This window comes from Leptosomus discolor, chromosome 18, assembly GCF_034619465.1.
Source record: "Leptosomus discolor isolate bLepDis1 chromosome 18, bLepDis1.hap2, whole genome shotgun sequence".
In the NCBI taxonomy this organism is placed as follows: Eukaryota; Metazoa; Chordata; class Aves; order Leptosomiformes; family Leptosomidae; genus Leptosomus; species Leptosomus discolor.
This window is the reverse complement of record NC_141408.1, coordinates 11,487,890-11,540,803: the sequence shown is the minus strand read 5'-3', so window position 1 is coordinate 11,540,803 and position 52,914 is coordinate 11,487,890. Positions and strand designations below refer to the sequence as shown.

Sequence of the window (52,914 nt, the reverse complement as noted above, 5' to 3'; positions counted from 1 at the left end):
GCACTTGCTGAACATTTAAGTAGTGTGTATTATCATCATCATTATTAGCTTTCTCGTTTCTTGCGCGCTCCTCGCTTTTATTTTGCATCGCACGTTTGGGTCTGGTCAGGCGGACAGCTCTGCTTAGGGCAGCCCTTGTGCCCTCGGCGCTGCGCTGGGAGAAAGGGGGAGCGAGCTGCCAGAATTCCTCTGCTGTTTTGGTACTTAAAATACCTGGGGGTTCTCTTTGCGTAAATTCAAGCCCAAGAAGGCCAGCTTGCTTTAGGGTGGTTTGGCAGTCCTCGCTGGGGAAGTTTTATTAGCAAGAAGCTTTGTTTTATGGGAGGAGAAGGAGCTGCTGCCCCTACCTGGCTCTGCTGTGGTCCTGGGAAAGAGAAACAGATAGACTGGAAACAGAGATGTCCGCAGGGAATTTTGTAGAAGATACCAGAAATCCGTACTGGTGAGCTGAGCAGCTTTGGTGGTGGTCACGCCGTGGCAGGGCTGTGCATGAGGCTGTTGCCCGCCACTGAAATGCTGAATTTGACAAGCTCTCCTTTGCTTGCAGGGAGCAAAATGCATTTTGTTCGTATTTGCGCAGTGTATTTACTAGATGAAGGTGTGGAGTCTTAAGTAGAGAAAGCAAACCCCAAAAATTTGGAGGTTTGGTTTTCTTCTGAAGCAGGTTTTCCTTTCAGCAGGTTTTCTTCTGAAGCACACCTTTAGACAGCATTGTAGTGCGTTGAAATGGCATTCAAGCCGAATGTGTCAGTGTGCCGAAAGGGTTAAGTAACACCTACAGAGTGTCCCAATGTTTAAAAGTGTTTGTACAAATGTCTTTAAAAAGGTCGGGTCACAAACAATTCTGTACATAACTCTTTACTTGCTGAAATCTCTACCGGTCGTAGACACGCTTTCAAACTCAACCAAACCGGGCTGATTTGCACCGGTTGGGAATCATCCCCTAAAATAATTAACCCGTCATGTCGCGGTACGGCGTCAGGGGTGGATGGGCCATAACCCCAGCAGACCCCTGACGCGTGAACCGTAATCCAACTGGACGTCTCTTTGAGACTGTCATACCTTGGAAGAAATAAAGTCGAGAAATTTAACTAGAGCGCAGCGGAGCTGTTGCAGCCCGGAGTCAGCTTGTGCCCCGGGGCTCATTCCTGCTGGTCCCAGACCTGTCGTGGAGGTTCCGCTCGGAGGGAGCGGGGTGAGCTGCAGGCTGCCTAATTCCTGCCGTGCTCTTCATCCCGTTGGGAACGCGTCTTTCTCCCAGCAGATCGGTGGAGGGGGAAGACCTGGTTGACCCGCTTGAGCAGGGGTGGGGTTGGACTGAGTGATCCCCAGAGCTCCTGCCCGACCCCAGTGTTCCCATCACCCTGCTTTCCCTTCCTCCCGCCGGGGGCTCGAGGTGTTTTCACTTGCTCGCTCAGCGCAGAGGCAAACGCTGCTCTCGTTAGAGCTGCGATGCAGCGGTTTGGGGGGTTTCTCCCTTGTTCCCCTTTCCGTCCCTGGCTGGGGCAGCCTGGCCCCGTGGCAGGTGGGTGCTTGGGGGGGCCCTGGCACAGTGCAAATTCTTTCTGGGGTGCTGGCAGAGAAGGGGATGGTCTGGCAAGAGTCGCAGCGGGATTTTGTGCCGTGCCTGTGGTTTCATCAGTTGCTTGAGCCTGAAATGGGAGTTCGTGAAGTTGCTCTGCATCAGCGATGTGTCCTGCGCATTGCAGCGACGGCAGCGAGCTGAGTCTGCTCCAAAAGAGGCTCCTCTGGTATGAAGGATGTGTCCCAGGATGCTGCTGGGGTAAGATGGTGTTTCAGTGTGATCTTAATCACAGTTTTCTCTTGAGTTTTGCTTAATCTTACTCCGCAGGCTGATTAATCCGTAGTGCCTCTCCCCTGCCTTAGCTTTGGCCCGAAATACAGAACCATTCACTCGTTCGTGCTGGCTGTGCTCAGCCCCTCTGAGTCAAGCCACGGGTGAATTAACCCAACCCAAACTGGGATTATTCTGGATCCCGGCTTTGAAACACATGATATTTCCTGTATGGCATCTTCTATGACTAAACTTCTTATTGCCTCTGCCTCCCTGGGGCGGCAGCTCTTTGCCACGGCAGTGTACGAACAGCGTGTTCTGTGTCCCAGAAAATGCTTCGCTTCCTAGGCATGAAATTGGCTTCCCTGTGTTTGGACACAGGCTCTGAAAGCATCGGTCTCAGCCGGGAGCTGCTGCTGTTCGAGTGACTTCTGCGGCGCTTTGGGCTTTGGCAGGGGGAAGGGGGGTCGGGGCAGCACCTCTGCCTGGCCGAGATGGGGCTTTTCCCACTTTTCTTTCTTCGTTTTCCATCTGCTACCCCTAACCAGCCTGTTCCTGGTACCAGCTCCCAGAGCGAAGGGGATGCCAGGCTGTTTCAAAAGACATCCTGCAGAAGGAGCATGAAGAAGATTCTGCTCTGCAGAAGTTCCTGAAAACTTGTCTGGGTTTTGGCAGTTGTACCAGTTGGTCTAAATAACAGTGAGCTTCGCCTCCCTGATAAGAAGTGGTTAAGAAATGTTTCTGGTGATTGAGAAGGACCCATGGGAATGCCTCAGTTGCCTCCTCTCAGCGCAGGCAGGCGATGCTCCCAGGTTAACCACCCGGCGGGCAGCAGTGGCTGCTTCTTTGTGCTCTGACCCACAAAAATAAAGCCTTGTGTTTAAATCTGAGTGACAACTACTGCCCCTTTAGGATGACATGGTGACGAGAGGAGCACTAATACTCAGCTCCTGCTCTTCCCAGAGATCAGTTCTTTGTCCCTAGAGGTTTATTTCCCACAGATCAGCAGCGCTGGGTGGAAGATAGGGAGCGGGGAGCCGGCGTGGCAGGACGGGTGGGGTCTGTCCCGGCAGCGGGAGAGGCCCGTGGATAGCTGCATGGAGCAGCGCTGGGTGCAGCTGGAGAGGGGGCTGCATCGCAGGGCCAGCGTTTGTCACCTCGAGAGCTTTCCACTGGGTCTCCAACACCACCCAGCCAGCGAAAGGAGAGTTATATAGTGCCTTTGGGGCCGGCATCAGTCGGCAAATGTCAGCGCTGCCACCGGCCTGTGGCCTCGGGGAAGTCGTTTCTCTCTGCCTTGATTTCTTCTTTGGCCAAAGCGTTGCTTTTCCCACCAAAACCCTCGGGACCGTGAGGCGAGCGATGCGCTGGGCACAGGCGGGGCTGTCGCCGGGGGCTGAGCCAGGCTGACACCAGGAGCGCTGCCCGAGGGCTCCTCCGATGGTTTTGTGCGTCCTGACAGGTGAAGGAGCCTTTTGCCGACACCTGGGGGCTGCTGGGGCGGCTGCGGCCCTCGGCGTTGCCCGTGCTTTGAGCCCAGCGCGGGGCTGCCCGTGACGCGCTGCCAGGGCGGCTGTGGCCGTGGTCCCGTCCTCCTGGACACGCGGGTGCCCACCGGGGTGGCCGGCTCTGCTGCCAGCGGGGGCTGTCCCCTTCCCGCCGCAGTCCCGCCGTGACCGTGGGCTCGGTGAGCGCTTGGGGGCCGTTACAGGGAGTCGAGCGAGGAATTTCGCAGGGCGAGGAGTTGCCAGACGTCACAGCCTGGTGCCCCCGGGAGTTACCCCACCACGAAGGCGTGTCCTGCGTGCGCTGCGCACCGCTCCCATCGCCTGCAGCGGAGGTAACGGGGGGCTGAACTGTGTGATGAAATCGCTTTCTAACGAAAACATCTGTGCTCTTGGAGTCAGCACAAAATCGAGTCTGAGCGCGGGGCTGAGCCGTGAAGCCGAAGGGAAGCGTTCCCTCGCGGGTGGGCTGCCAAGCGCCGGCGTCATGGGGCTGGTGGCCGTGACCCCTTCAGCAGGGGAAAGTCCTGCTTTCCAGAGAAGCGGTTCATTTAATTTATTTAATGGCAGTCAGCAGGTCGTGTTTATGCAGGAAACCTAAATTGCAGAGGTTCCCCTTGTGTTTCAGATGCTTTTGTGGGAGCAGATCCTGGTGTTGCTGTCCCCACAGCCACACGTGCAGAGGCATCCTGTGACTCGAGGAGAACACGGAGATGGCAGCACTCTCCCAGCGAGAGAGTTTGCAAAGGGCAACTTGGGGACAGCCAAAACTGGCCTTTCTGCATCAGGGAGGTGTTGATCTTGGTAGGGAAGACCCAGTTTGGGTCCCGCAGCGGACACTGCGGTAGAGCTGATGTTGGGGAAGAGCGGGGCAGGGAGCAGGTGGCTGGAAAACCACCAGGAGACGAATGAGTGGTGAGTACCAAAATGAGCATTGTAGCTCTTCCTCGCCTGTGAGAGTGATGCCTTCATCTGGGCGGTGAGATCCTGCCCTAAGGACACTGGTTCCTCACCACCAGCTTGGTAACCCAGTGCTCCCGATGCCGCACTGCGAGATCAGGGATTGGGATCCCAGGTGAGATCCTGTAAAAGGGGAGGGGGGTTGGGTCAAGACAGGCAGGGAACTGTTTGTCCTTGGGATGTTAAAGCTCTTTAAAACATTTTAACAGCAGATTGGATGCATCCAACCCCCCCACACACACCCCCAGACGAGCCCAGGGAATTCTCTAAAGAAGTCCCAAGTACCCTGTAAAACCACAAGTGATATTTTATAACCTTCCCGGAGAGAGGAAGGTCATGTTAGCCCCCTTTCCAAAGGGCTGCTGTGGAGGTGCAGGTTGGGATCTGGCCAGCATCCTGGAGGGAGGCGATGGCAGCGTTGTTTAGGTTGGAGCTGCCGAAGACATGGACAGAGGAAATATTTTCTGTTCCCACAGAAAGAAATCCTGCTGCAAAGTTTTTCCTGAGCAAAAAGAAATGCTTGTGCTGAAAAAAGATCAGAGCTGCAGCCAAAGCACAACCGAAATGCAGCGAGCACTTAGGAAACATTTGTTAAGCCCCAAGAACTTTTGCTTGCCACGAGCAAGAGTCTCCCTACACATGTCGCTTAAATTAATTCCCCTCTGCAGAAAGGATCTTTATTTTATTAACTTTAATGTTTATAAAAACAACCATCAAAGGTGGCTGAGATGCTGTTAAATTTTAAAGATAATTGAAAGAAAGCTGGCCTGAAAACCAGCCAAATGGTGCGAGAGAACATCTGAAAAGAGATGAGAAAGCCAAAAAATCATCGGGCAGGACTTGGTGCAAACAGCGAAGCTGGGAAAGGAGCTGCAGGGAGGGCTCGGGAAGGCTACAACCGGTCCCACGGGGCCAAGTGCCCGGCAGGAGCTGAGGCTGCCCTGGCTGGGACACGGGGGATTAAAGAGCATCCTGCGAACGGCTCTCGCCAGCGTCTCTGCCACATCCAGCCTGGGGAGGCAGATGGGTGACGCTTCACGGGAGCACCCAGCCAGTGCTGGAGGCCACTGGCGAGGCAGAGCTTGGGCGCAGGGGGGTGGCCGTGGTGGCACTGGTGCCTTTGGTCACCTCGGACAAGCTTTGGCACTGAGCACAGGGGCTCCCCGTGCCTCTGTGGTTTAAAGCCCTTGTTTGCGAATCCCACCCCCTTGTCCTCCTTCTAACAGGCAGCTTCGCCGCCCGACGCGCTGGGGGCAATTAGTGCTTGGCCCCGCCGGGCTCCTGCTCGGTGCCCTGCTGAGCTGCAAGAGAAAAGCTGGCAGGAACCACCCGGCCCTTTTCTTTTATGGGGCCAGGCAGAAACTTCATTGTTCATTTAAAAAAAAAAAAGAAGAAGAAAAAAGAACCCACCGAACCCAGCTGTTTTCTTGAAAAGCCCTCCACCTCCCACCCCAAAAAATTACCCGTCCCTTCCCAGCCAGATGTGGCCGCAGGATGGTGATGTCTAACGTGAGCTGGGGCAGCAGCGGGGCCGTGGAGCAGGGCTTTAGCCTGGGACATCAGCGCAGGGGGGACGGGGATGAGCTCAAACCATCGGTCCCAGCTGGAAACAAATAACTGGGCGTCTTCGCCGCTGCTGCCGTTGGCGTTGGGTTGCTGCAGCACGTCGGGGACCTGGTACGTTTGTGTTTGTGCAGCGGGGTGATTCCTTGGGCTGGGTTTGCTCTTTAGGCACTGGCTGGCCTTTTCCTCTTAAAAGATACGGAATTAAAACACGCCTTGGTTGCTGCTCCTGGAGCGTTTGCCCTGCTGTGCTTTCGTGGTGGAGGAGCCGACAGAGGAGCAGTTTCTTGCTGGGCTCTGTCCCAACCTCAGTCTCTGACCCCTGCAGTGCTTATGTGAAATTAAGGGTAAAGGTTTGCTTTACCCGGAGATTTGCTAGCCCAGAGGTTTCCATGATGGGGCCAGGGTGCTGGACAGGGTCAGCCACCCCTTGAGTGGGCGATGCCTCGATGAACCCCTCCTGTTCCCCCAGGGGTGGGCTGTGGGGTCTGCAGGGCATCGGGGGCCAGAGAAGGGCACGTTAAGCCTGAGACTAAACCCACTGCCCCAGCAGTGAGCTGTGCTCTGGCCACGGAGAGCTCTGCCCATCCGCAGCCCCTGTGCCACCCTCAGGACTCCCCCTTCACCCCAAGCGCTGGCCCTTCGCTCCTCTGCACCGAAACTGGCGGCGGCCCCGGGGCGGCAGAGCCAGCCCGGCTGCCTGACCTCGCTTCCCACCCCGCGTCGGTCCCTGCGGCTCCTCCATCACGGGGTGTCAGTTCGGGGAGCAAATCCCCTTTGTTACAGACCAGACGCCGTCAAGAAAAAGGCATCCAAAAATAGAAAGTCTGAGCTGTTGAAATTATCCAGCTCAGCGGTGAGCATGGGGGGGGGGGGGGGGGGGGGGGGGGAGTGTGCTCTCCCAGCTCTTCCCACACCTTATATATGCATATATTTATATATATAGTGAAAGTTAACCCCTGGAGACATGCTAAAGGCTTTTAAAATGTGCTCTGTTGGACTAGAGATGTTTTTGCCAGGTCTAAAAGGACCTTCTAGTTTTTTGCTCCCCGTGCTGCCTGTCAGGGAGGGAAGGCATCGGCCGAGATGAAGCCGGGGTCTGTATCAGCGGCCGTGGTTCAAGTGTCTGCTCTTGCACTGGGCTGAGAGGGCTCATCGTCCGATTCAGATTGCTATTTTTTTGTTGATTCGATGTGTTCAGTTATCTGGCAGCCCCAGAACGGGACAGCGATGCACAGCAATACACGGTGAGCTCTGCAATGCCGCGGGTGGACAGAAAGCAGGTGGTGTCTGGCAGGAACGTGCAGGACAAGCACCTTGATGCCTCTGCAAGTGGCATCCCAGTCCCCGTCCTGATGCATTGGGTACCTGGTGTCCCTTGTCCCCTGGGGAAAGTGGTTGGTACCACCGCAACGGGGCTCGCCTTCCCGGGCGCTTGGCTGAGCCCTCTTTCCCCCATCCTGTGCCAGCTCCGGACCAGCCCTTTCCCAGCTGCAGCGCTGCATTTCAATCTGCTGCGTATGGTTTCAAGGCAGGATTCGTTATTTTTGATACTCTCTGGATTCATCTGCAGAGGATTTCCCCCCCTCCCCCTTTTTTGTTGTTCATCGATTTCCTCAGCAAACACCGTGGCAAGGCAGCGCTAGAGGCTTCCTCGGGGTGCAGCAGCCAGAGGGTGGCCGGGAGGGAGGGAAAAGCAAGCACCGAAAACACCCACTCAAAACCTAACGGGACCCAACTGCTTCCTCCCAGCGGGTTTGCTCCTTCATCACCCAGCAAAGCCCATTTGGTTAAACCCCCCAAACGCTGCTGCTCCCCACTGCCCACGCTGCAGCGTCTGTGAGCAGGCCGGGGGTGGAAACGGGTTGTTTCAGGCCAATTTAAACATTTTCCCTTTTCCTGTGCAACGTCCTGCCCCGAGGCGTGGGCTTGGCGGAAAGTTGCCTCTTTCCCAGCCCTGTGGGGCTGCTCTGAGTGGGACGGGACCCCCTGCCCGTGTGTCACCGCCTCGGGTGACACCCCAGTGGTTGAAGGAACTGGAGAAGGCGGCTTGAACACTGCGGGTGTTGCACTGGGAACGGCTCCAAAAAGCTGGTGGAGGGCATCCACGGGTAACTCATCCCCGCGTGGTGCTAGGGTTGTCCCATCCGTGCCCGCAGTGGGATCGTCACTGCCCCATCTTGGAAACCACCAGGTTTGGTGGGGCGGGGTGGGATGGGCAGCGAATGTCCAGTGTTGTTCTGGCGAAAGACTGTTTCTCCTGTTGGGGCTCGGTGCGCTTTGCCCAAGCGAGGCTTTGCTCTGGTGCAGAAGGTTGCTTGGCCGGGGGTCTGAGCATGTAAGGACGAGCGATTGCTGCTTTCTTAGGTATTTACCTCGTGCATGGATGCTGGGAACGGCTCAAATCCGACCTGGAATTGCCCTGGTGCTGGAGCCCCAGCCCCGCAGCCATGGGTGAGAAGAAACACCCGGGACACAGACTGCGGCTGGCATCAGCCGCATGTGGGGCAGGTCCTGCACTAACCCCGGCTTCTGTCCCAGGTCACTTCACCGCCCGCAGCATCTCGCCGGGTTTCATCAGGGCAAAGGAGAGCAAGGTCTGACCACGGGCTCCAGCTCATCTCTAATTCCCAAGGAACTGGGAAAGCCTGTGATTCACCCCAAAACCTATGGTTGACTCTATAAATGTCAATTCTTCGTTATTTAACCTCCAAATTTGTTTCTTCCTCTTTGGAGTCTAGGGTTTGAGCTTTCCCCCAGCGGGTCTGCGAGCTGGAGCCTTCCCTCCAGTGCCAGCTGAGCTGGTTGTATCGGACCGGGAGTGGAGGCTCTGAGGAAAATCGTAAATACTGCGAGGCTGGTGATGAAGCAGGGAGCTGGCAGGAGGGGAGGGAGAGACGGAGGGAGGCTGCAGATTCTGCATTTTTTTGCTGGGGCCTCAGCGGAGCCCAATAGTTAATCATTAAAATATGCTTATATGTAACTAATCTCTGCAGGACAATGAACTGAGAAATTATTTAACGCAATTTAAATGGGTCATAGTAGTCACTATAATAAGCGTGCCTCGGGCCAATGGGAGCTGTCAGGCTCCTATAAAAGCGGGTGAGGAAGAAATAGCAGCTGGTGGGAAGAGATCAGCAAAGACCCGATGCGTGTCCTGAGCCGCCTCTCGATGTGCGGAGATCCTCCCGATCTGCCCGAGATCAGGCTCCAGCTCCGGGCTGAGCCCTTCAGCACGTATCGGTGATCCCTTCGGCGGCCAGCGGCTACGGTGGGAAGGACGGGGTCTGCCTGGAGCTGGCACCCGCTGCCGCTTGGCACTGCTGATGGGGACCCGAATCGCCTATTTAAGTCTAAAAAGGTGAAACTCAGCAGTGCCGTGAGTTGGGGGTTGCGTCGCTCGGGTCAGGGTGAGTAGGGTGGCTCTTCCACCAAGCGGGTCGAACCCGGGGCAGTGGCTGCTTTGGTGAAACCCCGTTTGGGTTTGCCGTTTAGGAGACGTGGTGATGTTGGCGGAGTTACCCCGGCGGTTTCCCGCGGGGACACGCAGCACCGAGCGGGCGCTGCTGCCGGGGTTTTGCAGCAGCTTTATAGGGGGAACAGAGTGTGGGGGGGAAATGAATGGAAATGAATTTTAGTGAACTTTGATCGGCCCATGAGGGGATTTATATCAGCGGGGCACTTGGTGAGCTGTCTCAAGTCCCGTCCTCCTGTGAGCTCAGCACTTGGCTCCCAGCCTTCCCACCAGCATCTTTCGGCTTTATCCCTGGGATCGTTTGCAGCCTCGCAGGATGATGCACTGGGTGCCGTTGGTGAGCACAGCTGAGACCCTCCAGCATAGCACTGACCATGGCTGGGGTGAGAATATAGCTGCTGGAGGGAGAAGTGACACCGAGCTTTCTGCCAGCCTTGTTGCCTGCCTTAAAATACCCCAGAGAGGGGTTGAGTTATTTGTAGCTCCATGGTACAGACCTTCACTCCTGCGGCGGTGCACATCGCTGCCCTCGCTGCTAGTCCTTAGATAAGCAGTAAATCCCAACATCTCCAGACACCAGTTTCATCCTGCTACTTGCTTTTCCTCCAGTCTTTGAGTTTAATAGTGTTTTGTCTGTCTCTTTTTGTGACTTTTCTGTCGTTTCTCCAATTTGAAGTCATACACAGTTGATTTATACCAAACCCCGCGTTACATGAAATCGGCGCTCAGCTCCCTTGTCCCTGCTTGTGAATAAGCAAATGGGTGCAAGCACTTTCGGAGGTAATCGTTGCTGCGCTGGCCAGCTTCTCTCCGATCCAGAAAATAAAGAGCACAGGCTGTTTCCTGTTACATTTTGCTGGTCGCGTTGATTTACATTGTTTGTCTCGTGTTTTACAGCTCCCAAGCTGATGTTGCGTTAAGCTGGCTGGAGTTTAGGCAAGAAATCAAATGCAGGCACTGGCAGGCTTCCCCAAATGCATTCATGAGGGTTGATCACATAGTCACATTTTCTTAGTCACTGGAGGAGAAATAGCAGCGCTGCCTTGCTTGTGTCCTGGCCGGTTTGCATCGACGCTGTGCTGGTAAAAGGCACTTGTCGGACAATTTCAGGAATTCGAATTGTGGGGCAAAACGCGGGTGGCGGAGGGGCTGTGTCCCCCTGTGCCATGGCTGGGCGCTCCTCCAGCCGCCGGAGCGGTGGTTTGGTGGCTGTAGGCCGTCTCCTGTCTTTATCTTGACCTGTGAGGTTTTTGGGTTTTTTTTATCTTATGTTCTTCCCTGTCCTGTTGAGGTGGGGAGTGAGAGAGCGGCTGGGTGGGCGCCCAGCAGCCAGCCAAGGCCACCCCAACAAAACCATGGACTGGGCAGAAATTCATACATATGAATGTGTGTGTGTGTACGTAGAATCATAGGTATCTCAAGTTGGAAGGGACCCATAAGGATCATGGAGTCCAACTCCCTGCTCCTCGCAGGACTCCCTAAAACTGAACCATATGACTAAGAGCATCGTCCAGAAGCTCCTTGAACTCTGACAGGCTTGGTTCCATCACCGTTTCGCTGGGGAGCCTGTTCCAGTGTATGTATGTGCATCGTTATATAAATATATATAAAAATGTGTTTTAGGCAAAGCAATATGAGCTTCTTATGTCCTTGTACAGGGCAATGCACTGGGACTCAAGGCGGATAAATGGGGCTGCCTAGTGCTGGTGCCAGCGTGGGTGACGGGGAGGAGAGAGCTGCCTTTCGCCCCAGGCTGGCGTGGGGGTGTCGTTCCTACGGGCACAGCTGATTTGGGGCGACACGTTGCAGATCTGGGTCCCTGATGGTTTGCTATCGTCAGCCTCGCTGGCTCTCAGCAAGTCTGTGCAATGAGCTGAGGATGTGTCCGCAAAAAAAAAAACCCACCCCAAACCCAACTGCTTTCCATCCATCTCGGGTTAGTCAGAGCCTGGCTGCAGAGCAAGGCAGGGATTTCTGCCCAAAGGAACCCAAAGTATTTGGAATCAAAAGGCCTGATCTAGGGGCAAAAGCTTCTCGCTGGCCACACAAGTGAAGACAGTTCCTTGTTTTGTTTTGCAAGCGTCAGCAGCACGTCGGCTGGGGAGTTCTGCCCTTTCTGCGCCGCTTCTGGCAGAGGAAGTCTTGTTTTTTCCTTAGGAAAACGAGAAGTAGAACATTCCTATAGGACTGAATGCGAGAGAATGTGCAGAAGTAAATATTAGGGACTACACCTACAGCATCCAGCAGGTTCCTGTGGCAGTAAGTGGAGCGGCATTTAGCATTCACTGTAAATCATCTAGTTACGTGTGTGCACTTGGAAATGACGGAGGAGCCGTGCAGGGGGTGCTGGAAGCAGGATGGGCCAAGCGAGTCCTGATTTTGTCATTTCTGTTCCCTCTCTCTCCATCGCAGTCTGGAAAATTGGCTTATTTGTGGCTGCTCTCTTTTATTGATTTAAAAGTGCTATTGCAGGAAGATGGGTTTGTTATTTGCCTCTGCTGGTGCAATTTTGGTTTTCTTAAGAAACAAAGACTGTTTCTTTTGTGCCCCAGGTTTTTCTGTCCAATTTCTTCGGTTCATTTCATTCTTCTCTCTACTGCTATTTTAATTTAACATCTGTTTTATAGTTGAGGGGGTTATTATCCGGCGGTTAGAGCTGGGGACGGGGAGAAGGGAGGTCTGGATTTTGTAGCTTGACTATAATGAATTTCTAGTTTCATATAGGCCATTTTTTTGGTAGGTGCAGATTTCAGATGTCTTCACACCCTCAGGTTCTCTACCTGGGTCTCACCACTCTCATCACCTCTCTAACGAAGGTGCCTCCTCTATTTTCAGTTAGGGCTGTTTCCCTCCCTGTAGCAGACCCAGCAGCATCTCAGTGAGCTCAGAGCAAGCACCAAATGCCGTGTTCCCATTTGGAAAGGCCACTGTAAAAATAAATGATTGATAGAAACCAAACAAGAGCAGGGAGCTCTGCAGAAGGTACCGCTCCTCCCTCCCTATTTACTGTTCTCCCAGACTTTGGCCCAGGGGCTCAGGCTTTACCCGTTTCACAACGTGCCTTGCTCAAGACCTGAAGATACAGCCTTGTCAATAAAAGATGGGTCTAAACCAGGGTTTTTCAAGTAACATCCTGGGCTGAGTTGTTGAGCCACTGCAAACAGGGAAAACCACTGCCAGAGTAGGGTGCTGGATCCAGCAAATGAGCCTGTCCCCAAAAGCAATGGGATTTTATCTGTTATTTATTTAGGGTATCACATTACCCTCATCTTCCTCCAGGAAAGGTGCCAAACTCCAATCGCTGAACCAACACTTGCTGATGTTGAGCCTGAGAGCAGCAGGGCCGCACATGGAGGGAGAACTAGGGTTTAATTCAGTTTCTTTTAGCTGAGAAATCAAGCTCGCCCACAAAGGAGGCAGGGGATGATGAAAATACTGCAAGTCTGGAACAAGAAACTATGGTGGGAACGGGATTTAAAGTCTGTGTTGTCTCATCTTTAATGGTGTGAATTGTAACAGCCCTTGCTAGAAACTTGAAGAAAAGGGCTGCACCGTGTATGAGTTCATTAGCAGCATTAACGATGTTCCCTCAGAGCTTTATGTAATTATAAACTTGTTTACACTTCTATAGCTCCTTGCAAGCTGGCCAGCTGACGAAGAGCCGGGTGACGGACCCGCTGGCCACTTGTTGTACAGTCACTGCTTTCAAAACGCCCGCGCCTTGTGCCAGCGTGTTCAGCCGATGGGATATTCCTGTTTTCAGAACGGCTGCAGTTGCAAGAGCCAAGTCCTGCAAGACCAGCCAAGCTGGCCGTCCCGCTCCGGAGGAACTCACCGCAGGGACCGTAGCCAGCTGCCCGGGCACGGCGTGTGTGGCGGGGGCGATTTCACTGCCACCATCGCAGCCAGAGGGTTTGGAAGCCTTTGATTCGATGCAAGCAGAGCTCTGTGTCTTTGGCAGTGGGTTTGGGGGGGGGTTATTTCTTAGATGCTGGGGTTTGCGAGCTGCTCTTTCACCTCCTTGGGCTGTTTTCCAGACGCACCAGCATTATCCATAAGCTAAGGGATATTTAGCTCATTAAGTGGCCACCACACGTGCAACAGCTTTACAAACTCAGGACTTAATCCTGCAAACCGCTGCGCATTTTCATCCAGTCAGACTTCACAGGACAAGTCCCACAAGAGATAGCTTATCCCTCTTCTGGTAAGGGTTGGGGTGCTGCCGCCGGGGCTTCCCCAGGCAGACACCCATGGATGTGATGAAGGAACATGCTGGGAACAGGCTGTGTGGGTGCGACAGGGCTCTGAGGAGCATCGCTCCTCGCTGGTGGAGGACAGCCTGGCGCTTTGCTCCCTGCCCCCAGGACCAGCCATGCAGGGCAGCTGGGCAAACGCAGCCGAGAGCATCGCACATCACTCGAAGCAAACGCCTTCAGCAGCGTGATAGTGGTCGTATGAGACTTCGTAAGAGCGCCAGCTTAGCCAGTCTCTGTGATACTGGATTTTTTAATTTTTTTTTTTTTTAGGGAAACCTAAAAAGGGGGAAGGAATTAGGCAATGGCTTGTTCTCAGTTGTTCCCGTGCCGGAGATGAGCGCTCTGCCTGCACACGTCTGTCATGCCACATAGGCAGCTGTCTGCAAGCCAAGAACATGGGAAGATGCCTATAAATGTAAAAGAGGAGAATATTCACCTCTGCACTGGAAAAACAGCTACTTCTATATTTATTGGATGGCCAGGACTGCCTACCAGCTGGAAAAACCCAAGGACTCTGCGCCTCCGGAGACTCCTACAGCTGGGGAAAAAATCTCTCCGTGAAATACATAGAGCTGGTGCCCAAAACGCCTCGCCTGCGAGAACAGGGACGAGGACTGCACAGAGATATTCCTAGCCCCGTAATTATTTCTCCAGGCACGTGGAAAGATCAATTCTCAGCTGTCATATTTATAAAGCAGCAGCCACGAGATCAGAGAGAGACGGGGGAATATGGAGCTATTTATCACAAAGAGCTGCTTTACAGGGTCGGAACAGAAACTGCCTCATTCCTCTCTGAGCCACAAGCAGGTTAAGGTCAGGTTGCAGCTACCTAAAGAAAAGTACGTGTTCTCCTAACTTCAGCAATCTCAGTTTAAATCCTCCTGAAATGGTGTTTGCAGCAGAAAAGCTATCCCTGCTCGGTGACGGAGCGTGGCCCTGCTGGGACTGGGGAAATAAGGGGTCAAAGCTGGGGCTGGAGCTGGTGGAGAGGTGGGTTTCTTGGGGCTGCAGCGCTCAGGTGGTTTGAACCGGGAGGGTCTGGCTCAGCAAACGTGCCCAGACCCCTGGCCAGGCCCTCCAGCAGTGGTGTGAGCCAGTGCAAATCGTGTCTGACGTGTAACCAGACCCAACGTGTCCCGCTTCACCCTCCCATGGGACTCCGTGGGGAGTGAGCTGAGGTTTCAGGCCAAAATCTTTCCCAGCAGGTAGATGCAGCTGCAACGTGGGATGGACAAGAACGGGTTTGGAGAGCAGGATGAGCCCGTGCCCTGCAAGACCTGGGGGGATCATCACCTGTGAACCCCGGGCAGAGCCGGAGGTAGAGGAGTGATGCTTCCACGTTGTGCACGAGGATGGTGCCGCGCGTGCGCGTTAGGTGGATCCCTGTGCTGGCAGCTGGGGGGTTTTGCACGCAAAGACCAAGAACGGCACCGTTCTGGTCCCGCAGTGATTCCCACGGCTTGGTTTTGCTGGCTTTGGCTGTGAAATACGAGTTTTACGGCTATCGAAAATGCCCAGCAGGGCCGCAGCCCATCGGTGCACGCGGCGTCTGCTCCGGCAGCCCCTGGGACAAACTTTGCATCGCCAAGGGCAAACTTTGCACTGCCAATGTGATCGATAGGTGAGGCAGCCGGGCCAGAAATATAATATCGGTAGCAGAGAAAAGCAATAAAACTGAGTGTGCCTCTGGGAAACACAGAGAGAGCCATTAGCGTCCTTCCAAGTGAAGCAGCATCCTCGCTGGGTTTGCAGCTGACAGGTTTGCTCTGCTCATAAGACAGACTGCGTTAAGTGCAAGGCGTGATTCTGGGTGCGGAAACATCTATTCAGCAGAAACATCTTACTCTCCTGCTGTGAAGGGATGCAGAGGAATGTCATCAGCTTAATGTCCTGTGGGGTCTGTTTTCCCCAAACTCAGACACTTGTGAACACAGTCCTTGGATTTCTCCTCCTTCAGGAATTGTAAGTCTTTGCTGAACATCCAGGCTGGGGTTTTTTTGGCTCAGTCTGCACTTACAGACACCGCTGGGGTGCTGGGTGCCAGCTGCCCCTGTTGCTCCCCACCCTGCTGTGATGTGCAGCCAGGAGCGGATATTCCCATCCCCTGCCCCTGCTTCTCAGTTCTGGAATAACCCTCAGCCCAAGATAAATTTAGGGCATCTCAGAGGCCGGGATGTGGAAAGGGATGCTGCCCCATGGTCCTCCTCTGGCCAAGGCACCCACCGAGGGCTTGGAGCCTGTGCTAGTTTATGTGCCAGCGGTTTACTTTGTCAGTATGGCGTTAAGTCCGTCCTTTTTTTCCCCAGTCAGAGGGCGGTTTGTTCATATTCATAAAGGCAGAGATAACAGGATTGACTTAAGCATGTCTTTGACACAGAGCCAGCTAAGCACTTAAGCGGGGTTGCTTGGGGGAGGAAGGATGCCCAGCCGTGCTCTGGGCTGCGAGACAGCACAGGCGCACGCGGGGCTTGGGGTTTCTGAATTATTTCTACCTAAAGGCCAAATGAATTTCCCAGACGCACAGGACAAGCTGAAATCCAACCGAGTTTCTTTGTGCTTTATCATGTCGGTATCCTTCTCCAACTGCCCCTGTTCCCTCAGTTCTTTCTATGATGGATCTATCTGTATACAACCTTCTATAACTGAGGTAATGGGGAGATTTTTGAGGCAGAAACAATAACTGAGCCTCTCACCCCCCCCAGCTTTCAAAACTGCCTTTAGGGAGGGTGGGGATGAAAGCCACAAGCACCAACCCTCCTCCATCTGCCTCTCAGCGAAGGAGAGATCCTCCTCATGCGAGACAGCCAGCAAAAAGCTGGGTTGTGCAATCACTGCTGAGGCATTCGAGGAAAAAAGAATAATATTTAACAGTTCTGGCAAGAACGTGCCTAAGCCAGCAAGCACAGCTCTCCTTGCTCCAGGCTGGGGGAATGAGCTGGGCAGAGCCAGAGGAAAATTCTTTGCATTCTCAGGGTTGGGAAGGTGGAATTAAGGTAAACTACTCCTGGATGAGGGCCAGGATATCTGGACTAGCAAGCTTTCTCTTGCTTTTAAACATCACACTGGAACTGAATTCAGGAATATTTTTGGAGTGGAGTTGGTGTCAGGAAAAGTATTGTATTGGAAGTCCAGGGAGTGGAAAAAAAACAACCAAAGACTCATTTTTGTCTCTGAATGAGGCAGACCTCCAGCTAGCAGAGGTCAGGGCAGCATTGCTGGGGACTTCACTCGCTCACACGCTGGTCCAGCAACTTGTGTGATGTGGTAGGAAAGATGCCGCTCCCCGGGCAGGCCTTGGTGGGAGCGCGAGGCAGCACAGTCTGTGGCTGCTGCTGGAGCTGTGAGAGTCCTCCTTGCCCGAGGCTGTGCAGGATGGCTCCTGGCTCCTCCGGTGTGCCCCGGAGCCCTGATGTGCCCCGGCTCCAACGTGTGGAGGGACCGTGGACGCAGCCACCGGGCTCAGTCCCTCCGGGCAATGCTGTGTGGCTGGTCTCTGCCATAGCAGTGATGGGGAGAAAAAGTTTGGTTTCTGTTGTGGCTCATGTTTGGAAATAATGTGAAAAAAATGTTTCTTGTAGGCTCCTAAATAGCACCAGCTTTCAGGACTCAGGGCTGCTCTTCCTTCCCCTCCTCCTCCTCCCACCAGCAGTCCCAGACGTGCCGTGAGGCGCTGCTAGAACTTAAAGCAAGAGAACAGCCATAAGCCGTGCCACCGTCAAGGGAACCCCAGGCACAAAGCAGGCACAGCCACCAGGACCTGCTTCTGTTTCTCTTGGAGCTCAGCAAACCCTGAGCTGTGGCCCCACAGCACCAGCCCCACTCGCCCCCGCCCTGAGCTGCAGGATCGCTCCTGGGCTCACCCTCCATCCCGTGCGTGTGGCTGAGCTCCCCGCAAGGAGGAATTATTTCCGAGCGTCAAGGAACAAAACAGGGACGAGTCAACAAGGAACAGCCAATGCAGCTGTCAAAAATGGTGAGAAATTAAGTGCTATCACTTCTTATCGTGTTTATCCACCGGCCACAGCAACGTCACGGCCGAGAGTTAAGCCCTGTCTGTATCGAGACTTTGCGTGATGCAATATTTGATGGGTTATTTGATGGGTTATTTGATCTGCAGCTCACAGACAAGCACTGATTAAAGAAGGGCCCAGCGTGGGGCACCTGCTGTGTACAGTAGCTCCCTCTGCTTCCCCCTTCCCCTTGGAAAACAGCATTCCCTCCCCCCCCTTCCAGGAGGACTGTTTGATTGCCACAGATTGGAAACCTTTAAAAGGGACTATCTGTGTGAGTCACAGTCAAAGCCATAAAAGAAAAACCAATAAAGCGATTGAAGGCGCTGTTTAATGGATTGAGGCAAACTTACTGGAAACAGGATACAGACTGTTTCATCTTTAAATCGTTAGTTCAAATCCAGCTGCATTTGGGAGCAAATGACATTTATTCCCCGTCAATAGCTGTCAGAGAAAAGAAAGCTGAAGTTAATTTTACCACCTGAAAGGCACTGCTGGTTTCTCTGCGCTCCCAGCAGCTCCCTGAGCACGTCTGAAAGCCTTACAGACCTTAGGCACTCTTAAACCCCAGTCCTTACAGGGCAGAGCCTTTCCTGACATGAAAATACTTGTCCTGCCTGTAGATACCTGCTGACGTGGTTGCCTTCACTTAATTTTCTGAGGAAATAAAACACCCATGAGCTGCACCGTGTTCACCCTTCTCGGTAGCGATGCTTCTCCATCACCTCGGTGGAGCAGGAGGCAGAACAAGCACTCCTCCCTATCGGCTGGCCGGGCAGCGCCGGCAGCGAGCGTTGGCTCATCGGTATCAGAGGAAACCATGTCCTGACAGGCTCGTAAAAGTTTTATGACAGACGCTTTGCGAGGGCTGTGAGACGTGAGGTAATGGGCTGTGATTAATTCTTTCATCCTGACGGTATCGCTGTCACCTCAGGCACCGTCGCCCCGCATCTCGTGAGGCTGGGATGACGGCACAGCCCGGCTGGTTGCTCCCCGGCTGCGCAGGGTTTGTGCCGTCTCTCCAGGAGATGGGACAGGGAGTCAGACCTGATTTTAGGGCTTTCGGGATTAAAAAGGGGATGTTCTCCCGCATGGTGGTTTCCATCCTTTTTAGACAAAGGTCTTGCTGCTGGTGCTGTCTCCCAGCCCTGGGGTCCCCCCCAGGCCAGCCGAGCCCTCATCGAGTCCAGTGGCACGGAATGAGCGGTGGCTCTGACCAGCTGCCAGCCCCCACGCTGCGCTGCCCCGCTGCAGGGATGGCCCAGGGGACGCCCCAGCCGCGGGAGGCTTTGGGAGGCAGACAGCGAAGGGCACCAATATCCCTCGGGGATGCGCAGGGATGAGTGTCCATTGGCGCTGCTCGTGGCAGAGGCAGCTTTTTCCAGGCTGAATTTTGGGCTGGCATCATGTTAAATCCCTTTAGCTGGTTTCCCCCTTCCCTCCTCATTTGGCAAGCCACACGAATTTGGGGAACGTCCCATGGGATCATTCCCTTTGATGTGACCCTGCAGCAGCGCTGATTTTTCCACGGGGCGTTTGTGTGCGTACGGCAGCTGGGCCAGAGCTCCTGTATGTAAAGAAGAAACGTGTTTTCAGTTTGATTCAGCCTTTACATACCACTATGTTAATGATAACAAGCCAACTTCAACGTGTTTTCCTGCTCTGTAGGGAGAAAAGCTGTCTTCCTGCACGGAGAAGGAAGCGGTTAGGATGGCCCCAGGCCAGCCTTTGTCAGAGGTGAGTTCAACTATAGATGTGGGTCTCCTCCTACAGCTACAACTACACCTCCTGGGACAAAGTGCTGGTGCAAATCATCCTCCCTCCTCGCCTGGCTGTGTCACCCAGCTGTGGGTCAGAGGCGTTGTGAGATGTGCCAGCAGCCGGCTCGGCCTTGAGCTTGCGCTCCAGCCTGATGCTATTCCAGATGTTTCCCCACCTGCACACGTGGTGGGCACATGGCTTGTGCTTCCCCACTGCCACAAACCAGGTGTGTGACACCAGAGGACACCCAAGCTCTGAGCCAGGCCGTACTCCCCGCTGGCAGCGCCTCGTCTCCCTTAAAACCTGCCACCGTAACTTTGCCCGATTAATTGGGCTGTTGCAGCGCTGGCACCTAAAACCACTTGCCCAGGACAACGGGGCTTTGTGTTTTGGATGGTTTCACCTCCAAGATCGACCTCCGCCACCCAAGCCCGTGGGCAGCATCTGGAAAAGAGTTTTCCTGTGAAAAAAAAGCTCTTGTTGTCCGAGCCTTTCCCTTCCCTCCCCAGCAGCGCGGGTTTGCGGAGGGCGCCGTGACAAACCCCAGCTGTTCCCAGCCAGCAACATCTGTCTGGCACAGCTGGCCAGGCCCCGGTGCACATGGGCGCCTCCAGACGCTCACGTGGCGCCCCCGCCCAGCTGTGCGCTCCTCCAGATGTTTTCCCGCCGCCCCCGCAGGGGTTAAACCGCCCCCCCCGCCCCGCCACCGCCTTCTCAGCTGTCAATCTTCAGCGCCGGCCCAACCGCGTCCCGCGACACATCGAGGCTGGCGACCAATCAGGGCGTGGTTGTGATTTCCATGGCAGCCGCAGCCGCGCGGCTGAGGGGAGGCGGCGGCGGCGCAGCCGGTCCCGGTCCCGGTCCCGGTCCCGGTCCCGGTCCCGGTCCCGGTCCCGACCGACTGCGATGGTGCCCGAGAGGAGCCGCGGCGGAGGAGGGGCAGCGGTGCTGCTGCTGCTGCTGCACGGCTCTAGCCCGGCTCTGGCAGCGGCCGCCGCGGGGCGGGGGCGGCGGCAGCGCAGGTGAGGAGCCGCTGCTCCGCCGCGCACCTGAGGCGGGAGGCTGCGGCGGGGCGGAGTGGGCCCGGGGCGGAGCGGGCATTTCTTATCCCCCCCGCCCATCCAGCCCCGACGGCAGCCGCCGTGCTCCGCCCTGCCCCGCCCGGCGCTGGGGCGGCTCCGGTGCCGCCAGAGCCGTCGCTTTTGTCGGCCGGGCTGGGGGGCGGCCGCGGCCTGAGGCTGGGGGCGGGTCGGCGCTGTGGCCGAGCGGTCCCCGCGCTCCTCAGGCGCCGCTGCGGGCCGGGGGACCGGACCGGGCCGGGCTGTGCCGTGCCGTGCCGTGCCGTGCCGGCCGGGGCGCTCGGCTGGGCGGGCATCGCCGCGGGTCCCGTAGCTGCAGCCGGGAGCGCCGGAGGATGGGCGGCGGGGCTTGTTCGCTGCGTCCCGCCGGTGCCGCGGCGGGGTGCGAGGTGGATCCGAGCCGGGTAAATCCGAAAGTTTCCGTGCGGGAGGGCTGATCCGCTTCAGGAGCTGCCGGCGGTTCCGATGTCTTTGTTCGGCAGCTGAGCCGGGCCGGGGGCGGCTGCCCGCGGGCGCTGCGCCGCTGTAAATAGCCCGCGGGTGGAGCGGGGCGGCCGCGCTGAAACCGCTTCATCCCGCGGCGTTTGAGCCTGCGAACGCCCCGTGTGACGGTCACGGTATGTGGGAGCGTCTCAGCAGGGGTTTTATAGCAGTAGCCCTGATAGGTCTCTTAGCTGGAGGTGTTTTCCCTGGTGGTGTTGCTGGAAGAAGCCATTTGCATGTGTTACTGTGAAGGTGGGGTGCAAACTGGTGTAGGTCTAGAGCTTTTTGGTGCTATTACGCCGTTTGATTCTTTGAGGTACCTTACTGGATAATGGGGTGCTGAAATCCCCCTTAGGAGGTACGGTACGCGTAGAAGTGCACAGAACAGTAGCTCATCTGCTATCAGTGTGCTACTGACTTTTTTCTCCTCTCCTTTGTGTTTTGTTTTGTTTTGTTTTTTAAAAAACCCATAAATTTCAAGAGCTGCAAGCCTATGTGTGTTGCCAATAAAATTCCTTTTGATGAATTGTTCTCCTGCAGTAACTGCAGTACTTAACAAATACTGTATCGTGCGTAACTGGCAGCACGTCGGTCACTTTTTTTTTGACCCTTCAATATGCAAATCCAGCCAGTTTGCTATATGTATTATATATGTAGGTAAAGCAGAATGCATAGAGTTCTTTGCTTTCATCTGAAGCAGAACACTTTGGTTAGCTGTACTTTAAACTCATTTAGAGGGCTTAAATATTGAAAAACCTAAAAGTATTGAATTTTGGGTGCTTTGTTAACCTTATTAGCTGTTTTGGCTCAGGTCTGTTTTTTCTCTTGCTGGTTGAGAAAGCTTGTAAGTGTTAGTAGACCCAGGGGAAGGACAAATGCTTTTGAATTTCTTTTTTACACATGCACACATACATATATTTATATATCTATTCATGTGTGTGTCTATATATCTGTCTAGTGGAGGATTAGGAAGAAGCATGGGGTTTGGGGATTTTTTTTTTTTTTTTTTTATGGGGGGTTGTTAAATGTAAAAGGAAAGGGTACAATTTGTTTAATCTTTTACCTATTGATTATATGAGGGAAATGCATAAATACGAGCACATCTCTCTGTTCCTTATAATGTGATTATACTAGAAATGGTGGAGTTATTACATAGTTGTATGCAGGCTTCCCCAGTATGGGAACTTTGGATTCAGTCATGAAGGTTAATTGACCCTTACAATTTTTCAGAGCTTTTGATTTAAAAAAAAAAAAAAAAAAAAAAAAAAGCTCAACAAAAAGGTTTAGGTTCAAGGGAATGCAAATGTGTGAACAGCATTCCTGCAGTTCCTACAGTGTGAACTACAGGGGAGTGTTGTTCACACATCTGCATCCCCTTATACTAATGTTGTCCAACTTTGTCCTGTCCTTCTGCTTGTGAAACTGCTCTGCGTGAAGACGCGCTTCAGTAGGTCTAGCTGGCTGTCTTTCATCTCAGATGCTTTCCGCCAGGTGACTTACTGCTTATTTCTTTGTGGAAGGGAATAAAAATTGCTCATTCTATTTTATTATCCTTTTTTTACTGTGTAACTAATGGGGGGGAAGCAATCTAGAGAAAACAGCTGCAGGGCCTGAAAGCCATGACAACTCTCAAAAGCTTGATTTTGGCTTCTAGCTTTGCTGGTATTTTGCTTGGGGTTTGCTTGCTTGTGCTGTACTTCGACATTCCTCTCAGATTCTGTTACGTGACTGGTAGTAATACACGATATCCGGTCTCTGGGGAAGTCATTAAGGTGATTGTGCAAACGTTGCTTTGAAGGCATAAAAATGCTTCCTGAATACCCAAGTGATTTTTTTTAAAATCTTCTGAATGAGCCTACGAGGGTTTGGATAGCTTCTTGAAGTGGCGTACTGTGAATATTTCAGTCATGTTCCTTAGTGTTGTGCTGTACCATTATCATGTAACTGTCAGCTTTCCTATGCAATCTTCCTTGTGGTGAACAAACATGAATGACCAGAAACAAGCTAGTTCATTGAAGGAAAGGTTTTGTGGAATTCCTTTCTTTAGCTTTGATTTAGGAATGCTGAAAGACTAGCGTTGTATGCGAGGGCTTCTTACTTGGACTATTTGATGAGCTTAATGTAGGACTTCCTCTAAGAAGTAGATTGTCTCCAGTTTTCTGAATGTATATTGTTTTGCAGATGAGAATTCTCAGGATCTGCTGCCTTTCCAGTATTTATTTTTACAGAGGAAAAGTGAAGGTGCAAGAAGAGGCAAGGAAGATGCTGACATGGTTGACATTTGCTTCTTTAAGTCCTAGCAGCATTTTCATTTCTCCTTCTACAGTCAGAGCAGAGAACAGAGTGACAATGGATAGCAACAACTTAGGATTTTTTCCATTCAACTTGGCTACCTTGCCACTGTAAAATGACTTTTCTTCTGCAGATTTATACCACAAGCTTTGGGTGTAGTAGTCAGACTGTGGTTGTGCATCTGGAAGCATCTTTGAACTGTGAGAATCTTCTCTTTCTGGAGTCTGTATTTTGGAGTCTGCTGCATAAAGCCTTATGGGAGGGGGTCATATCCCCAAAGACTAAGGGATTGAGTAGACGTCCTAAGTAGGAAAAGGAAGTTATAGGAGGACAAGAGGGTAAACTGTAAAAAGAGTGTGAGGGGAAAGACAACTTTGCAGTAGTATGAACTCTAGCGTTCTTCCCCTCGCCTCTGTGTTGCTCCTGCTTTCCAGCCCAGGTGGGAGGGCACAGCGTTCTGAAACGGATCCCTGTGAAGCCTGATGGCCTGTTGCCACAGAGCTGAGTGTGATCTTCCCTTCCAGCAAGGTTCTCCAGAAGCGCTGAGAGCAAACACTGTGATGGACACTGGGGCAGGTGCAGGAGCAAGGATGTGCTCTGCAAAAATCGAAGCAGCACTCCTGTCCTTGCCCTCCCTAGAGAAAGAGCTCTGATAATCAGGATCTGAGCCAGAAGTTCAAGAGAAGGAAGCAGAGGGCAATCACTGAAAAATGCTTTATATATAATGTGGGTTGGTTCTTGTGAGATGGATACTGCCAGTGTTGCTGTCCTGGCAGCTTTTTCCAAGCCTGAACTGACCAGTTGAACATGAGAAGGGAGGTGGTTGTCGCTCAGCCTCCAAAGTGAAGGTCTGAGCTCTGTCCTCAGTGAGGATTGCTTATTACTGGGTGGTAAGGGATCATCTTTTTTCCCCTGGCAGGGAATGCTTTAAACAACAACAAACCCCAAACTGTTCTAACATAAAATACAAATTAATGACTTGCCTCTTGACTAAGCTAGAAATCTGCAACATTTTTTTTAATGAGCTTGAGGAGAAAGGTCTCGACCCCCTGCTTGTAGGGGGGAGGGAAGGAGGCAGAGAGAGCTAGAAGGAGGAAACAAAGCAGTCATTTTTGCTTGGCTAACATCATCTCGTGGCTGACTCACGGGCCTGACTTTTCTGGGAATAAAATTCAGTTATGCACACTGGTGCTTAGCTGCGCTTTCCTGTACTGAAACTTGTAGATCCTAGCTCTGCCTCTTTTTTCTTTTTTTGTTACACTTACGTTTTTCTAGGAATTCCTTTTAGTCTGTCCTTTGAAACTGTTGCTGCTAAAGGCCTTCTTCGCCAGCGTAGTCATCTTCAGCTTCCTCAACTTAGGACTGTTGTGTGTGTGAAGGGGTTGCGTTTGTTTTGGATGTGTTTTAGTCTTGATTTGAGGTGTTTTTATTAAGAGTTGCCTGTGCTTTTAGGTGGAGGTGCACTTTGCTCTTTTCATGTCGTAGTGGGTAAAAACGCCCCCGTTTTTCAAAGCTCTGTTGAAGTGCTGACAGGAGATTGCTGATTGCCCTGTTGTGATTTTTAAATGCTGTCAATTTAGTTTGTGTTAACAGCAGAACATTTATGACTTGTAGTAATCCTTCAGGTTGACAGATGTGATCCAGAGTGCTTACTCATGTAGAGGGAGAAGGTGGGGCTTATTTGCAAGCTGCTAGAAGGGCAGTAACTTCCCTATGTCATACTTGTCCCCCAGAGCTTTGTATGTAACTTCAGGCACAGAAGGGAGTTTGCTGGCTTGTAGTAGAGATTAGTTTGCCGAGAGGTGCTGTTGCTGACTGCTCCTCTGTTGGGTTCCTGACATACGAAGCCCTGGTCTTGCCACAGTTTAGGGCAGTTGCATGCTCCAGGTATTGCTTCCAGGCAAAAAAAAAACCAGTGCAGAAGGTCGTGGGAGAGCTTAATACCAGCTCTTTATGGTCTTGTAGCCTTTGGCATCTTTGAACTTACCAAAAAAAAGTTACTGTGTCAAATGAAGGTGTTTGTGGGTGGTTGGTGTGGGGTTTTGTCACATGGATGTTTTTTTTGTTCTTGTAGGTGAATGGTCAGTGCTTTCAGCAGTTTAGGAAACCTACTCACAGGCTTATTTGTGTTCACAGCTGGAATTGTGCTGAGAGCGAGTCATCCTTCTGCTTTGCCCAACCTGTGAGTTGAGGATTTCAGCCTCGGGTCAACAGGCTTTCCTCTGGCACTGGGGGTTCTTCAGCTTGGTTCTGAAGGCTGGTGCTGTGTTTTGCTTGGTTGGTTGTGAAGTGATAGTCTAATATAAATGATCAGAGTAAACCAGTTGATGCACTCGGTCTTGATATGTTTTTCTCTAGTGATCAGCTACCAAACTTTTGCATTTGGGGAACATCAGTGTCTTCAAGGAGTACTTTTAGTTTGGAAAGGAAGCTTTTTGTGGAGGGTTTGTTTTCTTTTTTTTCTTTTTTTTTCTTTTTTTTTTTTTTGAGGAAATGAGTGTTACGGAATTCACTCAAACTGAATAATGTTAGGGACTGTATGAAGAGTAAATATTTGCAGGTCTTGTGTACTCTGGCAAAATACTGTTTCTGTTAACTCTTCTCTTGAATGAGTACTGACTTTTAACTAAACCTTCACTGTATCTAAAGCATTTAAAGAGATTCTGTGTACTGTTTGCTATTTTTAAGTGGAACAGTTTCCCCTTCCCTAATTGAAAGTTAGGTCTGCGTGCTGAATCTATTCAGGAGGGAGACTTTCTGATTGTTGGTGCTATGGAAGTATCGACTGCATGATGTATTTATTTTTTTCCTTGCTTTCTTTTTGAACACTGTTCAGGTGACCTCCACTTAAATTTCTGCAGCTTTGTTTCTTTTAATGTCTAGATATTAAAGTGCAGTTAAAGCCAGCTCTTCAGCAAGGAGAGATAGGTAAGTCGAACGAAACTTGTTACAGAGGATGGATTGATTGCAAGAGTGGTGCTCTGTCAAGAGAGTGTGGGAGAGCTCCTTGGCCATTTCCTATAGAAAAGTAGTAAATTAATCCTTAAGTTATGATTCCAGTTTGATTTTGGTAATGAAGACTAAAAGCTGAACTCTGAGTGTAGTGTTGTGACAACCGTTGATTGGAATAGGCTTTGCTCGTGTGAAGGGGCGAGACATTCTCTCACAGCTTGGCGACTGGCTCTCTTGGATGCGCTGCAAGAGAAAACCACTGCTGTGACAGATGCCTGCTTGAGGAATTCCCATCCTCCCATCTATCCCTGCGCTGCTGTGGTGCCAAGTGGGAGTTCTGTCCTCTGCTGTCTGCTTGCACAGCCTCTTCAAGCAGGGACTGGGAAGTGCAAGGCGCTCGCCTGCTGAGAGTTGCAGCAGAATCGGCAAGGCAGCCTGCCTGCTGCTGCTGACCAGTTTGTGAAGGCCACTGGTCTGGTGAGGGACCAGTCTTGCTTAGGGACGGTGACTTGAGAATTTCTGAGTTAATGACTGTATTTGTATGGAGGAAAAGGTTAAGTGGATAATGTTTTGGAGAGAGGAGGCATAAGCATTTTCTTCATTCAGGGATGTGTTGTGCATTGCTGACAGAGATGGAAAAGCTCTGAGGAAGCCAGGCACTTGAAATGTTGGCGGTACTTGGAGCTTCTCACAATTAAAAGCATCTGTGATTCATACTGTTGGTGAGTTATTCAGCCCTGAAAAGCAAGCTCTTATTTAACATTCCAGTTAAAGTACTAATTTCATTTGAGTTTTGAGAGGAAGAGTCCGTTTTCAGCCTACCTTATGTGAAAATCCAAAGCTGTTGAACTGCAGAATACAGGTAAAACAGCTGTCTGTGCAGTAAGAGTTACGAATGGGAAAAATAAAGATCCAGTGAGCAGGTTGGCATGAACAGATCAAGTCATCTGGGCAGCAGAGTAGTAGATTCATCTAAGCCAGTGTTGGATATAACCCGCCGATATTCACTGTAAGACATGGCATATTCTTAGTCCCTCTTGTAAGTGTCCGCATTGGAATTCAGCAGACAGATTTTTTTTTTTTAAATCTTTTGTTTCCATCTAAAAGTGTTGTTCAGATTCATATGCATGTCCAGAAATAATCTAATAGTCTTTATTTTTCTTCTCATTTGTAAAAAGGAAAACTACCTTTAAATAATGAAGAAAAAACAAAACAAAAAAACAAAACCCACCAACCTTATTTTAATTTTGTGGATCTTGTGTTTTCAGACTTATTTCTCCCAGCTATAATGAGAGGAGATTAACTTTTGAAATTAAAAAAAAAAGGGACTATATAAAATATTTGGTAATGTGTTAGCTGTACAAACCCTTAATTTTAATACATGTCTAATTTGTTTTCAAATACTGAGTTGTACTATCGTAGAAAACAGTACCATACCCATTTGAAAAAAAACCCTACAGCAGAAAAGCAGTGGCTTTTGGTGTGGTAAAATTAACTTTATTCAAATGGTAGTCATATTGAAAAATTGTTCTGTCACAGAATATTTATCACTACTTAAATTGTAGATTAGAAAGCAGAACGAAAGCCATGTTATTGATACCTCACAAAATGTGAGATGTGTGGTCGTCCTTGATTTGCCTCTTTTTTCCTTTTTTTTTTTTGTGATAGTTGTAAGGGTTTAGAATGGACAGAATGATTTAAATGTGGTATTGTACAGCCAGAAGGAAGATTATACTATGGCATAAGCTTAATTTTTTTCTACAGTATATTTTTCTATTCCATGCTGTAAGTATGAAACGTCTGTAACCATAAACTTCATTAATGTGGGCTGCCACGATGCTTTATAAAGCACAGTTGTCGTACTGTTACTGTCAGTTGACTTTTGGTTTGCTACGTGGGCTCTTGCCATAAACCTTTCTGTGCAGTAACCGTATATTCAGACACTTAATTCTGAAGTGTTATCTGTTGTCTTGGAGGGAGAAGACTCTTGCTGTGATACCAGCAAAAGTAGTTATCTAGGTGAAGTAGAAGAGACTAAAAGAAAGAGCAAGCCTACCAGCACTGCTTAAAAGGAATCCAGACCTTCTTATTTGAAGGTGGAATGCAGCATCTGCTTTATTCTGGCAATGCTTGTTACATGACTTAAAATGATGCAAGGGTTTAACCCCCCCTCCCCCTTCCCCAGTGTGTTGATTGAGAACAGGATCTGTTTTTCTTCCTGATTTATTCAATTTTTCAGTATTTCACCTAACGTTTCTCTGAAGTTCAAAACCCTGTGTAAGATGTGGGGGGAGGGTTGGTGGGATTTTTGTGTGGTGTGGTTTTTTTTGGTTTGGTTTGGTTTTGTTTTTTAAATCAATGGGGTAATGAATGGTTATGTTTTGTTTGGGTGTGTGGGTTAGGTTTTGGGGTTTTTTTTTTGAGAGAGAAATATCTCTAGGGGCCAAATTTTAAGTAAAGAAAACAATAAAGAAGGAAGTTAGGATGAAATCATTAGTTTTCTTTTGTACGTACGTCCTGCTTTGTATTATTTGGGTACTGGGATGGATGAAAGTTTTAAAGTCTGCATGGGTTGATCCTTTTTTGTTGTTATTCTTATTTAAATCAAGACTGATCTTAGTTTTGGTCTTAGTCAAATTTAGTCCCGGATTGTGTTTGTAGTTTGAAGTTAATGACTATACGCTGTTTTAATCAATTGAATTTTCACTTACTTGCTGCAAACTATTTTTCTTCATTGCTTAAAAGCTTTCATCAAAAATTGGGCACTGTCAGGGTTGGTATGTAACTGTGAAATGTCTTTTACTGTCATGTCGTATCCTGTGAAGGAAACGGAGCATTTCAAGCGAAACAGGAGATAATGTAGTTACGTGAAAATGTGACAATGAGCAGGATACTGCTACTGTCTGTTCAGCAAGGCAGAGTTATTCTAATACTTAAATTCTTCTGTGATTTCTAACGTGATTTGTGTGGGGAGTGTTGTTCATCTGTTTTACCTAGATGACTCTGGCTCAGAAATAATTTTTTTGTTGTTTTTTTTTTCTGTAAAAACCTCAAGTAAAGAAGAATGATTTCTTTTTTTTAATGTGTAGAGTCATATATAAATGATGTCTTTGAGTGTGAAGTTCAACAGTGGCTATCCAGTGGTGGATTTATTTCAAATACATTGTTAAAACGTACCAGAGAACTTCTGTGTAAATAGTAATTGTAGTCATGAATCTTGTTATGTTTTGTGTTGCTTCTATGGCTAAAGAAAAAGGCTCTTTGTTATGGGATGACTATGTTTAGACTGCATTTACTGGTCTTAAAGCAGCGCCAGGAGATGATAGTTTTATTGAATGCTGTCAGGTACTTCTGCTGTTGATTTACCGTAGTAGTTCTTCATACAGTCTTAAACTTTTTTTTTTTCCCCCCCCATTCTCCAGACGTTAATTTATTTTGGATTAGGTTTCCCATGGCATGTGAACTAGAAGACAATTTGAAATAGAAGGTCTCTTTATTTTGAAGTGACAGTCTTTATCAAAATGGTTGGAAAACTCAAACAGAACTTGCTATTGGCATGTCTGGTGATCAGTTCAGTGACAGTGTTTTATTTGGGCCAACACGCTATGGAGTGTCACCATCGGATAGAAGAACGCAGCCAGCCTGTGAGGATGGAGAGCGTGAGGAGCACAGTAAGAACTGCTTCCAGTGTGAACGCAAACAAAACCTTTGCTTACAACAAAGACATGCCTTTAATATTTATTGGAGGAGTACCTCGAAGTGGCACTACCTTAATGCGTGCCATGCTTGATGCCCATCCGGATATTCGATGCGGAGAAGAGACAAGGGTGATCCCGCGCATTCTGGCGGTGAAGCAGATGTGGGCTAGATCAAGCAAAGAGAAGATCCGACTGGATGAAGCTGGAGTCACAGATGAGGTTCTGGACTCAGCCATGCAAGCGTTTTTGTTGGAAATCATTGTGAAACATGGGGAGCCTGCCCCATATCTGTGTAACAAAGATCCTTTTGCTTTAAAATCCTTAACTTATCTTGCTAGAATTTTCCCCAATGCCAAATTTCTTCTTATGGTACGGGATGGTCGTGCATCTGTGCATTCCATGATATCTAGAAAAGTCACAATAGCTGGATTTGACCTTAACAGCTACAGGGATTGCTTGACCAAGTGGAATCGTGCTATAGAAACTATGTATAACCAGTGTATGGAGGTTGGTTTTGAAAAGTGTATGCTGGTACATTACGAACAACTCGTATTGCATCCTGAAAGGTGGATGAGAACTCTCTTAAAGTTTCTTCGCATCCCGTGGAACCAAGCAGTGCTGCACCATGAAGAAATGATTGGAAAAGCAGGGGGTGTTTCTCTTTCAAAGTGAGTATGAGCATTCCTCCTTTACTTTCTATTGTTCTAAGAGGTGAAATAGTACATTTTGCATATAAAAGACTCATCATAACTTGATTTCAGTTTGTAAGTAGCTAAGGATGTCTCGGGAAGCTGATTTATGATGCACATTATCTGGAAAAGAGGAATCCTTATTAACTAGCAATTTGCAATCTCGGGTTGCTCCCACTAAACAATTGTCCCACTAACATATGTGTATGGAGCATATGAACAAACTTTTAATTAATGGTCAGTCTCACTTGAATTTGGATGTCTCGTATCGGCCTTACTTTCAATATAGCTTTGCTTTTCTCGGTGCCTCAAAATAAAGCTGGACCGTTTTATCTAGACTGGTGTTATTCATCCCAGCAAGATCACCCATTTGATTTCAGGAACTTGAGTATTGTTGTCAATGCAAAAATGGCCTTCGAGTTATATTTGCCAAGAACATACTCTTCCAGGAAACTTGAGAAACCGTTCCAACAAAATAGAAAGCAGAATTGGCGTGCTTTTCTGTTGGCATGTGCTCCTAAAAGGACAAGTTGTTTTGAATAAAATTAACCTTCTTGTAAGCAAATCTCTCAGTATTTTGCCATGCCATCTGTCCACCTGATTTAGCTACTTTACGAAACCAAAATCCAGCTCTGCTTAGAAAACCTAGGTAGGTATTATGAAAAAAAAAAAGTTAGTTAGTTCTCCAGTTCAACTACTCTGTTTGGTGTCTTTGCTCCTATTTGCAGCTGAACAGCTGAAACACGGAAGCTGGGTAGTCTTTACGATGAGGGGGAAAGGTGTGAATGTTTGAATCTCTGTTCCTGTTTTTGCTGTGGCAGATACATTTACCAAATTGTCTTGTTTAAGTTTCTAAAATACTGATTAAAAAGCCCTATTCCAGCAGCAGGGCATGCCCAATTATATTCCTTGGCTTCTGTTTTTTGAGTATTCATCACTGGCCAAGTGCTTCTGAGTAACAGAAGCTGGGTAGAGACACGTCAAACTGTTGAATACAGAGTGATTCTGTTTGTTTTTTAAACTACAGTTTTGAGAAGTAAAAATTGGGAGATTTTGTTTATTGAATGCCTAAGTAAGTGACTGTGTGGATTTTCTAATATATTGTAGGGGAATATGATTTAAAGCAAATCATGGAATTATTAGTCAGCGGCTACAAAGAGAACTTAAAACTCGGATAATGGTTATATATTGACAATCTGAAGGTTTCACATCAACATTCCCACTGAAGAAACAGCCACCACCACTGTGTTAGCAGAGCTGTCGAGAAGGCATCTCACCCCTTTTTTTGCGGTACTGTTCCTTAGCAGATTGAAGCCTTCTGATAATGTTAGCCTGAAGCACTGCGCTGTTGTACGTGCCCACGAGCTATATCTGCGTGTGAACTTCTCTTTAGTTACCGGTATCCCATAGCTGCTTCACAGTGGCAGCTGAGGGGGGGAAGTAAACTTACTTTTACTGATACACATTGGTGGTGGCCAAGTTCTGTTAAGTGTCCTGTGAAAATAACTGTGACTAGTGCCATTTCTAGTAAAATATTACTACCTTACAGCTTCCAGATTAGCGTTTTTAAAAATTAATAGACCTCTATACTGTAAAATTCAGTAGCCTTACTGAGTTTCAAGTAATATTTCTTGCTAAATCTGGTGGAGTGGGGATGTGAGGAGTTGAGAATACTTGTTCATGTCTCTAAAAATTCAGAAGATGATTGTTGAAAGTAAAATGTGGCTTCAGTTTATTTTTTAATCGAACTTTCAAATTTAAGACGAGTATGAAAGTGTTCTTATCCTCAATTCAATCTGTTCACAGAATTCTTTATGCTTTTATTATTTCATGAGATGACATGTGAAAGTAATTTATTATTTTGGAAGGCTCTGGCAATAGTGGAAAGTTATTAGTGTTATGTCTGTGGTGGTTTTAATCTAATCAAATACCCTTGAAATAGGTGGTGAGATTTGTTTCTCAGTTGCAAGAGACCTTTATAATTTGATAATGATTTCAGTGACTCAGTCTTTTGAGGGCTGCAGAAAAAAACAGTGAATGTGAAATTTTTAGATGTCTGGTTTGTGTATTTATATGATACTAATTGAAATTGTGCAGGGGGAGCTTGAGATTCCCCAATTTGATTTCCTTGGACCAGTTCAAACCTCCTGCTTTTGGCATCCCCAGCTCCTCACTGCCCTCTGGTGTGCAGCAGAGTGCTGTGGACAGGGACGGCTGCCTGTCCAGGGGTCCTTGCCCGGAGCAGGGGGTAACTGCCCAGAAAAACTGCTCTTTGAAAAGATGCTTGCTAGGCAGTTTGCTGAAAACTTCGGAGTCTGCCACAGCTTACCAGATTTTGACAGCTCAACAAGATACACCTTAGACTTGGTTTTCCTTCTATCAAGTCGCATTTGGCTTGTTCTCAGCTGCAGCAAAATTCTTTATGGCCTCAGGTGTGTGTGGCTGGTACCTTCTGGGTCAGTTTCTAACCGACCTTGTTCGCTTATGACTTAGAATTTCTCTTTGGGCTTACTGGAAAGTGTTTTCTACTTCACAATGTGAATACTGTCGTCTTTCAGCCGAAACAGAGTCGAGCAGTGGAGCTCCATATTCTTATTAGTAGCTTTCTCCCACCTGACTTTCCAGAGGATGGTGCTGAAGGTCACTGCAGAGATAATCTAAGGAAATTCAAAACGCTGCTGTCTGTTGCAACTCTGTCTTCTCACAGAGCTTTAATTTCCCCCTTGCCTGGTACCAAATGCTTCAGGCTGTTCATAATGGTATCTTAAAATCAGAACACTCAAATTATATTACTGGGAGGAGGAGATGATCACAAGTACTAAATAATCTGTATTGAAATGTGACGTGCGCTTCACTATTACCAGCACACAGGCCTAGCCTCTGTAGCATAGCAGGGAGAGTATGAAGATCTAGATAAAATTATTTCCCCATTTGTCTGCAAGATAGGGTGGAAAACCTCTGAAGTCAAAAGAATGAACTACTGTATAGTGTGCAAAGGCTGTGATACTGCGTAAAGAAACTTGTCTGAATCATCTTCCACTCACCTTTAAGAGTTTCAGATCTTTCAGACAGGCTCAGCATCCACTTCAGAGGCATGGTGCCTGCTCAGGTCGGGTCCAATGTAACATGCCTGCATGTGTTTTAACTGTTGGAGGGTTTTTGAAATCTGGCAAGAGTTTCGTGTCTTGAAATATTTTGAAACGCTTGGAGAAAGAGAAAGCAGTATTGCTAGAAGACCTCAATAACAATGTTATTACTTGGTAACAGAAAGTGAGTGTTTAAGAATATATTTTTATCTCATAGTTAATTTTGATTTCAGATGTCAAATGAAAGGTGTATCAGACGAATGAGGCTCTAGATCAGTGTAAGGTGATTTATTTCCAGCTGTATATGGAGTTAAATTGTGCGTGCAGGCTGTTTCTCTTCCAGAGATGAGCTAGCTGCACAATGGCTTGCAGAATTATTCTTCAGGCAGCAAGCTGATTCCATTTTTCTCTTATTCCAGACTCAGAAACTCTTCTGCAATAGTCTGTTGATAGCAATATTAGACACTAGACAGTCTGTATTTAAGATTCTGACTTTGTCTGTTCCCCTGGCTGCTTGATTTGAGGAAGCTGTTGGCTGCCTTACTCCCTTCTCCTGCATTTGCTTAGTAATCCCAGCTCTTACTGTTGCTCATGCAGCTCTAGCCTCACTGTTGTTCTATTTTGCTTAGTATTTTTGCCCCTCGTTTTGGTCTTTATCCAGCTGCAAGGAGAAGCACTGCGAGGGTTTGAAGGATGTGCACCGCAGCATTTCTAGTAGCGGGAAACCTTCTGTGGTTTGAAGTAATTGCCAGCGTGGCTGTTCAAGGAATGTATTATGGCTGGAGTACATGCTATAACTAGCGTTGTGAATATAGCTCTGGCATTTGCCTCCTAACTGAAAACAGCTGTGGTGACCACTGATGCAAAGAAATGTCAACCCTTTTATAGCAATTTTTATTAGGCTTATTATGAAAATAGCTGTCTAGGCAAAATTACTTCAGAATACACTATTTTTAATACATACTTTTCATTTGATTCTAGTGCAGATGTAGAAGTATTTGGGGTTAGTCCTGTGTTCCAGGCTGCCAGCTGCTTTCAAAGCTGAAACTGTTCCTGTGGTTTTGCAGTGGAGCCTGGAAGCACTGACCAGGCAGCATTTGCCATGTGCATGCGTAATCAAATTTGCCAAGATTTGGTATGTTTCTTTGTTTGGCTTTGTTTGGTGTTTTTGGGTGTTTTTCTCCTGTCCCTAATCTGTCTTCCCCCATACTCCTCAGATGTTCTTTGGTCTGAAGAATCTTTCCCATGAATTGTGTTTTACTTTTCTTCCCACCTTAACTGAAAGGACAGAAAAGGATTTAAACGGAAGACCAAATGTCGTATAGGATATTTTTGAGTCAGTGCCTGGGAGCAGCTAAATGTAGTTCCTTGCTTATCTCTTGCCAGCTATTAATCACCAGGAAATGTTTCATGCTGAGCTTATTGTTACTAAAGACTAAAATGACAGTGGGGCAAAACTTACATATTTCAATTCTGCTTTTACTTCACAGTGAGGTATCCATATGTGTCCTAATTTAGGTCCTGATTGATGTATAGCACCCATTGTTTTGGAGTTCCAGTAAGCTATGAGCCAAGCCCATTACTTGGTTCTCACAGTGTCACTCTTATTTTAAGTGGTTGAATCAATCTGCAGTTTTGGTGAAGGGATTTTGGGCTTGGCTGGCTCTGTCTGAGAGGGAGAGGACGGTAGATCTTACACTTTTCAAACACCTAGTAAAATTTTTCTTGAGGGTCTCGGCCAGCATGGTTCTAAGGACTCCTGACTCTTGTGGTGTTTTGTCCTCTGCCTTGCCACTTTGAACTTCTGAAACTCAACTCGTAACCGCTATCTTCTTGCTAATTTGGTGTGAAGTCAGATGCTCATCTTCTAATTAGAAGGCTCAAAAAGGCAGTGCCCAGACTTTTCAGTTTGCTATACAGACTTGTGATCTCACGCCAGTAGCCTTCAGGAAGGCTGAAATTGGATTGTAGCTCCCTGGTCCCAAAATCCCATTCTGAGTTCCTGCCTTTGGTTTGAGCTACTAAAAATGGTTGAAGAGGGTAAGGCTGAAAATTCTGGGTGTTGTCTTACAGGGTTTTTTGTTTGTCAGGTGCTTATCGATCAGCTTCTGTTAAACACCTTTTGCAGCAATCTGTGAAGGGTCTGCCTGCCCAGGCGGTTTCCCCATGGGTGACCGTTTCCCTGCCTGGTTTATTCTTAGTTGATTGTGTTTAAGTATGTATGTTACTGACCTTCCAGCATTGTATGACTGACTTCCTTCCTCTGTCCTGGAAGAATTTGAGCTATGAAGACAAGTAAAACAGAGTAACAAGGTAAAGACTGGTGTTAAGATCAAATGGAGTTAAGGACTGGCAGACACGTGTGCATAGTTTGTAATTTAAGGCTTTCATTGCACAGCACAGTGTGCGTCTGAATGGGATGCCTCTTGCTATTGATTTAATGTTTGTCTGCTCTGCAGCAATTCTTCAGCCTCTTCTCGGACTCATGAGGCTAATTAGATAACTGTAATCAAACTTGTTCCTCTTATAAGTTGACTGATGTCAGTCTTGAGAGCAATTTGACTTTAGTTCAGGCTTCTGGACTCAGAAACTATTGGGAGAATTTCAGGAAATTTCCATTTATGTTTCTCAGAAGATGTTTTCTCATATTCTGCCTGCTGTATAACTGAAGAATGAGCTGATTGAGAATTAATTTGAATCTCTGTGTTCTCATTCTTTGTCTTGTGTAGATGAGGTACTGGTGTGCTTTGCACTGTTACTTTCAGGTATAACAATTTCATTTTCTGGGTGGTAGAGCTTTTTGAGATCAAAATTCTTCATGCTGTAAATAAGGCCCGGAAAGGACGATAGCTGCAAGTGGATGTGACAGCTGTATGCTTAGCGTCAGGTTTGAGGCGGGTACAGCCAGGCGGCAGGAACTGCTGACGCAGCGGCTTACCTTGCGGTGTCACTTGCAGTGCAGATGCAAATACTACTTTAGGCAACTTGTATAAGCAGACCTCATTTTTAATCTGCCTTAAAAGAAAGATAAACCTTGACATCCAGAATGCACTTGCACTCTTTGTGAGTTCAGAAAAAAAGTTTTAAATTACTTGGAGTAAAAACTCTTAGAGTTTTAAATTACTTGGCCTGTTCTGAGTCCTCCTGGTCTGTTTCAGAAATAAACATAGTAAAGAAGTTGTACGTCTTCTAATCTAAAAGAAGCAAGGAACGTGGGAAAGCAAGGTGATGCTAGATTTCTTCCTTTGGAGGGTGGGTGGTGGTGGTGGTGAAGCTAACCAACAAAAACACACAACAAAACTAGGCTGCAAGAATGAAAATGGCTTTAGGACTGTTGATGAAATGAGCAACAAATCAACTAATTTTTAAAAGCAGTGCATAACACTGCTGTGATTATGCACTTGCCTTTAAAAACTGTGTAATGACTGAACACTCAATCAGTAAAGGAACAGTTAGAAGAGAGATAGAAAGAGAAGTATTGTTGCAGTCTATAGCTTTCTGTCATTTCTATAGGGGTCTCATTTATTTAAAAAAAAAAAGAGTTTAGTCACAGTATGGAAGGGGAATAAATGGCACATGGATTTTAATTTAGAATGTAACTTTCAAGAGCATATAAGACAATGAAACACGAAATGTGGGAATATGCCAGTGGGAAAACAGTTTTATATTTAGGTGTATGCATACTTTTCACTTAACAGACCTTTGGCTTTCACTGCTGTCTTTATGTAAAGAACTTGCTTTTCTAGGTTCTGTGTGAAAGCCTAAAGCAGAAAGCTTGCATGAATGTTGTTCTAGTTACTCTAATTTTAGCCTTCTGTAGTAAAACTTCACTTCTATCAGCTCTGTAGATGAGAGGGAAATACTTCTCCCCAAAAAATCCCAAACCAAAAAACCAACACTGAAGCAAGCTAAAGGTCTTAATGGTAGTGAAGATGCAAGTATTGGTTGGAATGCAAAATACAACCTTTCCTTCTCCCTCCACAGGGTTGAAAGATCTACTGACCAAGTAATCAAGCCAGTCAATGTGGAAGCACTGTCAAAGTGGGTTGGGAAGATACCTGCTGATGTTCTGCAAGATATGCCTGTGATTGCACCCATGCTGGCAAAATTGGGCTATGATCCGTATGCCAATCCACCAAATTATGGAAAGCCAGATCAAAAAGTTGTGGAAAACACAAGGAGGGTAAGGCATTTTTGTGTGTTTAATTACTGACCTAATGTATGCGAGCTGTAGAGAAGTAGTCTTGGGTTTTGTTTGTTTATTCGGAGTCTGTTTCTAATACCTTTTGATACTGAGCAATATGTTTTCCTTGCCATGGGAGGAAGAAGGAAGAATTCCGTGGGACCTTGAGCACTGAAAGTCCAGCTCCTGCTGTTTGTCTTCAGTTTGGTTCATCTTCCTTTACCCTAACCCCAGGCTTGAGCTGTGTTCTTCGGTGTACGTTGCTGAACCTCTTGAGGATCATCGGGGTAGTTGGAGAACTAGTTAGGAGTGGAAGAAAGCTGGCCTTCTTGCCTGGGCACCAAACTTGATTGATGAGCTCAGCTTTTTATGCATGAGGGTTGGCAGAAGCTCCGACATAAAATTATACCCCAAATACTTGGTAGAATTTAAAAATGGCCCAAGATGACCAAAATGTCAGATTTTTCCAATTCTTTGCTGTCCTTTATAGAACAGACAAAAGATGGAGGAAGGTCTGGTGCTGATTAACCTAAACTTAAGGATTTTAGTCTGAGTTTAATGTTGTTGGAATTTGAGTAGTTAGGCTATACAGCTGTTTATCCCTGGAGGTATCCGTTGAAAAGCTCACTACCATTGTTTGAAATAAGAATAGTTAACTCTTCTTCTGTTCTTTTGAGAATGTATACTTTATTAAAAGAAGGTGACTTTGCTGCAGCAAAGCAATCATTGGAAAAATTGAATTAAACAATGTAAAAGGACTGTCATCCAATGTTTAAAAAATAAGCCACAAAACCCAAAACTGATTGGTTTGCTGATGGGCTAGATACTAAAGGGAAAAAAAATACTTTTTGTGAAGTCTTTAAACATTTTTGTTTTATTTCTTTTTCAAAGCACTCCCTGGGAAACTTTCAGTAAGAAGTTGATCAACATGTTAAAAGATGGCAGGTTGACTATTGTAATAGTCGCTAGCTCAGCATGGAAAAGGTAACCCACCTTTTCTGGTAGGGGTACTGGTTAGCATTTTATAGATTTCCTGGTACTTACTGTTTTAAAAGGCTCACAAACCAACTAACTTTTCTACACTCAATTCAACCCCCTAAAAAAAAAAATTCTATACTACTTCAAGGAGTGTTGAAAACAAACTCGTAATGCACCTATCCATACGTACTAGAACACAGTGGCCCAGATCCAAATTTGTATCCTAGTGCAATCATTTAAGGTTGATGATCTCTTACTGATACAATTTAAGTAAGTTTTTACAGTGTGGTGACCTTTTCTGAGGCCTCTACCTGTGCATAGCAAATTCAGTCCAAGTTGTAAAAACTGTGTGGGTTTCAGTCCCTTACTGTTCGGTGGCTTCTTGAAATCTGTTTCAGTTCAAAATACAAGAGAGAAATTCAGGTAGTAAACAAAAGCCACAAGCTTTTTAAAAAAATAAAGCCTAATTTAAAAGGCTCAAGTGTTTTTAGGCTTTTTCACAATTTTGCTTTGAAGCATAATTAGTTTGTTTACTAATGTTAAAACCAGCCTTGAAAAACTGGAGGTTACTGTTGTGACAGCTGATCCAAATATTGCAAGCATATGGAACACTTGTTAATATTTTGACTGCTGTTTTAATTGAACAGTTTTACTTGCAGCGCAGGATAGCAGTTGAATTTTGTTATTTATTGTAGTACCCATATATATTTTCCTAGTCACTTGTTCTTTATCAAAATTACTTTTGCATAGATGGCTTGCATAGGTAAAACAAGGGAGGTGTCCTGAATTAAGACTTAAATTTAAAAAAGCAAAAGGAATTAAGATGGCTAATCTTCAAAACTTACAATGTTCCTTTTGGAAATGGAGAAACATGAAGCTTTCAAAATGTCACATACCCCAAGGAGCCATTTAAAACGATGGCTCAAATCAGAGTTTGCATTTGGACAGCCCGAACTTGTTGCCAGTCCCTTTGCTTTGTTTCCTCGCAGCTGGTTCCCAGCAAATCCTTGCTCAGAGCATTGGGTCCTCTGCTTTTCTCTGGGACTATGGGAACGTTGATGTCCTGGCTTCCTAGGGTTTCAAGATGTAAGGCTTCCCACCTCCCAGACCAGTGTGCTGCTTAGGTTGCCTAATTCTCAGGGCAGCTGGCTCATCACCCTCTCTAGAATTGCCAGGCTTCCAGGCCGTCCTGCGTCTTGCATAGTAAATTGCCAAAATGCTGGCCACGAGCTTGCCCTTAAACCAAGTAAGTTTTGAAATAACTAGTCTTCTGGTTGGTGATCGTGGGGAGCTGACTCGCTTCTGTAAAATGCTTTGTTTTGTTCTGTTTTCCCCACAGCTTTATTTTGTTTTAAGGTGTTTGGGAAAGGTGGTGGGGAGGAGAGGGAGGGAACTGCAATCGGTTAATTTTGCCCATTAACGATAGCACATGCTGCCCTGTGGGTTTCCCCTTCTCTTCCATGAACCTGAACTAACTTAGTCCTTGCTGCTGCAGCTTGGAGAAGAGGGCGTTTATTTAAAGAAATAAATTTCTTAATCTAGATTTTTCTAGCCTTAAGGAACTGGCATTTGGCAAGTTGTGTTATTGCATACTCTTAGCTGATGAATTTGTAAATTACTGTAGCACTGCTTTTGTTCTTGCTCTCTTTTTAAATTTCTTCACCTAGGATAGTGTTTCACAGAGTTTTGTACTGGGTATATTGTTGGAGATGAAGCTGTCCAAATAAAATCTTTCCAAAGTTACTCTTCAGTGCATAATAAGAATATCTATAAATCTTGCATGTAACCATTTATTGCTTCACTTTATGTTTGGAAGCTGTTCTATTATATTTATATTTGTGGTCTCTGGAACCTTTAAACTGAACACAGAACTTGAATTTTGTTAATTGAAACCAGATAAAGTTTAGACTTCTAAAGCTGAGCTGCGTTGTGTTAGTATAGTAACCCCTTGGAGTGACTAACTTGAAACTGTGCTGAATTATCTGACACTTGCTACTCGGATACCATCGTAGTTTCTTAATCCATTTAAAATGACGTGAGCTGGCACTTCAGAGGGAGGAAGTTGCCCTGTCTGGCAAACAGAAAGAAACAGTAAGGGGAAGGACTGAATGTTTGGTTTGTTTGGGGTTTGGTTTTTTGGATGTGGTTTTGATAGAGGGAGTTTCAGTTTTGTGGGGGTTGTGTAATTCTGGCTTAAATTGGTTGTGGAAGTTGCAACAACAGGGTGAAAGCCCAACCCCAGTGAAATTACTGGCAGAGGAGATTCTGGCTCCACCTAAAGATGGAATAACATTGTGTCACCTAGTTCACTGCTATCAGATACGTTAAAAAAACAAACAAATCTGTTCTTGTTACAGAGTTCTTGTTTTGTATGATTAAAAGCATTTTTATACTGTACATACAAAATCATAAAGATAAGTGGAATGAAAGTATGAAAATGGTCAGGATGCAAAACATACTTGTAGCTGGAAAGCCTCTTTTGAGTGCAGACAGGTCAGTATTTTATGACTAGAAGTCTGTGTATTGTCCAGTTGTAGAAAAGAATTAAGATTCCAAACTCTTTTGTTCTAAAATGCTGCTTGTAGAACTGCATTTATACTGTGCTGCGCGGAGCAAAATCTATCGCTTCGTGGAAGAGACTGCAAATTAGACGTAACAGTGAAAATACTGTTCAGCAATTTCAAAGCTGCTGCTCTTAGTCCCGAAGGTAAGAACCAACAGTGTAAGGGTGCCAAACCCAAGGGCTAGTACTGGAGAGAAATGGAGAGGAATGGTTAGTGTGGTGCAAAGCGTTTGCATCCCCTGAGCTTTCTCAGCAGCTAAGTCCTGCGTTTGTTTTTTCTTTTTTCTCCTTTTCTGTCCCCCTGCCGGTGACTTGCGTATGTACAGGTTAAATATTTTTTTTCTTCAGTCTAGAAACAAAATGATGATTCTCACCAGCTAAAGTACAGCTCTTGAATTAGAGTTTCTGTGTGCTTGTAGGTAATGCAAGGAAAACAATGCTCTCTGCCAAATTTGGATTTTTCACTTTAATGTTACCAGCCTCGGACACCAAAATGGTTAGGTTGATTTTTTTCTGTGCTCCCCTAGCACAGCACAGAAATAATTAGATGCAACCAGTGTTTGTACTTTGTTTGTCATCTTAGTTCTGGTTTTGTTTTAGCAAGTACCAGAGCGTGAAGCTAACTTCATCTCTTCTTACGTTGGTCTCCGAGTGCTATACAGCGTTATAAGACATCTTTGCCAGTGTCCGCACTGCAGGAGTACGAATCTAGCACGAGTATAATGGATTCTTCAGATGTTTGCAGTAACAAAATCATTAACTTCTTGTTTATCTGGTTTATGTTAGGGCTGACAAGATTATCTTTATCTTATCTGGGTTAAGGAACGCAGAGCAGAGAACAAGGTCTGAATAGTGTTGCACTGTTCAGCACATCTCTGCATGTGACCTCCTCAAGAGGCAGCCTTTAGTTGTTCAGCGACTGCAGGATTGTGCTGGCTTGTGTTTTTATTGTAAGTCTGGGGCTGGTCTCTTCGTTTTAGCATAGTAATTGCAAGAGTCCCTTCCTTATGGATACATAACTGGCTCCCTTTTTTTTTTTTCCCCACCAGTTAGAGATTTAACAAATTCTACATCCTGAACATGAAGGAGAATAACATCCTGTAACTAAAAGGAGTTTTCAGCTGCAAATGATGCAGAAAATGCAAATAATAAAGCTGTCTAAACTGATAGCCCAGTCACTCTATGATGAATTTCGAGAGTAGAATCACTCCACATTAGAAGAGTGTCTGATATGGCCCTATCAAAATTGTGAGTTTGTGTAAAACTGTATGTCAGCAGTTGAACACAATATACCCAAAGAGAAAAACAGCTCATAACTGCAAGACTTATGCCCGGTAGAAACTGGCTTGTTGTTGTGTTATGGTTGGCTAAGTGGTTTTCTCTCACATCTGTAACGTATTACATCAGATTTTCTTTGGCACATACTTCCCCCTAAATGAATTTGTGTGCTTGGAATACATATTCCAGTCATTTCTTTTAACTTCTTCATGAAGTCATGTTCCTTGCCCTGGAGAGGTTGAGACACAGAAGTGTACAGAACGCTGCAGAAAAAGCCATGGTTTTCATCATGACTGTTTAAATATGTGTGGCTGCTTCTAATCACATCCGAAAGCTGTTATCTATCTCTGGTTTGTGTTCTGTTGATGGTATTTTCTGCAGTAACATTTAGAGGAAAAAACAGAGTTGTATTAACTCCTGTTTTAAATTGTGAGGAGATGTCCATGACAATCGTGATTTCAAGACTCTGTATTTGAGGTTTTAAAGACAGAAACAATCCATGTGAGAGAGTGTGAAGTATATTTATACTAATGCATGCAAATAACTCGTTGTGCTGTAACGGCAGGCTGCTCAAGGCCGTGCATCTCCATTTACGCTGGTTAAGGATAAAGGCGTTTGGCTTCAGGCATTTTTCTCTGATATTTAAAACAAAAATTGGGGGGTTTATTTCATCTGTCTTGTGACCACCAACAGCACAGACTTTCTCAGTGTCCTTTAAATTTGTTTAATACTTTCCTTAGTGGGTGTTTCTTCCAGCATGTGCATTCCCAACTGCATTGTTTTTCTCCAGAGGTGCTGATATCTTGGTGGATTGTGTGGGTTTTTTTGGTGTTTTGTTATTTTTTTTAAACCAAGTAGGCATATCTCTGAGTAGCAAGGTGTACAGAGATATTTACAAAGAAAATACAAAATTCCACTATGGTTGCAAGCTGCCTTTTGGCAGATGTTCATAGGCCTGTCTAAAATCTGGCCCTCTTGTGTTGTTCTGTTGTTCCTACTGGGTAAATATTTACATCTCGGATGTCCCCTGTCTTGGCAGTTCCAGCAAAGAGGTGCAGAATTGTGTCAGCCTTGTGAGCTGCCTTAAAAGCTAAGGGAAGTCTGGAAGAGCAAGATGAGGGTACCTCCATGTACTGTGCAGAAAAGGATTGTTTCTGGAAAGGGGCTCTGTTCTGTTTTCACTGGTGTTCCTTTTTTTTTCTTTTTTGGACAATTAAACATGGATAGCCTTGTACTTAGCAACTTGGATGTTTTGAAAATCCACCGAGCCCAAGTACGCTAACTTTTAGACAAAAAGACCCATTATCTCTGTGTGTTGGAACTGACCAAATATAATGTGACTCTTTCTAAACCAGGCTTGAAAGTGGGTGAAAAGGAGTGTTTTCATCTTCTGTGAAGATGAATTATAGGTTATGCTTCTGAGTGACGCTTCTGTTCTTAAGTTTTCCTTGTGTATTCACAAGGGTTTTCTCAGATGACTGGATGGGAGACTTGTTTTCTCATCTCTTCTTGAGAATAACATGCATTTAGCTCAGCTATAAGAATGTGTTTTGTTTTGTTTTAATAGAACAGCTCGAATAGTGCCAACCCTGAAGAACAAACTGACACAGACTTCAGATTTTCCTGCCTCTCCCCTTTGGAAATCCATTTGGACTTGCAAAATAATTCCCTTAGAAATGGTAAACTCCATTTCTGCTCAGTTTTACTGAATTGTTGCTTAGACTGGAAATCATTCCAATGTCCTGCTTCTTCCTTTCTGCTGCCACTCTCTGAATAATGTGTTTTAGACTTGGAAATTGGTCAGGAAAGAATTTTGAATCTGAAACCTCTTAATTTCTTTGGCTGCAGATGGAGTCATTGTTTTTAGAATTTGTGTTGCAGTTGATCCCTGGATTTTGATTCAAAAGGGACCGCTTACTGGTTTTGGAACTACTTTAAACCAGTTTCTGTGCAGTCTCGATCTTGACAAAACCAGCATTCTAGATAATGTCAGTTCTGAACTAAAATTAGGCATGCTTGTGCGTTAAACCTAATCTTTTTGGACCTGTCATTAGATTTGCCTTTGTAAATTGTGGTGTTTCATGTGAATAAAATACGAAATGCCCCTGAAACATTTTCTTACTTTTCCAGGCTATGATATTAGTGTCATTTTTCTTAATATTGCTGATGGATGAATACCCTTGACTATCCACTATTAGATGCTTATTAGGAGTAAATGCTGTTACAATGGTAATGTTTTTGGAGCAGGCATATTAAAAATTAGACCAAGTCACAATTGCAGGAGAAGGAAAGGAGGAGGCTTCCAGAGAGACAAACATGGTTTGGGTCACTCTGGTTCTGAATCAGTCAGAATGTAGCATCATCATCAGTATTAACTGTTTTTAAGAATTCCCAGATAATGACTAGTGGTTTGCCAGAAGTGGTGAAGAAGCCTGCCTGTGTCTTCCAGGATCACCATTAGCCTAATAAAAGATACCGTTGTTTGTTTGTTTTTTTTTTTCTTGTGAACCTTGCCTAGGTTCTTCTGTGGCATTTTTTGATGTGATAATATTGTTGATTTGTAACTTCCTTTCCTGCTCTCTAGAACACAGCCTGCATTTTAGTGGCTTGGTTAAAAGCTGAAGATATTAAATACTCTCCTTCATTTTGAAGTATTTATAGTATATCTAGGCTCTGGTAAGCCACACACTGAATTTTTGACCAGTGTGGCTTTCATTAAGGTTTCCATGGGAATGACAGTACCCCCTGGCTGAATATAAATGAGAGCTGTGCCTATCATTTCGACTCAGCCTTTCTATTTTGTCTGAAACGTGGAATATCAGAAGGAACAGAGTTCCACAGTGTGTGTGTGTATAATAATTCCGGTTCCCCTGTTGGGACCTGGGGAAGCCTTGTTGTTTGGGTACGTTTAGCCCAGCGATCAAGTGATGAGAACTGCCTGCTCCCAAGTCCGCTCCGCGTGAGTCGTAGGTTTAATGCTGGAGGTCTGCTGTGGGCTGAGGCGGCTCAGGGACAGCAACTTCCGAGCTGACTCGGCTGCAGCCCGAGGCCAGTGCCGTGTGTTGACCAAATGAGTCCGTCCTTCTGTCCTGGTCATCTATTTGTAGGAAAGTGGAGAAAATGGATATTGTTAATAAGCATCCCTTGACTTGCTGATCACCTTCCTTTGATGTCATCTGCAAACCAGGGAGTGCAACTCTGAGCAAGGCTTTCATTTCCATTGTATGGCTTTAGAGATTCTAAGTAGGTTTGTGGGTTTTGATTTTTATATGATTACAGCTAGGTGAGACTACAAAGAACACGTGACATTAGGGTGTTTGGTCTTTTTGGTTCAGCAGAGAGTTAGGTGTCTGGTCTCATGCAGTCTGTTTGCCAAGTGACTCGAGGTCTGACACAGTACTTGGGGAAAATCACTAGTGATGTATTGTACCTATTATAGGTGGTACCTATCTAGCTTTAAAGATTAAAGCAAATGTATAAACTGTCCTGTTTCCTGAGAATTACACCAGCTAGATATGTAGACTAGAGGGACAGATATATGTAAAATAGGGTAGAAGGAGATGCTGACAGTCCTTGAGTGTTGATCGTTTTAACAGCATGGAAAGCGAAGTTGTTAGCATTTCAGACTGCGATTGTAGTTGCATTGTCTTGATGAACTATATCAAAACTAACAGAACTTTCCTTTGACAGCACAGTAAGATGGGATCAGTTGTTCCAGGTGTGATAGTTCTGTTTGTGAATGATATGTATTTTGTACACAATGAATACTGTGACACATCAGAAAATGACATGTTATGGGACATTTGTTGGGTTTCTTAACTGTAAAATACAAATTTTTGAGAACTGAATATTTTGTTGCATGACTGATATATCAGTTCTGACACGGTCCATGAGATCATGACAGGTAGCTCTTTTGAAAAACGTTTAAATGGAGAAGCTTTTAATTATGAATGGTAATTAAGCCCAAAGGGAACTTAAATTATTGAAGGCACTAAAATGTGAAGCAACAGATTTGTTACATACAAACTTCAAAAAAAGTATGTATTGTAGCAACTCACTCCTAGTGTATTTAATCATCCTGCTAAAAATCTTTTTCTAAAAGCATACTGAAAGGATTACCCAGGACTTAATAATTCAAGCAAGCTTGAAATGTAATATGAGTTACAGAGTTTTACCATTTTAATGCAGACAAGGTCAGAGTGTTGAGTACAGAGCAAGCCTGGGACGGAGCGTGCAGCTGTAGAACTACTTGGGGTGACCAAGCCTCGTGAATAAAACTTGATTTTATAAATTGATCACACTCAGTTTCAGTAGATCTGTTCCAGCATTACTGGATGCTCATAACCCAAAAGAATCTTCCTCCCTCCCCCCCATTCCCAAGCTCTTTAGCGTTTCAGACAGCAGTGAATGCTAGCTTTGAGCAGTGTATTGTTTTTTGTTTTTCCAGGTCTATAAAGGTGAATTTCAGCTTCCCGACTTTCTGAAAGAAGTGCCGCAGGTACAGTATTGGATTAGTTTTCTTTTTGCAGGTGTAGCAGCAAGTTAGTATGCAACCAGTCTTTATAAACCACTTCTTCATAGATTTCATTTCCTGCTTGATCACAAAGAGTAGCTTGTCTGTGAGACCGAATCTCCTGTGCTCTTGCACTTGGCGGTCCTAAGCCTCTCTTGAGTTCATGTGTAACTCCAGTGTTAATAGGATGGTGCTTGTAAACCTGAGCTGACTGAATATTGCAGTGAAACTCAAGGAAAGTTTGACTCTCTTTGCATAGACAGAGCTGTGAAGGTATTTTGTTTGTAGAGAAGCTTTATCTTTTGTTGTCTTGCATGGAAAGGTTTAAAGCAAGCGTAGTACAGAGAGCAGAGATAAGTAATGGGAGATTTTAAACAAGAAACACTACTGTATCAGATGAAACAATCAAAACCAGTTCAGCCATGGATAGTGCTGGTGTGTTGATTTCCTATCAAGTGGGTGATTGAACTTCAGATTTTACTGATAATTGATAATCGGGTACCCTTCAAATGCTGTTAATTGTCTTCAGCTACCTAGGGGACCTAACCTTGGCAGTAGTGGTTGAAAAAGCAAAATCCTCATCATAGAGCTCTCTTAAACGGCAGGATCTCTTGTCCCTCACCCCCAGCTCTGTGAGTGTGTGGGAGGCACGCTTCCAGCCTCCTGCCCTTTCCTCGTGTAGACATGATGGAAAGGTTTCGGGCTATAACCACGTTTATGGACGTTGGAGTTCGGTTTGGAAGGTGGCCTCCCTTGGTGCTGGGCAGCTCTTTGGTGTCTCCTGAAGGTAACAGAGGGGACAAGATGGGATTCGTTCCATGGAGCTGCCTGTTGGAGTGCTCCATTTCAGTGGAGCATGAAGGGCTTCTCTGTTTTTTAATTTTTTTTTTTCTCTCCAATGTGTAGTGAAATTAATTCTCCTTCCCATAGCCTTGTAGATTTAAGCTCAGAGCAGATGATCTAGGCAAGGAGCAAATAATTTAATTCACCTTTATCAGAGAAATAACAAATATTTGTATTTTACTGCTTAAATGAAATATTTTGTATGACATAAGTAGAACATGTAGCAATTGGTTTTGGGTTTTTTGGGTAAGAGCTGCTCAACTAGGCTTATAAAAAAAATCAATTTTTGTAGGCTGAATAATTGATGGTAAATGTCTAAATGCCATTTAAAGTGCTCCCTACATTGTGCTTTGATAGAAAATACAGGAAATGGCTCATCACTGGTACTATCTCTGGTGTGTTCAAGCAAAGGGAAGTAGAAAAATACTTGGGTGGGTTTTTTTCAATTCCTCCTGCATATACAGGAGTATATTTCCCTCCTGGGAATGGGAGTATAGTCTCCCATTGCAGAATTTGGAGTCAAAGCATTTTTAGGGGCTTTCTTCCTTCAGAGTTGTGTATCTCTGCTTGCATTACTTGATATTTCTATTCAATTTCTCATCCTTAATGAACACAGAGTACAGAAGTTCATTTAGAATGTAAGTAACCTATCAAAAGTAAAATATTTTGTAATGTCTTTACTTTTTAAAAGAAAAAAGAAGGTAATGTGCCCAAGCTTTCTTGACTGTGGATCCCCAATATTGGGAAAGGACTCTTTGATTAGCGTTTCTGTCGGATGTAGAGATTGAAGAACACACAGGAGAATCTGCCACATGCAGACAAAACATTTTGACTTATTCCTTTCATTCAAATGAAAATTAATTGATTAAAAAGGAAAATTGGTTTCTTTTGTTCCAGCCAAAGAAGACAGTAGAAAGGAAGTCTCCTGGCAAGATAAAATGAACATGGCTCAGTAAAGTTGAATAGCTGCAGTGTCTGTTTCATGTTTTCAGAATTTAACTTTTTGCTGTGGGCAGCAAATCTTTCTGATAAACCTCTGTGTGATCTCTGATGTGGGCTTTGCTCTTTTACTGGATGTTTGCCTGCTCTCACCCTCTGAGCAGTTAGTGCTCGCGCTTCGCACGTTGTGCTCAGCTCATAGAAAACCATTAAGAACTGGCCCCACGCAGCTCCGTGTGCTGTCGCTCACAGCATCATTTGTTCTCAACTGCTGGCCAAAATGTCTCCGCAGCTTCACGGCAAGACGACTATTTACGTGTGCGCTGCTTAAAAGTCATTGTCAGCAAATCGTATTGAGAAAGTGCGCTGTGGTTATTCCTGATGCTTTCAAATGCAATTCTTGTGGTTGTTTCAGGATTATCTACAAATAAATACAGATAAAGTTGCAGCATGTATGTCTGCAAGCATAGGGTGTGTCAGAACAGGAGGAGATTAAATATTGCTGATAAGGATTGCTGGCAAACGCAGGGAGATGAGCTGTTGTTAGTTTAGCACGCTGTGTGTAGAGAGTGTGCTGGCAAAAGAAACGATCCTTCATCTGCCTACAGTACCTGTTAGGTAAATTATGCTGTTTGCACTTTCCAATTACCTTGTGATCCATCGAAAGAACTTGGTCCACTATTACTAGTAACTGTCCTCTTTCGATCCAAACGATAAGGAGGCTTCAGATTGGGACTCTGCTGAATTGCAGGAGGTGGGGTTATACAGTTAGCTTGGTACGAGCACAGTATTTACCCAGCTCTGAGCAGATTTATCCAAAGTAAGGAAAGATCATCTAAAAAGCAAAAATAAACCTTGTGAACTAGTAAGACAATATTGCTTAAACCATAAAACCTGATGCTGGAGTCGAAATTGATGCTGGTCGTGTTCTCCTTTAGTATTACACTAAAGATAAAATTAACATAATGTAACAAAACAGCTAGATGGCTTTGAGTAAAACGTTCATGCTGATAATGGTATTTTTTCCTCTAATGTAAAATAGCTAATGTAATTTTAATTATTTACTTGGCAGACTGAACCTATGGAATAGAAGATAACAACGGATATTTCTTGCACAGAAGGTAATAAAAGAGCATTCAGTCCTGCTCACTTGCTCTTCTTGATTTAGTTAAGGTGATTTGTTTGTTTGTTTGTTTTAAACTGACATAACTCCATGTAAGATTCTGGGTAAGAAAAATACGAAGATACAGATCTTGATCCAGAATCTGTAACAATCACATTGAGGGAGGTCCTAGTGGGGAGAGCTACGAAAGCGTGGTTCATGTGCGTTAAGAATCGCAACGCAGTTCTACACGGCTCATCGCAATTTGCAGCGTTTGCTGCACTACTGGATTGTGAGCTCTAAACCAGAGCTTGAAATTGGAAGGAGTGCAAAGAGCTGTGCCACTACTCGTCCAGGCATTCTTTAGCAGAGTTTCTTGTTCATTTTGGTGTCTCTGTGCCTTTCAATACTCTGGCACGCTTGCACAACAGTTTCAAGTCCCAATTGTAACAAAATAGTGAAACTTTCAAGATGACTCTTAATCATCTGTCTTTCATTTTTTAAATCAATTGCCATTTCTAGATAAACTGCTAAAAATGAGCTGATTTGTATAATTTGTTTTTAATATGTCCCGTAGCTAGTGTTTTCCATAAACGGCGTTTTAGTTGTTGAATTAACAATGGCGAGATTGTGCAAGGAACTCAGTAAATTCCAGACGAGTCAACGAATGAATGGTGCAAGATTTAGTGTATTAATCCAGGATTTTTACTTGTCAGCCGTGTTACCAGATGTTCTAGTTTGGCAGCAAAGCATGGCAAGATGCACCCAGTTTAAATACAGCCAGAGGCAGCGTGCCACACCAATATACCCAGCATGGACGCTTGCTTTGTGGCCACAGATAGAGCACTCTATAGCCCTACCTATAGCTGAAAGCATCACACCAAGGAGAAACAGTGGATACAAGCGTTTTACGAAGAAAAGCCCACTCTCGCAAGTATTTTGAATGCAAGTGCAAATTCAGATACATTTTATTTTACTTTTTACGCCTGAATATGGTCCAAGAAGTAGCTAATGGTAAACGATGGAAAAGGCAGCCACATCCTTTACCGGCAAGTTGTTAGTGGCTGCGTTTAGTCTTGACAGTCACTTTTCACCTACTGAGGTAATGGTGATTACTCAGTTACGCATTTTTTTTGTAATTACAAAATGTTGTCAAGGATAAAACCAAAATACTACATTGAAAGCTCAAACATAACTTTCTTTTTCTTGTTCTTTAGAAAAAAGACTGCTGCCTTTTCAATGGAAATGATCTTACAAGGACTGTCCCGCTGAGATCAGTGAGGTGTACTGCTCACGGCCTGCTTTTTTCAGAATTTTCTCTCCCATTTGTTTCATACTGTTTTTGTTCAAGATTTTGCTGTTGTGAGAGCATGTAAACCTGTTTAAAAAAAAAAAAATCACTGATGTTAATGTAGGACCATATTACATTCGCACAACTTTTTTTTTTAAGGTTTTAGAAAATGCAAAGCAATGCCTGTCTCAAATTGCTCTTCTGTCTTAATTGCAAAACCCATCTTCAAAGATTTTTTTTTTTTTTCCTGTAGCAGTTTGGTTTTAAATGTATGAAGCTTTCAAAAGAGTGGTCTGTGCTTATCCTAAAAGATTTTTGGTGGAACAGTTGTTTGTTTTATTCACACGTGAAAATTGTTAAATATCTTTTATTTAAAAAAATTGATAAATTACATGTACAATTACAATTCAACGATCTTTTGTATTTTATTTTTCAAAATAAATGCTTTAAATGTGACTTTTTTTTTAATTAATGTGTTTGACTCAGAAGATTTAAATAATTCAAGATATTGATGTCTTACTGGGATGGGAGGTATGATCTAATGTCTGGGGTTTGGATCTCTTTTTTTCTTTTTTTAAAGTTTGCAATTCAATGCATTTTGTTTGAATAGCTGGATGATGGGGAAAAAGTAAATTACAGTGTCCTACTGAGAGATATAAAAGAGTAACATAAGATTTGTTTACTGCAGAGAGAAGTAGGTGATTTTTAGACTGTTGAATTTGTTCCTCAAAAGCACCCCAGGTACTGCTGGAGTGAAGCTGGTTCTGAGAAACCTGCTGTGAAATGTGCGTCCTAAAGCTCTGAGCATGTGTCAGTCAATGTGGGACGTGATTATTGGAGTAAGGCTTTTCTGGGAGGATTTTTGTGTCATTTTCTCCTCACCTCAGTGGTTCTTGGCATACTGAAGGTGGCCTCAGCCTTCACTGATTTTAAGAGAAGAGTTCTTTCTGAAATGCTCCTATTTCCACAAATTCTGCCTCTTAGGTCTTGGAACAGTTTTGGTTTTCCTCTTTCTTCTGTTGCTACAATTCCATTTTGAGATCATTAACGTGTGGTTGTAGAACGAACAGCCCATGAACGACGTTTAAGTGCCTTCAGGAAAACAAGGTAAGCTACACTGGGGTAGATCCTGTTCAAATACGGGGTTTTTACAAAAGTAAACCTGGAGCATCCCCTAGTGCCAACACAGGGAACCGCTTTCTCCTTGGAAGGCGCTGGCAGCTCTGCCGCCGACACGGCACCTCGTCACCCGGAGGCCGCGGCTGCCTGGGCCGGCAGGGACCGGCCGCGGCCCCGGCTCCCGCCCCCGATTCTCTTTCCCGGTAGAGGGGGAGCGAGGCGCCGGCACAAGCGTTTCGCTAACGGAAGGGTAATTAATTGACGAGTTACGGGACGTTTCCCCTCATAGATGGGCGGAAATGAGGGGAAAAAGACAAAACAAGCCCCAGCCGTGGCGAGCGGGGCGGGGCGGGGCGGGGGGGCGAGCAGGCTCCCGCCGCTCCCCGGCCCCGCCCGCGCGGGACCCGGATGGGCCCTACGTGACGCGGGGCCGTGGCGGCCGGGCCCGCTCTGTAGCCGCCGCGGCGGGCGGGCAGCAGATGAGGGCGGGCGGCCCCGCTC

General features: G+C 46.2%; 1 protein-coding gene across 2 annotated transcripts; it reads left to right on the top strand.

Moving 5' to 3' along the window:
- Window positions 1-20,326: 20,326 nt before the first annotated feature.
- TPST1 (tyrosylprotein sulfotransferase 1) lies at window positions 20,327-50,022 on the top strand. 2 transcript variants are annotated; one of them, XM_086475143.1, is made up of 6 exons: window positions 20,327-20,347; window positions 29,554-30,497; window positions 37,589-37,787; window positions 47,054-47,104; window positions 48,860-48,933; window positions 49,974-50,022. In XM_086475143.1, the coding sequence occupies exons 2-5, from the start codon at window positions 29,653-29,655 to the stop codon at window positions 48,902-48,904; spliced, it is 1,140 nt and encodes a 379-aa protein (XP_086331269.1). In that variant the 5' UTR covers window positions 20,327-20,347; window positions 29,554-29,652; the 3' UTR covers window positions 48,905-48,933; window positions 49,974-50,022. The 2 variants fall into 2 exon arrangements, with proteins under 2 accessions (XP_086331269.1, XP_086331271.1); XM_086475145.1 differs by lacking the exon at window positions 48,860-48,933.
- The last annotated feature ends 2,892 nt before the right edge of the window (window positions 50,023-52,914 follow it).

Bases quoted from the DNA above. Each gene is read 5' to 3' on its own strand.
- TPST1 (XM_086475143.1), top strand. From the start codon at position 29,653: ATGGTTGGAAAACTCAAACAGAACTTGCTATTGGCATGTCTGGTGATC. The intron at 30,498-37,588 runs GTGAGTATGAGC...CTCCCTCCACAG, and splicing joins GGGGGTGTTTCTCTTTCAAA to GGTTGAAAGATCTACTGACC. The intron at 37,788-47,053 runs GTAAGGCATTTT...TTGTTTTTCCAG, and splicing joins TTGTGGAAAACACAAGGAGG to GTCTATAAAGGTGAATTTCA.